Source organism: Calypte anna, chromosome 4B (assembly GCF_003957555.1).
Source record: "Calypte anna isolate BGI_N300 chromosome 4B, bCalAnn1_v1.p, whole genome shotgun sequence".
NCBI classification, from domain to species: Eukaryota; Metazoa; Chordata; class Aves; order Apodiformes; family Trochilidae; genus Calypte; species Calypte anna.
The window spans coordinates 13,824,511-13,896,599 of record NC_044249.1 but is presented as its reverse complement, the minus strand read 5'-3'; the positions used below and the strand labels follow the sequence as shown (position 1 = coordinate 13,896,599).

Sequence of the window (72,089 nt, the reverse complement as noted above, 5' to 3'; positions counted from 1 at the left end):
ATGCTTCACAGATCTGTCTGGGATGATATTCAAATCCAACCTGATCTGGGATGTGATTCAGTGAACTTCTTCCTGGAAGAAGGAAGGAGGAACATCTAAGCCAAAGCTATTCCCATCATTTCACTTGCACACATAATGAGGAAGGTGGCAGGTGCCGAGAGAGTGAAGAAAGAAAACATAATACAGTATCTTTCTGTGAAGGAAGAGCAATGGAAATGAAGACTGTGATGGTTTTTCTTTCAAATCCATATAAAAGAGTCTTTAACCTCCATAAGCTCTGTATCCACTACACTTATTGAATAAATCTACTAAATGCTGGAAATCCATGGCGTTGGGACTGGTTAGAAGGTGTGGTATACATGTGGAACTGAAAATATAAAATATGTCTCTCGGACCAGTTTTTTTTTTTTTCCTTCATCCGGCTGGTAAATACCATATGTTTATCTCAAGGAATGCCTGACAGACACCTGGTCGCCCAAACCTAGCAGGGTTCCAGGACACAAAGATAAGAAATGACTCATCCCAGGAAGCCTGGAGATTTGTATGTAACAGGGCCATCTTGAATGAAGTGACCCCCCCTTTCTTTTTGGGGGATAAATAACCCTAGGAAAAGACGGAAAAAGTGCACTTCTTCGGCTTGACGTCTCATCAGCTCGTCACCCCGATTCCCAGCTACAAAAAGGCGTAGCAGCGACTCAACGGCGAAAACCACAAGCAGCTCCCAGCCCGAAGAACCAGGAGCAACCCTCCAGCCCGAGGCCTGGTCCTGCGCGGACAGTGATATTTTCTCTCTTTTGTTTCTCCATTTATTACTCTTAACAACCATCGATTAAGGTGGTTACTTTATACAAAAGGCCTTGTTGCTAGTAAAACCAGCTTCCCCTGTTTAGAAATAAACTTTTGTAACTAATTTTACATCCAGCAGTCTGGTTACTTGTCAATTCAAGCGTCTTCTCTGAGTCAGTGGCTGAATTTTCCTCGCAATCAAAATATAAATAATAGCTCGGATCGTAACAGCAGGATGCAAGACAGAAAAGGGACATACCTGACTTGTTTATTGTTCTCCTTTCCCAAGCATCCACGGGGAACACAGCCTGAGATAGAAAGTTCTTTAGTATGATATTCAGTTTGTTCCTTTTAGATTGTGATCAAAGATGTACTAATTAACACTGCTTTGTTCTCAGACTTACATCTTGGAAAGATACACTAAAACACTGGAAATCACCAGAGAACAAAGCTGGGCATTTTTTTCCTAAGTGAATTCCATCTTTACTGCAGCTGAGAGATGTTTTAAATATTTAAGCATTTAGAGACTAGACTTTAATGTCTCATTTTTTTCCAGGTATAGGCTCCTCCAAGTCTCATTTTAATTAACAAGATGTGTTTGAATACACTGGTAAAATAATTACTGCTCCTTCTTCATTCCACCAAAGCAAATAGATTTTCTGTAGGCTCAGAACCTAAGCCTGTGATTCTTTCACAGATGAAAAGAAGAATCTGCAACATACAGAGGTGCTGCTGACTACAGCTTTGAGAAAAACACTATTTCTTATTCACTTCTCTTGACTTCTAAAAAAAAAAAAAAAAAATAGGTCATATTCCACTAGCCAAATGTTTGATCTGGCCAGAACAACACTACAGTACTTGAATAAATGAACCATAAATTTACAGTATTATGCACTCATTTTATGTTTAAATCCCTCACATAAAATTTCATTACCCCATAACTTTTTTGTGGTGTTGGTTAATGTTAGGGGAGCTCTAGCCAAGTAAAATACAGTTATGTGGTTTTTATTATTTCCCTTCAAATAAACAGGCACAACTTCCAGCCTGATGTAAGAGGGCATATCTTAATCACAGTCATTAGATTAGGGGCTATCTTTAGCTCTTGATGTTGAAAGCTAGGAAGATGAAACCTGTTAGATGAAAGAGAATGTCAGTGTTTGATGTATAACTCTCCTTCTCACTCCCATTCTTTGACCATAAAATTTATATCCATTGAAAATGAGAACATTTTCTAGCACTATCAAGCCTTTATTCCCCCACCTTTCACCTAAGAGGTTAATTTATAATTACTCTAAATCAGTAACTTAATTACTCTACAGTTTTAATGTGTCTAATAGAATTAATGAGAGAAAAAGAAAATACAGCTCCCAATTTCTTTATTTTCTGCAAACTAAACATCTATAAGAGTTGTTTAAATTAAATTATAGGCAAATCCTAGAAGTGATGTTTAATGTGCAAAGGACTGAAGTAAGAAAATCTGTTTTCTGATTATTTATATGTAACAACATATACATCTCTCTGGATAAGAATTTGGACAAACATGCACAGCAAAATAAAATTCAAATCATAAAGCAGCAATATCAATGAGGACATAGCTTCAGTAACTATTCCACTTCCTACGTTAATTTCTGTTGAAGAGACAAATATTCATTTTGACCTTCAGTTACCCATCACCTAATGGTAAGCTGTCAAATTCTCATCTTTTAGGAATGTACTTCAGCAAAAGGAGGAGTATAAATCATCTTTTTTATCGATTTGCTCCATATCACAAAGGGCTACATACATACACAGGATCAGTGATTGTGTCTCAGTCACAGATCCACCTAAGTAGGCTCAAAACTATTCCTGAATAAATGAACATATCTGACTGTTACTGTCTCACCTTGTCTGGCTCAGTGGATAATTGTTTACTACAAAGTAGAACACCTCCAAAACACAACCTTCAGACAAAGAACTCTTCATCCCCTTCCTCCAAAGTAGGAGCAGTGGGATCAAATATTTCTTTCAAATCAGTCAGTTGAGGAAGAAACCAAACCCCAGGCTTTAATATAACAGAAACTTCTGGGAAGTTCTCCAAGCAGAGGGGGAATAGCTACTATAAAGAGGCCTTTTCTTTTCTCCTTATAGGAGGAAAACTAGAAGAACTTAATTAGGAGAACTTAAGCAGGATTTTGGCCAAGCTAAAATTTGAATTTATCTATTGGTTTCTGCCTGGATGTCTTAAGTAGTTTTAAAGTGCTCCATCTGGTCTAAGTTAATTCAGGTGGTTTTTAGGTTACACCTAGAATAATAAAATAAAACTTAAAGACAGACCAAGACTGACATGATTGCCCATATTGCTAAATCATTGGCTTCTCTAATCCAGTTTTGCCTTATGCTAACTACTCATCTGCCAGACAATGCTCAGGTTGGGAAATAGATGAGGCCACTCTGGGAAGGGGGAAAAGCCAGATGGAAACAGTGCCATGTCATCTGCCAACAAAGCAACAACCCAGGCCTTGGCACACTTGTTTTCTGCATCAGACACAGCTAGTCTGTCTTTCCTTGTATATTTTACACTGTGCCAGACTCCCTTTACCAGGCAACTGGCAATCTACAAGTTCAGTACTACAAAAGATAAGTATCTGTAGCAAAAGAGTCTTTACTTTTTCTGTGTATTCCTTCATTCTGTGCACAATGGGATAAACTTTAATTCTTTTTCCCTGTATTTGTATAAATAAGCAGTGTGTACCTGTGATGCATAGCCCTCATCACCCTCATAACTGGGTGCATAGCCCAATTACGCACAAAAACAGGTGAAAAACTCATCTTAGGAATCTGGGAATATATCTATTATCTTGAAGCCTAGGAAAAGGAGCAGATGTGAGCTATACTTACCACTTGTCCTAGGTGCCAGGAAAGATCCTTGATAAGTGACTATTTACACACAAGAACAAAGTAGTTAAATAACATGGTGCATTTATGTTGGTCATTTCAGGGACCTAGGTTTAGAAACACATTCATATGTGTGGAAAACAGGTTCACTGGGAACCAAAACCATGAAATTAAAGCATGAAATAGTAGGAAGCATTTAACAAATCATGAAGTGAGACAAGATAGCATCTTCTCAACTGTAAGGTTGCCATCTGGGGATATTTTTTGTCCTGTTTGCCTTTAAAGCAACAAAAGATTTTGAAATACTAACTAAAAAAAAAACCAAACCAAAAAACAACAAAACCAAACAAACAATAATCACACTCCTTGCATCACACTCCTTGCAAAAGCACTGCCCAGAACTATTCCAAAGATAGTGCAATTTGTGCTCCAGAGGGCACAAAGCAGGCCGTTTCACATGGGTTCTCAATATTAGGCAATTCCTTTTGATAGTTTAGCCCTAAACCTTGGGCTGAAGTTTAGCTCAATGTCCTTGTTCCTAAGTAAATACTGCAGGAAATGGGGAGGGAGCAAGGGAGGCCACTGCCTGTCTAGGGTACAATAGTTGATCCCATCCATTTGTAGGAACCAAAGGGTCCCAGCAAGAAGATGAAAGTGGGACTGAAAATTAATCAGCAGTGAGGTGCCCTTTTTAGCCTCCCTTTTGGTGTGCATTTTAAACACTCTTTTATGAGCCTTCTTACAAGTAGGTCTAAAATAGAACAAATCAAATTTAGGTTTTTGTGGGCGAAAAAGGAACAGCAGATGATTTCTTTTAATCCCTCACAGGCAAGACACAATGAAAAGTAAATGTACTTTTTTCTTTTTTAGTATGAAGTAGAAAGACATTAAGAAGACTACTTGAAGAAAGATGATTCAGCTACTCCACTCCCTGAAGAAAGCAAATGTTATTTTAAATTTTTGCTCCAAACTTGACACACTAGGTCATGTCACCCAGGTTCCTGAAAAGTGCTCAAGCCAGAAAGCTGTTGCTTCTTCCTTCCTATTAAATATGCAGCTAAAATCACAGCTGCCTTGAAGTATGTGGCAAGCCTTTTACTGAAACTGAGTAAAAATAATGCTAGTGTTATTAGTTATATAGAAACCACTGTTACATTAGGCTTAGATTTTTTGTGTTTAAAAACTTCAAAAATTATACCTTTTATTTATGTTAAGTAGCACAAAATATTATTTGCATAATTATGTTTTATCTCTCATGCTAATTCCTAACTTTTTTCACCTTGAATTACTGAAAAATGGTCTGCAGCCCTTTGGGTTCTAAAAAGTCACAGAAAAAGTAGGTTTGTATTCTCAGTCCAAGGTTAAATATCAAGTCTTGCTACTGGAAACATGGAAATACATTTTTCCTCATGTAATTCACTGTGGGGTTTTTTTTTGGTTTTTTTTTAGGAGGCCTAAAGAGTTTTATAATTAAACTTTGTATCAGAACTAAAGTAACATGACTTCTTTTCCTGATGTCCCAGAGAGGACCTTTCAAAACTCTTTCAAATTTCATGTTATCTGCGAATATAATTAATATTGCAGGTTACCTTACTGTGCATATGACTCCAAAATATCATTTTAGATTTATGACTCGTTAAGTTTATTATTCATGCAAAATTTCTGTTGTCTTACTCCTACTTCTACTCTACTCTAGTTGCAGAAGTACATCTGCATAGTTCTGACTTTTTACTCCTGTTCTTACCTGACAAAACACAATACAGTAACTGGGCTCATCTTGCAATATAATAGTCAAAAATCCAAACTAGAATCTGCTCACAAAGTTGTGCTGACCTTCATGGATTGTGAGTGTATTTGACCTTCCTAGATATTTGTGACATTCTATCATCTGCTTATACACAATCGGTACTGAGGCAATTCTAGATACAATATGTGAAAGTAATTAATTAAGATAAAGCATTCAAAAAGTAATACTGAAGATGGATACCACTATAGCTCTTACAACATACTCAGTGCTATGTAATAATAAGTGTAGAGAAAACAGAGCAAAATTCTGAGAATAATGTAACTTGTTCTGACTTGGATATTGTTGCTTGTGTGTTCTGCTTGATGCCCTTTCTTTTCAGTAAATACCAGATTATCAATGCTTTGGGTTAAAAACCTGGTACTTTTACTTATTTTCACAGCTATTTCAAGTATGACCAAATGGGACAGAAGCAAGTTTAATTGTTTTAATGATTCAAGTTTTAGAAGATTAGCTCTGAAAGCATCTGAATGCACATCCTTCCTGGCTTCCTCCTTGCTCCCTGGGAAGAGGGAGCTATCTGCCAGGTAGCCCAGCAATAAATTAAGGTAACCCCTACTGTCACAACAATTCTTGAGATTGCTCCCTACCATGCTGCTCCAGAAAAAGAGTGAGAAGGTGGATATCTTCAATTAAGTGTCTGAAAGAGCACCACATGTGCCTTCCTCAGGGATGATGTTCAGCAATCAGACAGCACAATTCCTGAGCTCAGCCAGCACTGCCTGGAGACTCAGAGGGGCAAGGTTGTCAGAGACATGGGTTTATCCACCCTTAGGATTGTTCTCACCTTTCCACGTTGGGCAGAAAATTGGGAATCTACACTTTTCCTCCAAGTCATCACCTACAACCTCTTTTGTGACATTCAGATTATTTCACACTTGGTCTATCCAAAATTTTGTCATAAAGATTTCTGAGATGAAATACATCTTCTTTTGCAAAAAGTAAAATAAATCAAGGACGTGATCTCAGATATCAAGATAAATGGTATATTCTGATAAATCATGAAAAGGTATACATAGTTTTCAATTTGGAAAAGGTTGTTCTTGAGGAATTTCCCACAGTTTTGATGAACTGACACTTTGTGATGGGAGAACAAGAAGTTCAAAGAACATCTTCAAGTATCCCTGGTAGTAGGATCTTATCCTAATTTCCCTGCACAAGCATAAAATTTAGGTAACTTGTTACTTCTTGTGTTCTGCTTAAAAAGTGTTGCCAAAACTTATCTCACTTCTAGAGGCAAAAGCTACATTCATTCCTAAATTGGGCACCAATATAAAAAAAATATCTAAAGTATGACAAGGGTCTCCACTTTTGACTATGTACCCCCAACTTCATGCTGTTTCTAAATAAAATGGCAATTCTCCAGAGAAGTGTCATAGCTTAACTAACACTTTTCTCCTGAACTGTGATAAATATAGAGTAAAGCCTTAGAGAACTAAGGCAGCAGCAAGAAAAGTGCTGCTCCTTGAGAAGAATTCCTAAGTTCCTTGTGTTGTCCTAGCAACTTTGCAGAGTTGACATAGATTCTTCTCTTTGAAGGAATTGGTATATGTCAGTTCTGAAACAGTGGTGTTATCTGTCATCAAGTTACCTTGAGCACTGAATAGAATAAAATACTGTTTTTGCAATCTGACTTAAAAAAAAGGGTCTTGAATGCTAAAATTGCTCAAGTAGATAATGAAGCAGATGATAATGAAGCTCAATTCAAAGTTCACTGAAATAAACAGAAACAGGCTTGTCCACTTCAATAAATTTTAGCTGAAAGTTCAGATTCTTAAAAGCATTTTGAAAGCCAGATCCCCTTATATGCCTCTCAGTTTACAAGAGAATTAAGTGTTAACACAATTAAAAAACTTTGGTTCTCCATCACTACTGAGAAAACAGACATCATAACTACTGGTGTACAGAAATATGTCTGCCTCTTTCAGATCATACAGCAACATAGAAAATAAAGCCAAATGTGCTATGCAATATTGCAGATGCAAAAATATTGCTATGCAATAGCCCTGTTTTTGACCATTCCTCCTTCTCTGCTGTGGGTTCTTCTTAGGGTCAGGCTGGTCAAGGATGTTTATCTTGGACAACATCATCTCCTAATGCCAGCACTATAGCTTTATACACGTGCCTGTATCCTGGCATTCAAAGCATTCCACCACCACAGCTTTATTCTTGTTCTGCTGGACATAGGTGACCTCTTTGTGGTTGGTCCTCTTCCTGCTGGGAAACTTCCACCAAGAGACCTACCTTGAAGGGGTCAGATTTTAATTTCTCCTCGCTGTCTCTTTAGTTCTTTCTTGTAAGCTGTTGATTTTCAGTGTCCCTTTCTGGTTAAAGTAGATTCAGTTTCATTTTCTGCCAATACAAAGACTACGGTTGCCACTCTTACCAGATGTTCAGTCTATCCTTGAATTGAGGACAAGGGCTCTGAATTTCAATTAGATGCAGATTGATTTGACTTCAAAGGGGAATGCAGATACAGTCAAAAAATGTAACTATATCATCCTCCTTTTGTCATCTTGCTTTTATCAGTGAATTGATGTAAACTATATTTAATGTTCTTTATTTACACAGGACAAAGGATTTCACGTAGAGGATAAGATGCTTTGCTTGAGCTAGTATTAAGCAACACATTAACTACTTACTAATAGTACTTTGGTTGTTTTTTTTCTTCCATTGAGAAGAGTATTAAAACCAAAAAGGCCCCATAGGACATATATAATTTCTCCAGATTACATTTTTTTCAAAGATAAAATATTTTTATAACATGGTAGAAATTTTTCTTACATGTTAATGACATGCCACAGCTACCTGAAGAGGTATTTAACAAGTTCAGCAAATTGCTAAATGGTGTAAATACCTTCAAGAATGTCAAGGAGAACAGTCAATATGACTACAAGCTAATTGATCTAACAGGCAAATTCTCCATTAAATCCTGTATAAGTTTATCAACTGAAAAATAAGTGCTGGAAAAGAATTAAAGCAGTGGTGATGATTTTACAGCAAGTGGATCTTATTGACCAAATCTTATTTAATTATTTTATGAGGTCACAATTTTCTTAAAAAAATAACAAAATAAACAAAAACTTGGTGGGCTATCTTTAGACATTTTTAAGACATCTGACTTATGCATAAGCATATGATGATCTGATATAAAAATTAATACTATATATTACTAATAAAGTATACATTAATGAATTTTTAAAATGGCCCACAAATATCTAGAAGTAGTCACAAAAGGGAAACTAACATGTAGCGCAAGCAATTTTAGTATGATTTTTAAGGAATGTCACTAGACTTTGGAATATATAATATTTTCATAAAATATTTTGAATTAAGGCCAATGCAACCTCAAAACAATTACAGATGACAAAGCAGAAGGAATGACAAAGAGCAAGAAAAGCACAAACTGTACCTACAGAATGGAGTATGTATTGTAAAAGCAGTGCCTTGAAATTGATCTAGAGTTAAAATGGACAACCAAATGGTAAATTGAATTATTTTATCATTACTCTCTGAGCACCATGAAGACAGAAGAAATGCATACAAACCTGGAAAAGTAAGATTTTAGTTCAGTGTGTTTCCTGATAGCAGTGAAACAAAAATGCTTCTTCCAATTCTTGTGTCCACATTTGGGAAATGATGGCACAAAATGCAGAGACACAAACCTGAAAAAATTAAATGCTTATACTGCCTATATCTCAAGAAGAGACCTACAAGGATGCAGAGTCAGAGCAGGATTTCTAATCAAGCAGAGGAAAACAAAGAAGTAGTGGTAGAGAGGTCAAGTTGAACAAATTCAAACTGGAAAGAAGACTAAGTTTCAACTCCAAGTGTGACTATGCACTGAGACCTTCAAATCAAGACAGAACACCTTTGAATAAAAGTCACAAACCTTTTGCAGCCCTTACTTCTATCAATCTATAACTTAATGAACAAGAAATCAAAGGTAATAGGGACACAGCATGAAGCTCATTGCCATCTGAAGATTTTTCTTCCCACTTTGCTAAGGACCACAAAAATAATAACTGTGACATAAAGTTTTTAAACTTTTAAAGTAATACTTGACATTGAAACAGAAGTTCACTTTCTTCAGCTCAGACCATTCTTTTCTCTGTTTTGGAGCATTTATTTGCAAAGGGTGTTAAACAGAGGCGGCAGTCAGGCCACAAGGATACACAACTGCTCTGAGGGTGCCAGAAACAGATATATTATGCCACATTATTAATTAAAAAAATCATTGTAGGTATATTGCTTTGGTTCATTCTCACAGAAAAAGATGCAGTTCCCAAAACCAAGGTTTTGTCAGACATGTGAAGATGCTGCAAAAAGGTTTTGTAATATTCAAATGACTCAGAAAAGGCTTTCCAGGACAGTAAATACGAAAGGAGATGTGGAAAGATTTTAAATGTGTACAGCTTCTATTAGTTTAACCAAATAGTGCCAATCAGTTAGCCGCTTCTCACTTCTCTAAGACCCACATTACATCAGAAACTCCCCCCACTAACTTTCATGTTAAAACATGCAGGAATAAAAACATTTCTTAGCATCCCATTTTGGGCTATTGAACTGTTAAGGTAATCTTTTAATTCTAAGGAAGGATACACAGAGGATCATAAAGAGGCAAGTAATGTGAAAATCCAGTGTCTCCCTTCAAAAGATAACATTTCCTAGACCTACACAATGTTAGAAATCCACCAAAGCTCACAGATTTCATCACTAGAAAATAGCATCAGCAGCACAAGGCTGTTGGGAGTGAGTCAGTGCGAAGTCTAAAGAGCAGTATGTAGGTTTCAGGGAAGAAAAGAAAATACAAATTAATCATGCTATTATATCAGCACAGTTCAGGATCCAGGCAAGCAGACTAGTGCAAACTTTTGCTGAGAAAGCCATCCACTAGGAATGCAAGGTGGGGGTACCCAATCTTCCTTCCTTGACTGCTATGAGTTTTGATAAATGACAGACATGGATAAATGACAGCCTCATAGTCACTGCACCAGCACCCTCAGGTGAATCCCAACCATGCCCACAGATTTTAGGAAATCACACCTCTCTGAGTAGTCTCTTACCTGTTTTTCCCCCTCTGCTGGTTGCCATCTTCTTCTCGAACTGCACAAACACATGCAGAAGTGAGGGAGAAAGCTTGAGTATGAACAGTGGGGAAAAAGGAGTCTGAAGAGTTTCATCTTTCTTCCCATTGTCTATCACCAGAATCATTCATTAACACATTTCTTTTCTTAAACTTTCTCTGGTAGTAGCACTTTTTTAAAAGAAATCATTCTTACTACTTTGTCTCCTGCTAGTTTCAGCTGCAGCTAGGCTTTGTCTTTTTTAAATTTTGTCTATAAGTACCTAAGCAATGCTTTTGCATTATTCCTTTGTTGCTTTTCTTTATTGCTGTTCACTGTTTCTCAGATCTACCTTTGGAGAAATGTTTCTTCAGCCCACTTATCCAGCCTCTGATAAAAATTAAGCACTTGGCTACATAAGGGGTATTGAAACAAAACGGTGTTGAGGATGAATATGACATGAATATGCAGACAGATATGAATATAGAGACAAAAAAAGAAGTTTTCCTTTGCTGTTTTTTAAAAATAGCCCTTTCAAGTTGCCTTTACACATCACTAAGAGGTTAGCTGCAGAAGCACAGAATTTTGCACAGAATTCGAATTAGGAACAAGTCTGATTGCCACACTCATTGGGAGCTGTTACTATCTGCTTCAGTATCCTTCATCTGACAAGGGGTAGCAGGAGATGTTCCAAAGCAAGACAAGCCCATTAAGGGCAAGATGATCTTTGAGAAGTCAGTTTTTTCCACTCAGATATATAAAGGCTCTCTTATGTCCTAAAGCATGTAGCTTTTTGTCCTTTTCCCCCCCTAGAGTCTTTTTTATTTTAATCTCCTCTAATATGTCAGGAGATTTGCTCATTATCTATTACCATTTTTTGATCCTATTAAGCTTCTGGCAGCAAAGATATCAAGAGACAGTAGGGTTCAGAGGTTAATTGTGCCTTGTATTTAAAAAGTACTTCCTTTTTTCCATCTCAACTGTGTTCATTTTAAAATAATGCTAAAATAGAAACTGAAAATAAATCTGTAGCTCGGTTTAAAATAAAAATTAAAGAAAAGAGAGAGAGTTAAATTATGACACTCAAATAATTCTATCCTGTAGACCTTGGGAAAAACTTGATGGCACTGGGAAGCTAATGTAAATTGCCACTGTAAAGGTTACAATAGAAAGAAAAATTAAAAAATAATTCCTTAAATCAGCTCCTCAGCTGGAATGAATTGGCTTAATTCTTCCAGAGTCACAGAATTTGAAGTGATTTATATTGTCTGAAGATCAAGCCTTTAAGATCAAGATCTTTAAATAGCTGATAATTTTTATAAGTCTCCTGCAGCCTTCTTTTAATGGATGTACATCTTGCTTAAGTCATAGGGTACAGACCTTCTACTTCACCTGCAGTTTCACCTCCCACTTCCTATGCATCAACTTCTTGTTCATAAATCTCAGAATGGTAGCTTTTACAGAAAATCTCATTGACCCCTATTCACTTTCTGATCCATTAAAACATCACCATCCAGTCAGCAACTCCCTCCTCCCTGCCTACAAAAAGACATCTCTCCCCATGTATTTAGCACTTGAACTTACTTACATTCATCTCACTGATTTGAAATCACTTATGCAATTAATCAAGATAATTTTGAATTATAATACTTGTTTCCCCTTTTCATTTTTCCTGCAGAACTGCCTCCTGCCAGCCAGGGACTGAATTTACCAGCTATACTCACTTCTGCATCATAATAATTTCATGTGAAGAATGGAACAAGTAGCACAACACTGGCGTACTGCTGGCTCTACAGCCACCTTGGGACTCACTACAAAAAAGCTCAGAATCAAATATTTTAAAATTTAGATTCCTCTTTCTTAATATACATACCACTGTGTGCTATAAACCTGCCTACAGAATGTTTTAGTACTGAATATTCTGCTTCTGACCTAAGTATTCACCCACACCATGATTCTAACCATCTGGTGAAGAAGCACATTTAACCAAAGTCATTCACCCATGTTTGCTTATCCCTACCTTTAATTATTCAGTCTTGTTAATTAATACAGTTATAAAAATTGACAGAAAACCCCTTACCTTCTCCATTTTAAGCACTAATTTACCACCATCCACTCCAGAATGCTCACAGTATCTTCCATGTAGCATAGTCTGAAAATATAACAAGCATCACCCTTATTTCATCAGCCACATTTTATAAAAAAATACAGATTAGGATTCTAAAAGTAGCTCTTTGTGGCTAAATAAATTTAGTGCATCCCTCAGGCACAATGTGCCTCTAGATGTTGTATTTCAAAGATCTAGGAGCAAACTTCTAGCTATTTTCATCAATATGGTCTTAATTCATAAATCAAAACATAAGTATCTTTTGCCATTTGAGATATCCTAAGACAGGTGATACACTTACACAAAACATGATAAAGGATCTCATGCAGGCCATTTATTCCCTTGGGCCATAGCTGGAGACCTGCTGAGATACCAGATGAGCTGAGACAGTTTTATCTCAAATGCTTCATGTTTAGGCAACAGAATTGCTCTTTATATATCTCCCTGTCTTATTATAAATATGTCATGTAATGTGGCAGCACTTGCTTATGTGCAAGCCTGGATTCATGGGAAGGATGATGCTTCCATATGGAGGAAGACTACATTGCAGCTATTTTCTTATCAGAGAGTTTTATGACCCCCATCTACATTTGCTTTTGACAGTGAGTCACAGAAGAATTTTTCAAAGCTCTTTGACTTAAGCTAAAAAAAAAGTCTTAGAAAGAACTGAGCACACCTAGATCTCAACTCTGCCTGCACATCTTCACTTGGAAGGGGAAAATGCTGAGATGGCTGACATTTTCAGTAACAAAAAGTGCTCTCTATTTTCAGTGTCAGCCAGCCAGCAACCAGAACTACTCCTATGGATTATGCAGTGTGGGCAGTAATTATCTCTTTCAGAAAGATTCAAGGAATACAAGAGCAATCCTGCTTTTCATCCTCTTTAAAAACCTTTGTTGCGCTCATGAAGGATCTGTCTCACCTCTCATTCTCTTGAACACCCCCTTGGAAGAGGAAACACACCTATAGGTTGCTCTGCCAAGAACATACAGATGATTCCCCATTTTGCTCTGCACAGATGTAGACATTGGTATCTGTAAAATGTCAGGATGCTTGGCAGAAATTAGTTCCTGTGCAAACAGCAGCAAACTTGTCACGACCCTACAGAAAGTCTAACAATTATCCACAGAGGAAAACACTTCAAAGACTTAGCTGGGGCATAACCTGTTTCTTTCATCAGAAACATCAGTCCTCTATTCATCAAAATGGTCTGAAGCTGCCAGATTTTGTTCCATCACTGATTAAACATTGATAATCATCATTTGTGGAGGAAACACACATAAGAAGCCATTTCCACATTTAAGAAGAGTATTTCAAGCCAAAGCTGATTGCCTGTTGACAAAATTACAAATTATGTTAGGATTTTACAAAATTAAGCCCATAATCTACTGAAGTGCAGAGGTGGAGTGCTGTGATAGATGAGTAATGGCAGTAGAGGTGTTCCAAGTAAGCTGAACCTGCATCACAGCTTGATCCTGTAGCTCAAAGAAGTTAAGAGAAAATAACTCACTGCCTTTGCAGGGCCTTAATAAAGGGTCCTCTTCTGGATCCAGAGGAGAAAAGACGTGTTATTTCCTTTTTCCATAACACCAGAATCTGGCTGTAAACAAATGAGGCATGGCTGCAGTGGGCTTTTCTGTCCAGCTGCAGAGGTACTTGTGCCCTGTGGTCAAAGCAATAACCAAGAGGCTGATCCCAACCATGATGCACTAAAGTATGGCTCCATGGACCTGTCTCCAGGCTGACAGGGATATGATAGATCAACACTGGAACTTTCTTTCATCAATTGCTATTTATACTGGCTTAAAACATTTCTTCTTATTATTAAAATTAGAATCTCTCTACTCAGAAGTTACTCTTCTGCTAAACTGTTATCCATGAAAGTCCCTTCCCCAATTGCCCTGGTGAGGGGTTGCTACTGCTTGGTTGGCTGCTCTCATGGCAGACAGCAGCAACATCACCCATTTTGTTTCACTCTCTTCATCACATTAATGCTTTCTAATTTTTTCATGACCCTCTACAAAGCCTTACCAGCAATACACTATCATGCAGTATCAACAAAGAATCACAGAAACAAACAACTCATGGCAGTACAAATTGAAGGAACCACCTATGTAAATCCAAAGAATAAAAAATTTCTTAGAAAAGCATCAATGTTTAAGCAGAGGGAGTGTTTCAATGACTGACACCATGCAAATCAGCTTTGCAAGCTCTGTGTCAGACACAAATTGATGTTAAATACCTGGTGGCAAAAAGCAAGACAGATGGCAAGCTCTCTTACACAATAAATTGAGCTATGGGTAATTACATGCCTGAGACACACTTTAACAAACTCACTTCAGCTGTGCTCAGCCAGCATCTTGCTGATCACCCTTTCCTGCTGAACCTGTAAGCAAACTGGCACATCTATTATTTTTATTGGGACATTTGGAGTTTACTGGGACATGGAGTAACTACCCATTTCATTTTATACTAGTCTTTCAAGGGCATGAAGTTCAAGAGTATCTTGAAACACATGTTCCTATTACAATGGTCGTTCTACCTCCAAAAGTTGAGTGAGAAAAAAACATCCAGAAAAGCACTTAATTGTGCCATAAAGACACTTCTTCCTATAAGGAGTCCTAGGAGACACCAATTTGCACCACTGTGTAGCATCTTCCTGGTTTGCTTTTTTGGCCACTATAGGTACAGATTCCAAGAAGCCTTTGGAAAGAAAAGATTGTGACATCTCTCTGTGTATATGAGGAGGTACCAGGACAATTCAGGACCCTTTAACTTAGCAGAAAAGGAGAGTTGACCAAAACTACCTTTTTTTTTCCCCATGCACTTGAAGACCTAGGATATCAGAGGCATTTTCAGAAAAGAAAGCAATGTTTCAGAAAAAAAAACAAAACAAAAAACCCATAAAAACAGAAAAAGAAAACCTGGAAAAAAGACGCAAAATTACTTAAACTCCTAATTTCTCAATAATAATTCGTATTTTCAGCTTGCCAAGAAATGACATGAAACAATCCAGTCTCTCTTCATCTAATCAGGGAGATTTTGAGAACAGCAGCACCTACTTGTAATATGCTTTGGTTACTTCACTTAGGCAGTTATGTTTATTTAGAAGGAAAATCCTAGAGAGAAGTAAATTCAGATTATTTTTTAAGGGAAAAATATCGGTATACCCTGGAATGATACACGAACCAAGAGCCTACCACGTCTACCGAGGTGCCCCGCAGCCACCAGCTCGCTGTGCCCGGCTGCAGCTGTCCTGGAGTTGTTCCTCGGCAGCTTTCTCACCTTCCCCATCTGGTGGCAATGCTGGAAACCAGCACAGGACCAACACGTTCTGATAGCAGGAAAATACGAGCCTGAAGTGATGCTGCCCTGGCACGGATACACGTGCACAGTCTATTAATGAAGTTTCTTTGCATCTTTTGTTGTTTGAAAAAAACAGTATAAAAATCAGTATCTATGTTAAGACACCCCACTAAAAAAAAAGAGTAAAAAAAAAAAAATGTCAGAAATACCTGATCATTGAAGCTTTCCAAAAAACAAAAGGCTTATCTCAATTGAAAGCATTCCTATGATCTGCTTAAATTCCAAATAGAAGAGCATGACTGCAGGGCTAACCTGGAAAGGGTCAATATTTATGGTCACAGCATTATCATATCACTGCTAATAGATGATGTGCTCACTATGGTAGATAAAGTCACTGAAGAAATCTGACAAAACAAACATTAAATAAAACAAAACAAAAAAAAACCCCAAAACGTTATGCCTATACTGTTTCACAGAATACAGAAGTAAGGATAGCAAGTATTTCTTCTTGAGGCAACAAGGAAAGATAAAAGTGAAAAAAGATAACATGGTGCTGTAGAGTAAAAGCACTGCCCCCAAGAAGGCTATGCATTCAAAGAAAAAGGAAAAGCATGATACACTGGCAATGGACAGGCAACTTGAAAACTCTCTGATCTCTCAGTATTTTGTACCTGAAAAACCAGCAATTTTCCATTCATCTCTCAGTTCCATGTTTATTCACTGGATATAAACTACTAACATGAAGCCACAATCCAAAGCAAAAAGACTCCCATTTCACAGCTGTTGTATCTCTCAGTATTATACACCCCACTCATAATATCAATTAGCGGTGAGGACAGCTTTCTTACTGCTACTACAGTCAGGCAATTACCGAAGTATTCAAAGTTCAGGGCAGGCCTTCTGGTAAAAAGTTGTTTTGATTCTGTATACTGTCTGGCTAGCTGTCAGACAGGACAACTGATGACTGGCAGCTTGAATGAGGGTGTTTTCACAGCATGGCAGCCAGCACCTGCCTCTTGGGCATGCACAGCACCACATACCTGGGAAGGGCTGGATACCACCCCTCTGCAAAGTGTGGGGTGGCTCACCAAGGAACTAGTGCAGATGAGTCCACTGATCTCTGAATAAAAATTTGCCCTGATGCTCCTACCACAAAGGAATCTGAAGCTATACTTGCCCATACAGAGGTGTTGAAGCCTGTTGTAATAAAACTGTAGACAGAAGAGAGGAGCTAGGTTGCAAATGCTAAGCAGAATTGATCTATCTGGCAGTACTGTAGTAGCACCCAGTTAGAAGTGGCTTAAAGGAAGGTGGTAAATGAGCACTAAAGCAGTTCTGTATTTCTACCTTATAAAAATGAATATATAATGAATGAATTATAATACTACTGAAATGCATAAACATATCATGTTGAAATAAGTGTTCTCCTGAAAACTACTCACAACACACAAAGGTCATGGAATGATTGCCATATATATACTGTGATGCTGCAATAAGCTTCTGCAAGAAGAAATGTGTCAACACATTCAGAAGAAAGTTCCAGTGCTTCACAACAACAGAAAAAGGTGGCTTTGAAAGGTATTCCCTGCAGTAACACCTTGGCATTACACTCTCTGTGAATTCCCAGTTAATTGCAATTTTTGTATGAAAATAGTCTTTCAATTGTAAAAACAGAAGTTACCAGCGATAACAAAACATGTCTAACTTCAGTTGATGCCAGATGTTTAAACACTTTAGTGGACACCTGTTTCAATATTTGTTTTAGCTGTTACTTGGAAGTACTGTTTCATCTGTTGAATCTAAATGATTCTCAAAGCAAACCTATTGATTGTTCATTCTTGCCTGGTTTATGTAGATAAAGTCAGATTCCAGCTCATACAAACATACTAAGACCAGCAAAGATAGAGTTAATTATCACTTAAAGCTTTGAATCTGAACAAGCAAGCCTGAAACCAAGCTAATTTTATTACAAAGCTCACCTTTAGGCCTGTACTTGCTGTCAGGGATGCTGTAAGACTTTGTCATGGTTTAACCCCAGCCAGCAACCACGCCCCACGCAGCTGATCACTCACTGCCCCAAGGGATAGGAAAGGGAATCAGAAGGGTAAAAGCAAAAAACCTCATGGGTTGAGATACTGACAGTTTAATACCCAAAGCAGAAGCTGTTCTCATGAGCAAAACAAGGAATTCATTCACCACTCCCCATCGCCCAGCGGGTGTGTTCAGCCATCTCCAGGACAGCAGGGCTCCATTTTCAGTAATGGTTACTTGGGGAGACAAACCTCACCACTCCAAATGTCCCACCTTCCTTCTTCCCCCAGCTGTATATGCTGAGCATGACAACATACGTTATGGAATATCACTTTGGTCAGCTGTCCTGGCTGTGTCCCCTCCTGAGTTCTTGTGCACTACACCCTGGTGGGGTGGGATGAGAGGCAGAAAAGGCCTTGACTCTGTGGAGCTCAGCAGGAACAAAAACATGACAGCAATCTCAGCACCATCACAGCAATCTCAGCACTGTTTCCAGCCCAAATCCAAAACATAGCCCATGCTAGCTACTATGAAGTAATTACCTCTAGGACTTGCTCTAGATCTGGGCTAATAACTTAGAAGATGAAGTGACAGTAATATTGTGAACAACAATGCAAATGATGCCTACCCAGAAAAGTATCCACATTTTAAGTGTGACAGAAAATAGACTGTTCTGAAGCTATATATATTTCTATTTTCCCCAAGTAAAAATACTGTCTTTTACATGTTAATAAAACAATATTAAAAATGCAGGAGAACTTTTAAACCAGCAACGCATAGGAAAGAGTAAGATGCATAAATAAGATGCATGAAATGGGGAAAATCCCTCCAAATTGTAGAGATCTACATGCAGTAGGTAGTCCCAAAGGCAATCGTAGATTCAGTTATGTACATGAGTTTAAATATAAGTGGCAACATTTTATTACTGTATATGTTTTTTCTTTTTAATAATCTGAGACTCCCTTAGCTCCTCAGTTCCATGAGCATATGGGCATAACTCAGAAGGTAAAGAACAACCATCAGGATGATGAATGAAAAACCAGCAGAGACGTGTTTTAAATGCTTCAGCTGCAAGGCACCGTTTCACTTCAGGCTTAGTTTTCCGTGATGGTTTCTCTTTCCTCCAGTCACGAATATGAACTCTCCCATTTAGAACTAAGATTTAAAAACAAACAAAAATGCAGCTGTTAACAGAAAGCCGTGGGTATTACACTGGAAAAAATGCATAGTGACATTCTGTGAAAAAAATATATATTCTACAAATGGATTACTCAGGCAAAACCAAATGTGCCATTTGTTCAGAAATAGAAGTGCACAACAAACTCAAATAATATAGACACGGTCTAAAGAAGAATTGGTTGATTTCCCTGTGAGATGTTTACTGTGATGCGAAATAGTTTGAGGCACCTTAGCAGCATCTTTGTAGAGGTTGGTTGGTTGGTTTGTTTGTTTGTTTCTTTTAAATATAGCAGTTAGGATCATTCAGACTCTAATCTTCTGAATTTATACTGTGAGTCCTGCCAAGGAAGTTTCAGCTTCATGAACTGTAATTCTTCTAGTGTTCAAAACTTTATTACTCCACATTTAAAACAGGATTACCAGCAAAAATCTAGAAAGAGTCTTCTACTACTTTTAACATATAGAAATGCTCTTCCAAAGACAATGGTTCTCTGACCCAAAAGATACACTGCACCAAATAGATGACAAGTCTAACTTTTAATAGGAATCAACAGTGATTAATTGGTCAGTAACGATTTGGGACTTTGTTTTTTAAAAAGAAATTATTTGCTCTGTTAGGATCATAAAGTGAACATACACACTTGGGAATCTCTATCAACCCCTAGCACCCATGTCAAATTAAAATGCCTGTTCCACGTGACAGATTGTAAACCTACTCGACCTTTTCCTAATGAAAAGGGATTAAATTCAGGGACATAACAAACAGTGTGACCAAATCTTTTCAAGGAATGGTAATTAAAAAGGATTTGAAGCATGGTTTCACATTTTGTACATGCCCAGTGTAGAGAAATCCCTAGTGTGTGCTAAATGAGGAAAAGTTAAACACTGTCAGCAATGAGGTTGCATACTCAAGACAATTTGCAGTGGATTAGTTGATCAGTTGACAGCTGATGTAAAACTGTTGGGACACACAAAGTAAAACACACTTCCAAATTTGAAGCAGCCTTAAATATAGCAAAGCTAGACTTTTATTTTTCCAAGACTTGAAGCTGACAAAAGAATCTCCAAAATCAACCAAACAAAACCTATCATGACCTAATTACAACAGGAAAACAAAAAACAGCTCTCAACAAACTCCACTGCCCACAGAAACCATGGCAGTTCTTTCTGCCATGCTACCACAGGCTACATAAACACATTAAGCCTCATAGTTCTAGGTACTTACGGAGCCTATTTATATTTTGTGTTGGCATTTACAATGTGAGGCTTGGTAAGACTGGACTAAATCTTATTTAAATGCTTTAGTGAACTTGGATTTCATGACCCCAAAATCATCAATACTTCATCAGAAAAATAAAAATTCTCCAAGTCAAACAATAGCATATACCTTTCCATAAAGGTATAGAAAGCAGTTTAAAAACCAACCACCACAGTAATTTTTCAGTTGAGTGTAACTGCATACGAAGAAGATAAAATAGATGATTACAGAAAAAAAACAAAACTAGAAACAAAACCACCCCTCTTTACCTTTGAATACTTGATGATTGTTCTTGAGTAGCGTCTGCAGGCCTCCATATTCACTTTTTAGCCTTTTTAAAGTTTCTTTATTTAGCTGTTCTGCTACTTCTCTCAAGGAAAGGCTTTCTGCAATAAATAAATGGGTGGCTATTAAAAATGTATACATTTAAAACCCTAAAAAAATTAACATGCTTATAAATTAATTATTATAAGCAGAATCTATGAATTATCTACCAGCACTGCAGTAACTTCATAGTCCCAGTATCATGCATAATACATATTTGAAATATATATATAGTCTGTAAAATAGCAGCTTTCATTCTACAGGATTCAAGTCACAATTTCCACAGTAAGACAGATCTTTCACTCTCCCTAGTTTTCTTACAGTAGTATTTAGCTCTCATTCTGGTAAGTACTGTTTACATGCATGTAGGTTGAGAAGAAACAATGATTCAAAAGATCTCCTGTAACAGTAACATATGAAAAACCTACAGTAAGTAAGTAATAAAGAAGAAAAATAGAAAGATGGTAGTAGTGAGAACTGAATGCTCAGTAAATTACCAGCAACTTAACTAAGACCAAAACTAAATTAAATTAAACCAAATGGTACTTCAAGGTACTGCTTCCAGAATTCTTACAGAAATACAGCTAATTATTATGCAACCATCCAAAAAGTAACTTAATATTCTCACCAAATAGATGTAGAGTGTTTTGTTTTTATAAATGGGGAGGAAATACGGGTTTGTTTTGGATCGCCTTTTTTAATAAATCTTGATTCTGTCCCAGTATTAAAGTGTAGAGGGAAAACAACAAAAACTTCAAAATACTCTTTAGTTGCCCCCAACTACCCAATAAAATATAGTGGAATAAAAAAGCTTTTCATTACTACTGTTCTTGGTATTTCCTGAAATCTATTTCACTTACTAAATTTGCAAACATGTAAAGTGAGTAAAGAAGAGAACCTCTACAAGCAGAAGGTAATAAAGGAAAGACAGCCTCACCTCCTTGATTCCAGGTATTTGTATTGCCACCATGCATATTAGAATATGATTTTTCAGGGGCTTCATTTAAAAGCAAGTTTGCCACATTGAGAACCACATCATCTACAAAATCCCGAGGGAGGGAAGAACAATTTCTGATTTGTTCTATTTTTTCTCTGGGTTGAAATCCAGGCATCCAAATTGTAGACTCATTTTCAGGAAGTTCTGAGCCCATTCCCTCCCTTACATTATCAGACTGATCCTTATGATTAAATCCAGTTCTTCTGTTGCATGTGACCACAGCACAGGTGGGACGATTATTAAGATACTGTGTTATCTGCTTGTCAATCAGGGCACTTTCTGTAGGTGGGTAAGTTCTGTTTTTTCCAATGAGACACACCTATTTCATAGAAACACAACAACCACTATTTTTTCAGTCTCACATTTATACACAGCCCCCCAACCTGCACATCTTGTGCAGGCTTCTAAATCTACTGCATCTACTGAAATTCAGTGCTCATCTAAGGGGTTTTTAATTTCAGTTTTCAAATACTGGTGCCAGAGAAGAAACTGACTAATCACCCCACACTCCATGATGCCATATAAGCACAGAACAAAAAAATTATTCCTGATCCTCAAATTTTATTTACAAAATTAAAGCTGTACACCTCTTCCTACTTGGAGAACATTTGACTTCAAACTTCATGGGATATGAAAAACAGCAAAATTAAGTACACATGAGTAACATAAGCTGGCAAAATTAAGTATAAAAATTAGTTTTGTAAGTTTTCCGTCCTATAGAGTGGCATAAGAGGTGACCATAAAGCCTTCCATTCCTATTGTATCTATGAAATTAAGAGTTGATTACCCCCAAAAAATGAGTATTTTTAGTCTCTCTTCACAACATACTGTCCCAAGTAACACAGCTGATGACAGTCTGCTGTTACAATAATAATAATGAACAAAACAGACAGATTTCAGACATCCAGCAAGTAAGAAAAAAAAAGAGAAAAAAAAGGAAAAAAAAAAGAAAAATAAGAAGAGGAAAGGAAAATAGAAAAAAGAAAAAAAAGAAAAAAAGAGAAAAAAAAGAAAAAAAAAAAAAAAAGAAAAAAAAAAAAGAAAAATAAGAAGGAAAAAAAAAACCACAGAAGCCCCCCCAGTCCAAAATCACCTTTTTTGTTGATGGAATTCTAAGGCAATCTTCCTCCACGTGAAAGCCACATACAGATCCCACTTGAACAACAAAATCAAGATACTCTCTGTACTGAGTCTTCTTGCTTTGTCTTCGAATGTATTTTCCATGGAAATCAAAGAAGCAACATGGCAGCACAAAATAGCAACATGAATATGAAGACCTACAAGAAGGATAACAAACGGCTGAATGGAACATTACTTCAGAAACCACACAAACGTAACAAATAGCCCATCAGATTCCATTTATAATGTAAATGTTTAAGTGATAGAGCTTCATTAAATACCACTTACATGTTTCTCTTTCAGTAGGTCTATCAGCATAATAAAAGAAGTTTTCACAATGAATTTGCTCTAGCAAAATACTGTGCCAGCTTGGTTACCAGGACAGCTCTAGATACCAAACTATTGCAGCTAGTTGTGAAGAGTACAATGGTTCAAGGAAAGGCAAAATCAACAGCAATTTTATTTAAAAACCTTGAACAAGACTGACATGTAAAAAAGAAAAATAAGTTCTCTTTTTGAACTGCAAAAGCAAAAAGCTGTACTGAATTCTAAAAGAACATAAATACTACATCTGTGCTACTCCACAGAAAGAAGCATTTGGTGAAAATAATCAGTTGGCATCAAAAGCAGCAAGTCTTGCAAGGACAGCAGGAGTGGCTGTGAAAGTGAGTTTTCACCAAGCACACATAGGTAATTACGTTTCGTGGTTGTTTGTTTTTTTTTAATTCCTCCCCTCCCTCTGAAAATACCTGGCTGCGATAACAGGAATCCACGGTGTTAACTCATCTGAATGGTTTCCTATAAGCCAGTCAGTATCTGGAAAGAGATGACTGTCACCTGGCATGATTGTAGATTCCTAAATAAACAAACAATTCTATAAATTAATTTTATTACATGTTTTTATCCAACAACCAAATACAATACATTCTTCATAGGTTAAATTTCAAAAGTTCTAGAGTGCCTTTAATGTTTAATTAATGTTTGTCTTTCTCACACACACGTCTTCTAGAACTAAGTTCAGCAAAGAAAGTACTTCTTCTCCAAAAGTGTGTATTAATCTCAAAATAATTTCTGGCCTGACTTGAAAGAAGTTTTTAATTTGAATATCCACAGACCCTTAAGAAAAGCCCTGACATTAGGCCTATACTCTTATTTTAAATATAAAATGCATGTTTTATGAGGTCAAAATTTACATGCAAAAGAATATCTGTAAAAAAACAAACCAACACTTAATTGGGAGTTTCAGAAATCTCAGACTACCTCCATTACATTCCAATCCCTCTCTTCAGAAAGAACTGTGTTTTAACTATCAGCATGATGTATTATTGTTCTCTCTAAATGCTATGTCTCTAACCATTTTTAGTTATGCATATGAATTTCTAAATAACATTTTTAACAAATTTCTATTTGGCAGGTTAGTGAATGTTAGGCCGAGTGTTTAAGTGTTTTCTTATGGTTGATTAAACAAGTTACTCCTATGTTACATGTCAGTTTTGATCATTCAATTTAGGCATAGCACGAATTACTAGTGCCATACCCCACATTTTGGCAGTCACCCATTATGAAATTCGTATTCACCATGTCTGACAACAGTTCAGTGATGCCTTGTGCCACCTGTTACATCCATTTCTATTGTCAGTATTGGCGCTGAATGTCACAGATGGCAATATTCATCCTGCAACTCATGCTTCAAGCAAAGATCAAAACAAAATTAGCTCCGAAGGTGAGGAGGTGCTTTCTCCTGCAGCCACAGAAACCTTGCAAAATCATTTCACCCTTTCTGTCCATGAACTCCTTCTCACATTAACTCCTCACATTGAAAAAGAGAAAGATCCTGACAGGACTAACTCCTGTAAGGAGAGGAGATCAGGCCAGGCTGTTTGTGTGAATTTACTTTATGTAGAATTAAAACTTGTAATATATGCTAATGAATTTGTATTCATAACCAGTAAAATTCAGGGTTAAACTGAGAAAGAAGTGAACAAAGCAGCTGAGACATGTCATTTTCCACTAGAACAATGTAACCAATACAAGACCCTAACTTCTGTCTCGGAAATAATTAAAAGTGTAAGTCTTGTTCTTAAAACAAGACACTGCCAAGGCCATTTAGGCACTAGCTAGGCACTGGGGGAATGCGAACACCGGCATGGAGACACGATGAGGCAGCCACAACCAGCAGATAAGGGAGAAATTATCACAAGGGTTCAATTAAGAGGATGAAGTCATCGAAAACAGGAGAGATAAAGATTTCTTACTTCATCCAAAGACCCCCCCCCGACATCTCTGCCCAGACTCCGCCTGTCATGAATAGTGTGTTGCAAACTTATGAATATGTATATCACCTCCCCTTTACTGTATAAATACCCTAACCCTTTCCCTTAACCCTTGGAATTCTTTTTCCAGCACGAGCTGGGAGTTCCCCGGATCTGAAAATAAATACCTTTGCTGTTTAAAGGCTCAAAACTCTGTCTCTAAACAGTTTTGCTGGCCTTTTGGGGCTTCAACATGAATCAGTCCGTTCTCTATATGAGTAACTTGGATATTTTTATTGTTTCTGTCTCGCTTTTTCAAGTGTTCCCTGTGAATTCTTTTTTTTTTCCTTTTAAAAAAGACAAACCCCATACTTTTCTATTTTGTCTCCGCTTGCTACAGGGAGAGATGGCTGATGCTGACAAGTTTACCCATGAGACAAGAAATCTGAGAACCTGTAAAGAGCCAGATCTTAATATGAAGTGAATGTACAAAATTCAAAGATTACCACAATACAGAAACAGGGACAGAAAAAGGAATGTGTAACATGATGGAAAAGAAAAGACACTGTTTGGTATGACCAGCAACTGTTGATCACTACCGATCTATTTAAAGAGGTACCATGCCAAAAAACAGCTGCAGTTGAAGTGAATGTTCATGTTCTGGAATTGTTTCTATTCTCATAAAAATGCTAATGGGGAACCTGAAATACAATCCATCTTTCAGACTCATTTTCCTGTTCATTTTTCCAAAAGATATTATTCCAATTACCTATCAGTCAGTACAGCAGATTAGCTCTGTTGAGGTTCAACAACAATTTTGTCCCCAAAACAGCACACAGCACTCGAACGCCAGAATCACTTTCAAGATTAAACCACTCACAATTTTTGGTACTAATATCTTTTATGAGACACAGTGATGAAAAAAGCTGCTTATTGTTGTTCTTCCAGTAAAACCAGACTGCTTTATGATGTTCATGTCTGTACATGCAGTGGGAAATCACACTAGTCTTCTCAGCTGGAAACTTAGTTGCAAATATGACAGTGTATAATACAGCACTGCTCTTTTAATTGCCTTTACTTGATAATAACTTGATAGTCCCACGAGACATCTGGGTGGCATCATACCAAACACACAGATCACTTTATACAACTGTCTGTAACCTGGTATGTTTGATTACATTTGCATCAACACAACAGAAGTAATAAACAAATTAATAGTTACAAATTGATAATATTTACATACATTTGTATAGTACCTCTAAACGGGTTTCTGGTCCATACATGTCCCATATTTTTCTCCTCCTGACATCAATTCCTCTACCTGAATGCTGAAATTTGAACAAAAAGTATAATTTTTAAGTACTACTTTTAGCAGAAATTGTCAAACAGCCTCCATATTTCATTCTACATACAAAGATTTGGACACATAATGAAATACAGCTTCACCATTTCAGGCAGAACCTGAACTGGTGAATGGGAATTAAGAGAAAGGCTAGGAAACATTAAGAATATATCTGGTTTGAAATTTTGCATGGGCACACCTATTGAGACTGCTCTTAATATTTAGATCTGTTCAAAAGTAAAAGCAGAGTAGCTTTTTTGTTTGCTTTAAATACCAAAACCTTTCATAAGGCAAGTACCTCTGTAGCACCCACAGAGCTCAGAAGGATGCTATTGTGAACCACCTTTCAACTTGAGAGTCCAAATATACTTTTCCCTGTGTGAACTGATGGGAATATGAAATAGGACTGCAAACCAAAGCAAGAAATGAAAAATCCATAACTAGTAGTATTTGAGTTTCAAAAACCCTGTGCAGAAGGAACCAAAGTCAGCTACGAAAAAAGCCTCATAAAATTCTCGTACTCGCGGTTTTTTGACAGTCAATAATGTTCATCAGTGCTACAGCAGTGAAAGAGGGAAACTAGCTTCTTGTATTAGATGAAATTTTTCTGGCCACAAATGGAGAGAGAGCTTGTGTTGGGAGAACTTGGAGTTTTCGCCCACCCCCAAGGACATCTACCAAACAGGAGACAGCAATTTCCTCTACAAAGTTCAGCATGTTCTCCCACAGTTGAAAATCCAATTTTCTGAAACACAGATTCAGCTTCATTGGGTTTTGCTCAATGTTATTGACATTTTTTGTCATTTCACAAACTATGCCTCAAAGAAACTGAATGTTGCCATTTCCACATTTTCACTTCCAAAAGCACAGCATGTTGTTAGGCATTTTCACAATTAATAAAGTCCAGGATTGTTTTTAAAGATACAGAACAATTTCAGAATGTCACAAGTTCAACTTCAATAAAATTAAGTTTACAAAACCCATGTAAAAACTGTCTCCACCATGTTAAGATTCCTCATTTCTTTTTGTTTTGTATAAAAGCATAACTAAATTACACTATTATTTTTTATTTTCCCTCTTAGTTTCTTACCTTAGAAAAATAGCCTTGAATTGAAATAAAAGGACTAATGAAAATATAAGCCTAAGTGAAAGATTTCTACAGATCTGTTGTATTTTTTTCCTGGTATCTAGAGTAACAAAAACCTATTTAAGGAACATGAATTATCTGTATTTTGACTATGTGCATGCCAGATAAAAGGGGAACATAATAAGAATATTGACTATCTATTTTTTAATTATTATTGTGAAAAATACTCTATTTACCCCTTCATTATTTAGGATATGAACCAGTAGACCATTTCCACATCCAAGATCTACAAATGACTGTTTCTTGGTCAACCCTTTTTCCTTTCTCTCTTCTTCCCAAAGAATCTAAGACAAGGAAAGAAACCATTAGACTTCTGCTTTCCAGTTTCCCTGTAAGAGAGAAGCAAAGTTTATAGGAAATGAAAGGACAAAGCTGGGAGAGAATCCAAATGTGATAGAAATCATCCCCTGTACTGACAGAGAAAATAACTTGAGAGAGGAGGAAAAAACCCCAAAGCTGCAGTCATATTAAGGGGGCAAGTGATGACCAGAGGAAGCAAGGGGAGTAACAAAGTAAATTTCAATAGTGTCTCTGCAGATAACCCCACAAAAGCATTTATATCAGCTGTATTAAATAAAGAATTGATGGCTGAGCTGAAAAGAATTTAAAAAGCAAACATTCTTTATAATCAGTTGGCTGTATGTTGGTATATATAACATCACTTTCTACTGAAAAAAGAATAATTTACCTAGCAGCAAACAGCTACCCTAAATTCTATGTCAGCTAATAGGATCCCAAAGCTTTCAGCCCAATCCTAGTCCATGCTGTGTACATAAGAAGTTACTTTTACACAGTTATGTAATTCATAATCAGTTAATAATTAGATGTTTCTCTTCAGGGCATGGATTAGTCTCTTCCAACCTCTGTCGTTTTCCTTTAATAAGAAGCTACAGGGCACACACCCATCAATTCTGCACTTAGTTTTTACTATACTAAAAAAAGTCATCAAATGTTTTTAACCATAAAAATTAGTAACATTTCTGCTTGTTAATCTGTCAGTTTTGCTAGAGCTAAAGAAGCAGAAAATAACCCAGGAGATTATCAGGCTTTTTTCACATTTCAAAAGGTACCAAATTTCAAAAATATTTCAAAATGCACTTATGCATTCTAGGCTGTATCCCAGAAATCCTTGATCACCTCCTACATGGATCATACCTGTCCTCCATCCCCTGCTGAGTTTTTCATGATGCAACTTTAATAGATACTTCTTTGGGCACATGTCTAGGCAGTAGGCAACCCCAACATGACTTAAGAGTAAAATGAAGTCAGATGTAGATGCAGTGAATCTGTAAAAATTTAACACTTGCCCTACCTTCTTCTATCTTCTCCTTACCTTCTCCTAACCCCCTGTTAAATGCACTTCAAATAATGCCATGCTTTAAGCTTTCATTTATATAAGTCACTTACAGGGCGCCTAATAACTTTTTGAAAACTAGTACTACATGAGCTAAAACACGTTATCATTAATCTGATAATCTAACATACGCTAACATTTGATAACCTAAATTTTGCAAAACATTTTCAAGAGTGTTATTACAGAGTTTTCTTCTGGTTACATCTGATTTTCTAATTTTTGACATCTAATATTATCATGGTGGCAAAAATGGTAAAAGGTAAGTCTGTTATTTAGTTCCTTCCACAAGCCAGCATCATAGATTAGAACAATTCAGTTGGAAGGAACCTACAACGATCATCTAGTTCAACTGCCTGACCATTTCATATTAATCATTTATCTAATGTAAAGAGTTCTGTCACAGCAATGTGACAATCACAGTTTTGAGACAAGCCCAGGTCACTCAGGCTTTCTCTGACAATTTTAAAACTCTTCCTGGGAAAACAATTAGAGTTCTTATTTTAAACTGTCAATTGTCAAAAATAAATTGGCACTCCATGAGTTCTGTAAATGAACAAATTTCTTTACAACTACTGATTTAGAGAAGACACAAAAGGTATCTACATTATATTTCAAATTAGACATGCTCTTACTGCACTCTGGAAAGCAGTCCAAAATTGTCTGTTCATTTGTTTGTTTATTTTTATAGTGACAATTTTTGATGCTGTTTACAAACTTGAAGTTTCTAGGAGGCAGGAGGCAGAATTTTCACAGATTCTTGAATAGGTAAGTGCCTTAGAGAACTGCACCAAGCATTTACCTGCATCCCTAGCAGTTGGCCTTAGGACTTTTGAACAGAAAGGCAAAGAAAATTAAAAAACCTTTAATATAAAAATTAATGAGTCATAGAAATATGCATGAAACAGTAACTTTGGATCTCCTAATCAGTCTCACTGATCACTTTTTTTCTGCTACATCAGCAATTTTCACTTTATCACTTAAAAAAAAAAAAGATACATCTTGTCTAGGTGATAAACTTCCTGTGAGAAAGGACTGCAAGGCTTTGTCAGATAAAGACTAACAAAACTTCAGAAAACTGAAGAAGTTTTAGTATTCTTCTAAACTTAGCTTCCATTGTGCTATAGGGCAGCATGAAAACCAAATCAACTGGTTTTCCCTTTGCTTTGTCACATTAACTTGTTTCCAATGCTGTTATAAAATGCCTACTCTCTTTAATCCCTAATAATATGTGAATTCCTGAAACACTGTTGAGAGTAGTAGCAAAGATTAGGATTCAAATATGTGAATACAACTATAGACATAAATTCCACTTTCAGTTTAAGTTACACTTGAAAAAATTGTAGTCAGAATTTGTCTCTCTGCTCAAAAAAAAAAAGCTCCAAAGCAAGAAAACAAAAGGAAAAAAAAGAAAACAATCACTAACCAAAAAAAGCCCCCGAGCCCCCCAGAAAGCCCACGCCCTTTCTGCCACCCCCTTCATTTTGCCTTTTATGTCTGTAATAGCTGCAGGTCATTCTATTTTAAAAAATGCAAAACCTATAACATTAAAACCTTTAGAGAGGTTCTATTAGGAAATGGAACCATATAGAATATTACTAGGCAAAGCAGTCCCTTACCAGCAAGTAAGCAGCAATGGCAACATCTTCATAAACAAATTTCTCAGGATCTGTAACTTCAGGCCACACCTTTAGAAAAAAAAAAAAAAGAAAGAAAAAAAAATTCTGCACCATTTGAAATTACTTCAAAAGGCATTTGGAGCAATCTGAATTTTTTAAATTCTGAAATCTGAAACATTCCAATAGGTTTCTGCACTTCACAAATTTTGTATTTTAACCTCATGAAAATGAAAAGATACCCAAAGAAAATTAAAAATGTTTGATTTTGTGAGTCACACAAAAGAATAATGGCATAAAGTATGTCTGCTCTCATCCAGTCAATCAAGTTTCCAAAAACATTATGGCTCTGTAAGGGCATGTCATTGGAGGTAAAATACTACATCCGTTTGCAAGAAAGCATGAAAACTTTTGGTTAATTCTCTCAGCAAAAAATACTTATATTATTGCCATCAGGTGAAACAATGATAATCAGAGCATTTGTAAATCTATTTGCAAAACATATGAGTGACAGAATTATCCTGGCACAACAGAACACTAAGAACCAAAATCGGAAGTAGAAAGACAGACAGTAGAAGTATTATGTGTATTTTGTAAATAAGGAATTGAAACAAAGATTAAAATGCTCAACACTACACGAAGTCTAAATTTAACCTGACCAGGTTTCCAGGTTTTGGAGATGATGGTGCTTTATTTATGCCTTCTAGTGTGGATGACTTAGCATTTAAACCCACTGACCTACTGCTTACTTATGAGAATGGACACAATCTGGAAAACACCTAACTCCTCTAGACATTCTGTGGGAACATGGCTTAAATCTTGCTTTTCCATTTCAGTTCTTCCAAATTGTTTTATTTTCCCTCACATGCACAGACAAAACCACCCCAAAACATGAAACCTTAAAACATACTTTTCAATTAAATTGCTTCTTTTAGAAAAAAATTATTTAGCAAAAGAAGTGGATTCACTAAACAACAAAAAATACAGGAAATAGCATTATTACTGCATTTTTAAATAAACTTACCTTTACTATCTCTTTGTATTTTTCTTTAAGGTCTTGATAAACTTGGCTGTATTTTGCTACCGAAATGAGTGACAGTGTACTTTTAAACTCACTGGGCTTTTGCTCTACAGACCACTTAGCTAGTTTGGACAAAAGTTCATTTCCAAGCCATGCTAGTTTGGGATATGTAATTCCATCTGAAAGCCAATCTTCTGGAAATGGAGCTACAACAGACATGGACCTTTAAAAAATTAAAAAAAACCTTTGCATTAATACAGTGTGCCTCATTATTTCAGTTACCTCAAAGACAGAGAAAACAATGATTAAGTAAATTCAGCAAGGCCAGGTGCAAGGTCCTGCCCAGGGCAATCCCAAGCACAAACACAGGGCTGGGATTGAGAGCAGCCCTGAGGAGAAGGACTTGGGGGTGCTGTCTGATGCTGGCTCAATGTACACTTGCAACCCAGAAAGCCAACAATAACCTAGGCTGCATCAAAAGAATTGGCCAGCAGGCCAAGGGAGGTTATTTTTCCCCTCTACTCTGTTCTTAGGAGACCCCACCTGCAGTGCTGTGTCCAGTTCTGGGCTCCACAACATAAGGACATGAAGCTGTTTCATCAAGTCCAGAAGAGCGCCACTAAAATTGCCAGAGAGCTGGAGCACCTCTCCCATGAAGACAGGCTGAGAGAGTTAAGGTTGCCCAGCCTGCAGAAGGCTCTGGGGAAATCTTGTAGTGGCCTTCCAGTACCAACAAGAAAGCTGGGAAGGGACATTTTGCAGTGATAGGACAAGGAGTAATGGTTTTAAGCTGAAAGAAGGTAGATTAAGGTTAGACATTAAGAAGAAATCCTTCACTGTGAGGGTGGTGAAACACTGGCACAGGTTGCCCATTAAAGCTGTGGGTGCCTCCTGCCTGGAAGTGTTCAAGGCCAGGCTGAATGGGGACTGGAGCAAACGGGTCCAGTGGGTGGTGTTCCTGCCCATGGTGGGAGAGTTGGAACTAGATGATCTTTATGGTCCCTTCCAACCCAAACCATTCCATGATTCTGTGAAAACCAGCAGATCAAACAGAGGCACGAAGGTAAACAGAAGAATAAGGAAGTATGTAATACACAAAACCAAGGAAAATAAAACAGTCAAGTTTCTGAAATGGTTTCCCCTAAGTTTTGTTAGATAGCTCTTTATCTGCCAATTCAAAGATTGTGCATGAGAATCCATGCTGCATTTAACACAGTGGCTGAGGACTCGACATATGTTGAACAACCTTACTTAGCAACATATGCAAGCACTAACTACTAAAAGTGAATTAATAAAATTCAGGAAAACAGCAGGAAAATTTAGGAGGAAAATATATCAGTTGCCACATCTTATTATTTCATCATCTCCAACTTTTTCCAGATTTCATTAGAACTATGCCCTCAGATGCTCAGGACTAAATTGCAGTGGTCTGCACTTGAGTCACTGAAGCTCAGTAGGTTCGCAGCAATTCCAATCTGACCTTCAACCATATTAACACCTACAGCACCTGACCTCTCTCACAGGCACAGCTAGTTCCTCATGATCAGAAATTGCATGCTTTTGTAGACCACACACATTAAGTCAATGTACACATTCCAAATTAAAACATATTTGGTTTGCATTTTTTGGTGTACTGTAGATGTTTAACTGAACTCTATACACCAAGGTCACAGCCATACTGTCACGTGCTGATCAAGTAGGAAATCACACAAGCCAGATTGCTGAGGAATCAATACTAAAACACAGTGTGATCCTTGCCAATAACTCAGGGTTTGCCACCTCCCCTACTCTCAGCACTTACCATTCCTCATCTTTTATGTGTGTGAGTTGAATTTGATAAATATGGCACTTTTTAATCTGGTATTTTCCTTCATCATTTTCCTCCAAAGGCAGAAATGTCACGGTTCCATTGTAAACATCTGAAAAGAGATGTAAACAGTGATATATTATTAAAAAAAAACACAACACTTTTCTCTCCTTACTATGTTAAATGTAAACTCACTTTTCTCTCCTTACTATGTTAAATGTAAACTAGTGAGACACAATCTAGGACAACACAAGAACCACAGTGCTAAGTCTGGCTAGCAAGAGTATTAATTTTCTTTAAACACAACTATTTTGATAAAGCAAAATGATGCTGATGTTAACAGTATTGATTTATCCAATGCTTATGTCCAGTGATAGACGGTCAGTCCTTGTCTCTGCTTTGTAAGGGTAACAAAGAGATGAGGAATTTTCCATGCCTCTTCCCCAGAGCAAGGTGCCTGGCTTCCCTAAGTGCTATACCCATCTCAGTAATTCATTCACACTTAAGTCAAAACCTCTTCCCCTACTGTGCCTTCCTGAGGTTGATGTGGTGGTTGCTAAAATCAGAGACCTACAGGTGTGTGATTTCTTTGTATGTCAGCAGTCGACACTTCTTAGCACAAGTACAGCAACAAAAGATAAAATATAGGCACACGAGAAGGACAAATATGCCCCTCCACAAGTAGGGAAAAAGTGGTATTTACCCCATTTACAAGACACTTTCGGGCGGGACGAGTCAGCGCCAGAGGCAGCACCGCCCCAGGGGCAGAGGGTGCCGCCTCCCGCCGCCCTCTCACCTTGTACCGCCAGCTCCCGCCTCGGCGGGGCGGGCGGGCCGACGGGTCGCGACCGAGGCAGTAGCATTCTCAGCACGGCGTGGAGACCAGCGCGGCGCCCCGGCCCACCCCAAGGCTTGAGGGAGGGCGGCAAGTTCCCGCGCCCTTCCGGCAGCTGACCGCACACCTCCCTCCAGAGCCAGCCCAGCTCCGCATCGCCAACAGCCGCCTCTCGCCTCTCCTGCCCCGCGCCGCTGCCGCCTTCCCGCCTGGTCGGGAGCGGGGGAGACATTTCCCCGCTCTCCTCAGGAGGCAGCGTCCCCTCTGCCTCGATGACGGCACCGCACAGCCGCCTGTTTACCACCTGCGGCTTCTCCAGCCAGACGCGCACCGCCGCCCAGAAGCCGTGAGGCAGAGCAGCAGCGGCGCCGCCATCCCGCACAGCCACGGCTCCCACCGGCCCCATCGCTGCTCCGCCACAGCCTTCGCAGCCGCGCAAGGGGAAGGAGGCGGAGCGCGTCGCAGGCTGCGGTCGTCAGTTCCTGAGGCGGAGACGGCGGTGGCGGCAGGTGAGTATGGAGTCCCTTCACCCCAGGGCAGGGTGTTGGAGCTCCCAGCGAGACAGCTGCGGCCTCTCCACCTCACGGCGCTGCGGTCGCGGCCCGGGCGGGCGGTACGGGCGCGCCGACCACCTGTCAGGCCTGCGCGGAGCAGCAGCTGCCGTCGTGTGAGAAACTGCCGCGGGGCTGGACGGCGGCTGAAAAATATGGGGTTCCCGCTGCTCCCAGAACCAAACGTGTGCGGGAGGATTTTTACCGCGTTGAGAAAGGGCTGCACGTCCCTGTGAGAGCGGCTGCGGTACTGGGGCGTGGAGACGCCTTCCTGACAGCGGGCTCAAAACTGGGGACGCTGGCTGGCGGCCTGACAGCCCCTCAGCTGCCCGACTCTTTGAGGAAACAAACCTCTACATTTTTTTGTAGTAAAGCCCAGCACATTACCCGTGTTTGGGGTTTTTTGTTGTGGGTTTTTTGTTTTTTTTTCATTCTCCGAACAGAAGCGAGGCAAAAGTGGAAGTTGGAGGTAGCAGCAGAGGGCACTCTGGCATCTGCTTCTGGAAGCAGCAGAGGTATAAAGTCTTGCCTCTCTGGGCCAGGTTGTAACACCCTGCAGATTCCCCTTCCCTCCAAAGCCAGTGGGGTTGTACCTACCGATAATGAAATCCTGTGGTTTCTGCCAAGTTTTGCAGTGCATGACCCATAGATGTACACAACAAAATGCCAGCATGCTTCACTGGGCCTTAGTCTTAGTGCTTTGCACATCAACTCAGCAAAGGAAGAAGTATTTTTTTTTTTTTAAAAAAGTGTAGTAGGAAGACAAATGGAAAAAATTATAAGCTACGATATAAAAAAAGAAAATTTAAAATTTAGAGAATAAAGAAGGAAAAAAGTTTAAAAATGGTTGCTGAGTTCATGTTTTGTATTATTTTAAATTGATTCTTGAATATGGCAATGTAACACTTAAGAGAAGTGCATACCTACATGCTACAGTGCATACCTGTAGTTCTTTATGTTCTGTAGAAGTCACTGTGGTGCTAGTTTGATTTGATTTCATTTATGAAAGTTTAGTCTGTACCTTTTACAGACAGGGCCTCCTACTTGTGCCATTTACCCATTCCTTTCAAGTCAATGTTCCTGGTAGAGAACCTGTTGATACTGTTTTAGTTTCACAATTCTAAAAGTTCACCACATCAAAGCAATGAATAGTGTACAGGGATGGAGTACTTTGTTTCCCTTATGTAAAGCCACCCATTTATTTCTGAGCTATACTCATGGCCTGGGCTTGGTATACTCTGGTAGCAGAGTGGTAGCATAGCCATGTCTGGACAAGAAATTTTTCTCTTGCGATTGGTGTATATGAAATAAAGGTTTTTTTACAAACTTACACTTTCATATTTTCAATCAGTGGTAGATTAGGGTAAAGTTCTTACCATTTCTCTAATGACTTTTGTCTTATGTTTATGCACAAACTTCATCACTTCAGTCATATAAAAACAAACCTTAGCTTATAACCAATTATTCTGTGTTATTGAAGACATGTATCTCGTCTTTTCTTTCTTACTGAGCAGTATTAATCAATTGTGTCCTTTTTTATATGCTTTAGCTCATACTCTAAAACAAATGTTATATAATTACTTTATATTTATCAAAGATGCTTTTTTTTTTTTCGCTTTTACCCAGACAGCTGAATCAGAAAACTGGAAAGGAAAGCTCAGCACTTCTGTACAACTGAAACAAGTCTATGGATTTAATTAACAATTCTTTTGAGATCTCTACATTATTAAAAATAGATGTTTGTGGTGCTTCAGTTCATGATGTGTATTTTCTTGTTCGTTGTGGTTTAGCTAACAATGGCATCCACACTGAATCTGAAAGAACCTACTGGCAGCCAAAGTTCATGGGAGACTTTGCTGCCAGACTTTCCCAACGGACCCCTTTGCAGATATCGTCAGAAAGCTTCCTTCAGCTGGAAGGAAATGGCAGTGTTATTAGATGGCAAAGATATCATTCATCTTAAGGTAAACTTTGCAACAACTCTACACATGTTTTAAGTTTGGAGGTATCAGTAGAAGTGAGTATGGGGTTTTCAAAGGGAGAGTATTTAATAATACCTTGTAGATATGGAGCATGAAGAAACTGGTTTTGATATCCAATTTTAAGAGCAATGCTAAATTTTTAAGAAATCTACACAAGTGCTCTGTGTCCTGAGGGAATTTTAAAGCTCTATGAATGATCCTACCTTTCAAAGAAAAGCACTGGAAATCTTCACGTTTTTTTCATGCTTATTGTGTCATTCTTTTCAGAGAGGAGGAAGGGACTTCAAAAACCTTTTTAAAAGATCTTGCCTAAAGCATGGCATTTTTTTTTTTTATAAATTACCTGAAAGACAATTAGAGAAGATGTGGGTATCTTGATGAGAGAGATATGAAGTAAAAAATGTCCATATTTTCATGTAATGAAAAAACCCCAGAAAAACAAAAAATCTAAACAAAAGGCTACACATACAAATATTGAATGGCTGCATATTATGGTTCCATTAAATGGAGGATATTTCTGCTTTCATCCAGGTACAGAGCAGTTGTGGTAGCTTAATGGCTTTACTAGTACAGCATATTTCTAACTGAATGTAACCCTTGGAGTTTTAACCTTATTCTCAGATTTGGGGTCCATTTCCCTTTAGATCCTGCCAGCAGCTTCATACAGTGTAATAACAAAGTACTTTAAGAAGCTAGTGTGTTTTACTATACTATTCTTTTACAATCAGGGTCAATCAGTCCCACTCATGACTTGATGACCAAGCAGCTTTCATAAAATTTAGCTACATAAACTACATGTATAAGGACAGATCATTTAAATGTATTCTTTAATTTTCTGGAGTTTTGGATTTATAAATTTATATCTTCTATCAGCTGATTGCAGTTTGAGGCCTAGAAGAATATTAACTTGTTAATATGCTAGAAGAATATTTACTTGATTTGTTAATGCTTTTATATTAACATTCTCATGTCAGTTTTCTTCCTTCTCAAGAACAGAATCTTCTCTGCTCTGGAAAGTGATCCTCTCTTTGCACATCAACCTGGAGAAGATTTGTGCCATGAGAAATATCAGGAGCTGACATTCCTACGCTGTAAAAGGCTTTTTGAGTATGAGTTTCTCACTCAGCAAGAGATCATGGAGAACCCACTAAGGATATTTAATATGGTGATCTGTGTAGGAATGTATGATTGGTCTCCGTGTCTCCAGTTTTTCTTACATTGTGGTGTAAGTAGAGTTGAAAGGTTATAGAGTTGTATATTAGAATTAAAGTATCTTGTAATACCATAATTCCATTGCTTTATTCTGATTTTGTTAAAGCTATTTTTTTCCAAGTCCTTTATTTCCAAAAGTGTAATTCAGTTTAACTATTTAGAAGAATCAGAGAGATGTGGGATGCAGCTAGTAGATTGTTGAACTCCACTAGAAAACAAGATTATTAAACTCCACTATTGTCTCCACTAGAATCCCACCTAGAAAGTAAAGGTGGAGCAGCATAGACAGAGGTACAGAAAGGTATTTTGACACCTAGAGTTCACCTTCTTCTGTCCACTCCTCTGCTTCCTCTCTAGGGCAGCAGAAGTCAAAGAACTTGGCCTCTGTTTGGTGGCTATTTGGTCTTTGCTGCAGATACAGGTATCAGAAATTTCCCTGCCTCTGGGCAGAATTCAGAAGGAACAAAACCAAGTGTGAAGGTGACCTCAGTTGTCTTGCTGACATTAGAGGCTGGGATTCTGTTAATCAGTTGCTCCCTAGATGAGTCTGTCAGAAAGAATACTTGACATAGCTGGTCAAATAATGTTAGTTGAATTAACTAATTATTCACACAGCAGGGGAGGGCCTGGGAATTTCAGGTTTGTTATGTGAATAACCATCTAGGAAAAAAATGTTACCTTTAAAATCGTGTGTTTGCCTCATCTTGAAGCAGCTACCTTCAGTTCCAAATCCATTTCCAATAAACAAACTAGAGTAGTCTGGAGATTTTACTTTACTCAAGGGGAAATAAGTAACAAGTGGAAAGTGAGCTCATTATACATTTTTAAGAGTTTGTGATGAAAGCTTTTATCAGGTTAATGCTGTGAAAATTTCACTCCTCTGAGAGGTCTTGACAAGATCAAATACTGACTTACCTCCTCCAGCTGTATTCTAAGTAGCAGCTTACTCTGCAGCCTACTGTCCCTGGTGTCTTTAATGGATATCACTGTTACAAATTATTATGCATGCACAATTCATGCTTTCTATCATGGGATCTCTGATTTCTTTAATAATTCTCTGTTTTTACAGGTATTTGGAGGTGCGATTTTGAGTGCTTCTAAGAGGTTTTCACACCTTCTGGAAAAGGTTTATAACATGGAGGTAATTTATTTGTCTATGTAATAATTTGTGAGAATTTGATACCTTCAGAACTGAGGCACCACCTGCACCCTTGCTTTGTTTTGATCTCTTTACATACCTAAGTACTCCTAAATAATGAAAGAAAAGAACAAGGAGCAGATTGCAGCACTGAGCCCTCATTATCCTCACTGCCATTATGCCACTTTCTGGATCTGTTTTAGACTGTCCAAGTTAACATGCAGGCAAAGTTTGGAAACTTCTCCCAAAAGGCAAAATTGATGACACTACATCTCTGTTTAGTCTCTGTTTAAGTCCATTAAAAGTATATTCTAGCAAGTTTTGTGTGCTTACACACTTCAACCTCACATATCTACATCATAACTGTGCAATACATTTGCTTGCCATGATGTTATAAATATTCCATTCTGATGCTGTAAAAAGGAAATTAAAATATCTTAATGTCTCAGAAACACCAAATAGAGTCCAGTTGAGATTCAGAACCGGTGCCCTGCAGAATAAGCCTATCTGATACAGAAGGAGAAAGTCCTACGCTGTCCTGCCTGTGCCATCTGACCATGTGGGGAACATTCTGTCCTGGTTTAATTGCCGGGTCAGTGTTAAACCGTGACACATTCATTCTTAGGCCTGACCCTTTTTGATTTTGCAAGATACATATGCAGAGCACAGCCAAACTGAGCTTCTGCTGCTTTTGTTGTTCTTTAAAACTTCTTTTTTTGCCAACCATTCATCTTGTTTGCATATTTAAGTTTTTGAAATTTTGTGCTTAATCTGTCTGCTTGTACACACCAATATACTTCCACGTAGCTCTGATTTGATATCCTATGTTAAAGGTCAGGATTAATTCCTTCAGAATTTCTTACAGAAAAGCCCAAGGTTGTGTATTTGTCAGAGTAATTTGGCCAGAGGCTTTACTTTATTTTTATTCTCACTTGGGCTTTAAATGTTTGCTACTGAAGAGTAGTGGGCCAAACCAGTCTAGGGTAAAGGATTCCAGTATTCTCATTTCAGCAGCAGCAGACTTCAAGCAGGCAGCATTCCCAAATGCTGCAGAGAGCCAAGTGTATGCATATATTGATCTGATATAAATTTATCCCCTTCAAAAATGCAGAGTATTCCCAATTTTAAAAATTCACAGCCTCATTCTTTCTCCTCCTAACTTTAGGAGTTCCCAGAACTGCTTGTAATGCAAGCAGACTTGCAGATTTTCACCACATAATAGTTCCCTCAGCCTAGACATCTGAAAACTTAGCCAGAGGATGTAATAATCTGTACCTGCCTGAATGAGTCAGCCATCAGCAAGGGAAAAAAGATCCTGGTACCCTGCTGCAGGCATCACATCCTATCCTTAGGGCTATGCTTGGTTTCTTGTAATTGCTATTTTACTATCCAGTGTTTGCAATCATTTGAAAGTCTTACTATTTTAATTGCTGTAACTAAGTACTCTTGAACCCTGGCTTATGTTTTATTATTTAGATTTTTGGATGTTTTGCTCTGACTGAACTCAGCCATGGAACAAATACCAAAGGCATACGGACTACTGCTACGTTTGACCATAGCACTCAGGTCAGTCCTTAATGCACAGGAGTAATGTTTGACACTGTTAGACCTTATTATTTGATAACAGGGTAGAATTGTTCAAGGATTTGTTTGATTAACAAGAAAGAATTAAGCTTAACTTCAAATGTAAAAAAAAAATAGTCAAATACTTATATTGGAGGGAAAAGTGTTTCTGGGAAGCCCTGGTTCAAGAAACCAGAATAGACTAGCTTCATGTATTGTGGGTGCCTCAATACAGAGACAAGTCATTCTCCATTAATTTGTAACAAAAATAAATGGGTTCCTAAAAATAATACAGTTAAGGCTGGGAATTTCAACAGATGAGTGTGCTCCCTCACAACTTTCCAGTGTTTTCAAAACAGAAGTCTTCTGCATTAGTATTTTGGCTACTATAAATCAGTGCATTTAAGGCACAGAAAACTTTTTAAAAGAGGAAAGTGAATCCATTCCAACAGAACAAAAGAAACAGTTTTTTATCATAAATCAATATTTACAATAAATCCAGAAATTTCTGTTTTCTTGTAAAAGTAGTTAATTTAGCTTCTTATAAAATCAGGATGGCATTCTTCTCCCTTGTTGTGTCCCTTAAGGCGTAGTTGGATGGGCAAATCAAATGGTCCTTTGTCTTTAAATGTGAAGGCTTTATATATGACAATTAGGATTATTTCATGAGGATCAGAAAAAGAAATACAAAAAGAAATAACCAGACTATTGGAGAGACTGAAGGAGCAAAGTAGAACTGCTGTTTCTGTTAAGATACTGCTAAATATTTTTTTTCCTTAAATAAACATTACTGCTCAAATAAATTCATAAATAAACATATAAAAATAAATTAATCAGCAATAAATTCAATCCCAACTTTCTCAGCCTGTCCTTAATCTCTATTAGGATCTTGAAGCTCTGAGTTCAGATTTCTTTTATGTCTATTAAGCACTGTTTGGAACCTAAGCTATGTCTAAATTTCAGGATGCATGTATTCTGCAGAATTCTCACTCCTCTTGGTCCCCAGCTGTCAAAAATGGCACGTGTGTTGCCTTTGACACTGTCAGCCTGGCTTCCTTTCCACACGAAACCACTTCAGAGGAAGGTGGTCCCTGCACAGATTTCAGCCCTCACAGCCCCTCCTGAACACAAAGCTTAGCTTAACCGAAGAGCTGGGAAATGCTTCTGAGTCCATAATTTTTTTTTTATTATTTTTTTTTAACTGCTTAGCTGAGCAATTAAAGAGTTCATCTTTTTCAGCTCTAAATTTTCCTAACTACGTATATTCTCTCCAAAGCTGAACTCAGGAAGAGTGCAACACAGCTGTTGGGAGTGGAGTACAGAGTGAAACCCTGACAGATAATGGATGTTTTCAAAACATTACATGGCCATGAAAAAAAACAAACAACAACAACAAAAAGCTGTGTGTTGATGTTTATGATTTGCTACTATCGTTTGCTACTTTCTTTCCTGGCTACAGGAATTTATCATCAATACTCCTGACTTTGAAGCAGCAAAGTTCTGGGTTGGTAATATGGGGAAACATGCCACTCATGCAGTTGTGTATGCCCAGCTCTATACTCCTGATGGACAATGCCAAGGATTACATTCCTTTATTGTACAGGTATGGTGGAAATATTGCTAATCCTTTGTTTATTTGCTTGTTTTCTTTTTAGGGGGAGCAAGTTCAAATTAAAGACTTTCTATTATGCTGCTATTTCTATCTGACCAGCAGATTCTTAACGTAATGCTTTCAACATTTACTGCAATTGTAACATTCTACTGGTTTTATATGTTTACTGATTTTGTGATCATTGTACAGCCTGTGTTATACTGCTAGTTTCCTGCAAAAAAAAAAAAAAAAAAAAAAAAAACCCTGAAAATAATGTTTTATTTCACTTCTATGCAGCTTCGAGATACGAAAACTCTCCTACCAATGCCAGGTGTGATGGTAGGTGACATTGGAAAGAAAATAGGACTGAATGGGTTGGACAATGGGTGAGTCAATCCATCAGGAGATGGGTTTAAGTTGTTGGTATTTCTAAAAAACAAGCCAGATTGAAAAACCTTGATTTTCATTGTCATCTGTATGAATAACCATAGTCTTTCTGCTTCTCTTACTTTTTAGAATATCAAGTGCCACTGTTAAAAACTCCAAGCATTCTTACAGTCATATATTGCAATAATAATAATGAAAACAAAAACCCACCATTAAGTTTTGAGTAAAGATTTTAATCACCATCTCCACCCATATGTGTGTTAGCCTTTTGAATATTTTATCCTGTTGATTTCCAGCCCACAGGAAGGCTAATGGAGATCCCCAGGCAAGATTTATTGTGAGTAAAGATGTAAGATTAGTGATACCCAGCAGAGAAAGTAGGTATCTTGTTTAAACCATGGGATTTCTAGACTAACCCTGTTCACTGCAGAAGAGAAGGTTAGTTTCTTTTTTCCTGTGTTCTCTGTGCACAGTTGAAATGAAAAATTACAGTGAGAAAATTTAGGAAGATTTCTGCACTAAAACAGCTGTTATGTAAAAATTATGATTTAACCCCCTGTGTGAGATACATAGCTCTGTGTAAAGAGCTAAAAAGAGAAAGACCTAAAATAGTAATGGGGGAGACATCTGGAGGAGGAGTTAGCCTCAAATTTACTTCTTTCTGCTGGTGCAGTTTGTTACAGATATATGTGTTGTCCTTCAGAATATCCCATTGCAGTAAACAGAGTATAGGCATCCTAAGATACCCTGCATTCAGATGTAATGGCTTTGACTGGCTTTCCAGGTCACAGGTCTTGTCTGTACCAGGCTTCTCTTGCTGTCCTAAACAGCCTATCATGGCAAATATAACATTAAATTCTATGCTACCTAGCTCATCCACATTGATGCTCTATTGCTTGAAGGCATAGATGAAGAAAATTTAAAAATGTAGAAATTTTTTGGAGGAAAAGTATGAGAAAAAGTCTGGGAAAGAAGAGGATTTGGGGTTTTGGTGGGTGTTTTTGCCTTCATCTGCATTACAAACTAGTAGCCACCAGATGGCACTGCAGCATGGGCCTGAGTAAGCTAAATGTAATTCAGCTTTATGTAGAAACGTTCAGAATCTGGTGTTTGTTCTTAATTTACAGCATAATTTTATGCACAAGATATGAAAGAAGAAGTGTGTACTTGTCACATAAAATTGGAATCACAGAAAGTTAGGGGTAGGAAGGAATCTCTGGTGATCGTCTAGTCCAGCCCCCAGCCCTCCCTGCCAGAGCAGGTTCACCAATAGCAGGTTGCACAGGAAGGGATCCTGACAGGTTTTGAATGTTTCCAGAGACAGAGACCCCACAGCCTCTCAGGGCAGTCTGTTCCAGTGCAGTTCTGTTACCATTACTATAAGGAGGTTTTTCCTTATCTATTGGTTGAACCTCCTCTGTTCCAGTTTGTGACCATTGCCCCTTGTCCCTGGACACCATGGACAAGAGTCTTGTCCAATCTTCCTGATAACCACCTTTAGATATTAATGATCACTGAGGATGTTCCCTCTCAGTCTTCTCTTCTCCAGGCTGAACAGACCCAGCTCCTTTAGCCTTTCTTTGTATGGTAGGTACTGGGAAAAAAAAGCATTTCTTAAAATATCAGTAATAACTGAATAATCTGAAAAGAGAATCCACATAATGCAGCCTGAATAAGGGATCCCAATGACTTTTGTTGTTTGGGGTTTTTTTGGGGGAGGGAAGGTATGTGTTAATTCTTGTTAAACTACCATAGACACTTGGTTAAACCAGATATATTACCATGGAATTACACTCAGGAAAAACAGTCAGAGGAAAGATCAGTCTGGTATCTCTGGTAGAGGTGTCAGATTTTCTTTCTCACCTTCTTTATGCTAATAATTTTCAATATGGATACAGAGAGTTAGGCCCTGAACATTTAGGTAGGACACAGGGAAGAAATTTCAGAGCTTCCTTGGAAAATGCCATTGATTTATGTTATGTAGGAGAACAGAGTAGGTGATTGTAGTTGTCCCTTCTGGCTTTGGAAAACAATCGCTTGCAATGTTTGGCTGAAGGCTGGTTCCCTGCTAATGCAGAGTTTAATGTTTTCAGTAAGAGAAAGAAGTAATGTGGGAATTTTTGCCATGTAAATGCAGTTGAGTAGCCTACTCCTTCTAAATCTGTCTTTCCAAATTATTCTCATGGTTTCATAATTGGAATGTCCAAAAACTATATGGGTTTTGCAAGTCTTTTTAGCTTCCATTATCCCGATAAAAATACAGAATCACTTTAAAATATTTTAAAACATTTTTCTTTCTCTAAATCATTTACAATAATTTGTGTTACCAAGACACACGTGGTTAAAACCAGAACTCATATTTTTCTTACGGGGAGTTTAGACTGGTTTGTGTTGTTGCGTTGTGTTGCGTTGTGTTGCGTTGTGCCAGCAGGGGATGCAAGTGCTTTGGTCTTAGCTTTTAAAATGCAAAAATGCCCACCTGTTGCTCATGCATTGACAGTCTTTGAAATGTGCTTGTTCACTGAGGTCTCAAAATGGAAGTTGCTGAGGGAAAAAAACCAATGACTGAAAAAAAATGGGTATTATTTTCAATAAAATTCTTGGCAAGGATAAAAGGAGGGGTGTAAAGCAAAAGTTTTTGTGGTTAATTTGTATTTCTGTCTCTTTCTTTTGTTTTATTCTTTTGTTTGCCTTGACTAATGTACAAAAATCATCCATTAGTACAGTGCCCATCAGTAAAAATTTGCCACTGGATCAGTGGTGATCCAGTTTCATGTTTAGTTGTAACTAGCAGCAAATTGCTGCTTTCCCCACTCCAGGAATGATGCCCAACAGAATCTGAGTGGGGAAGAGTTTGAAAAACAGTTATAACTGTGTTTCTGAAATGGTGTTTAACAAGCTTGTCTTTGTAAAACATGCTCTGAACTCATTCAGCTGTAGCCACTGATAAGGTGCGTACAGTTTAGTGAGCAGACAAAACCTATGGTAAGAAAAAAGGTAGTGAAATGATGCTATCACAGATACAGCAAACCACTGCCAGGCAGAAAGCTATTTATTTTAATAGAATTGTTTGTAGAGGGGAAAAAAGGATCTTTCTGGGAGAAATATTGTTAGCTCTAATTATAATGATGGACTTTGGAAATCTGAAGTTTTTTATTAGATGTTCAACAGTCTTTCATGCACAATTAAAATGTGATTAATCTCCACACATGCAGCATGCTAATGCATTCAGCATGTTCTCAAGCAATCACTGAGGCCAGATTCAGTTTTCTGGATACTGAAAACAAAAGAACAAAACCACCCAAGAGAAAGTGGGTAAAATGGACTTACTGGGCAGAAAAGCACTAAATGGTATAAAAGACTCTCTTTTTTTTTTTTCCCCCCCAGTTTCTGAAAGCCCTCATTACAATTCCTTATATATTGGTGAAGATGGCATACCTCACACAGCCTTCAGGCTGTTACAGTTGACTTTTAAATGATTAATTAATTTTTATTATTTTGTTACTATGCCAGTATCAGTGCCAATAATATGTTAAGATTCTGCTACTGCCAGTTTAATAGTAGAGCAAATGAAAGTCTAGCTCTTCAAAAGGTGTTTGTCTTGTAATATTTATCCTTTTTGTTCTTATTTGGACTTTGCAGTGGCTGCAGTTACTTCACTAGGGAGATAGGAGCTGTAGTACATGGTTGAAGCCTAAATAGTCTCTTGGAGGTTGATTTGACAATCTGAAGTGGTAGTTCAGTGATGATAATTTCTATGCTCAGCTTCCTTGGTTGTTTTTTTTCTACTCCCACACTGCCTGTTTCATTGTGCTGGGACAGACAGTTGTGGAGCTGTGTAGGGGACTCAGCTGGGGAGCTGGAACTGTCTGAAAAATAATACGACCAAAAAACCACAATAATTTGGCTGTCTTCAAGCAGATCATTTGTCAGGTCTGGTTCACTGCAAGGACACAGAAAAGGCTGGTCCAATACAGGGATATGAGTAAGAAAGCAAGTGTAGAAATCAGTCCTCAAATAAGCTTATGCTTTTTTCATGTTTTAATTGTCCTGCAGTCTCTTACCAGAGTCCTAAACAAAGCAACTGTAAAATAAATTTTAAAAGTTTAAAATATTTGTATTATCCAAATACTGTACCATCAATCCTTTAATCCTGATGAAGAGTGCTGCTTTCACAGTTAAACCAAGTATTTTGCACACATCTTGCTTATTCGCTATGTAAATCTAAATGGTGACTTTTGCTGTGCAATCATTTATCTTTCTGTGTTTCGCCCTTTTGACTTAGTTTCTACAGTCAAGGTTATACAGACACTCTGTGGGTACATACAGTCCTGTGCACATTGCTAAGGAGTGCTGCTGCCTTGTTTCCCACAAGTACTGCAAAACTCTGTAGCCATAGCCAGGTCACACTGACAGGCACTTGATGGTGGTAATGGGGAAAGGTAACTTCAGATCTGGGCATGCATTTTTTTTTATCAGCTACAGAAATACAGCCTCACATCTGCAGTGAAGTTCAAACACTTTTTTTCCTTCTTTTATTCCTAAGTCAGCTTTCGACAGTTGCAGGAGGTTTCATATCCAGAACTCCTTCCATGACTGGCACTTAGACTAAGAACTTTAGGGTGAGTGAATCTTTGTGTGTCCATGAAATCCATTAAGGTAGGATTAGGAGGCCTCTAAAATGCTGTGTTTTTTTATCATTTCTATTGAGTGTTACTGTTAGAGTAACACTCTTGGATTAGAGCCTCAATAGTGGAAACTAGAACTAAAATATGGCCATGCAGTTTTCCCCAGCTTCTCTGTAACTCGAGTTTCAGTCTGGAGTATGTTGCTGTTTCCTTCTGGGAGTGTTTCACCAAATCTCTGAAGTGTTATTCTTCCCAGGGTTTACTGTATCCCATAAAAAGTCGTAAGTTTGCTTGACTCACAGCCTTCCAGTGCCGTTCACCTGCTTTCTGTGTCTGGCTAGAAGGACTGAAGGAACTATCAATGCACCAGTTCTAACACAATCAATAACAAGAACTGTCAGGAAAGGCATCTGAAATGTACCAAAGCATCTCTGAGCTATTTGTACTATAGGTGACAGCATATTAATTTAGCACTAGCAAAAGGTCCTGCTCCAGCTGCTGCTTCTTATCAGCAATACTGCACTCCAGATGAATTATGTTGCATGATTTAAAGTCATTCAGATAAGTTTTGTTTGAAATATTCCCTTAACTACTGGCCAAAGAACTCAAACAAGAATGCTGCTATTGGAATAGCACTTTATTCTTTTCAGCTAATCTGCGTAGGAAGCTGTGCAGTACAGCTTTCAACCTGTAGGCTACATGATGCAAAATTGCATGTTGCTGTAGAGCCCTATGATACGTATTTAAAGTGGACAGCTCTCTGTCTTTCTTGCTGAGAGGCTCTCAGCTCAGTCACACTGTTTGCTATGCAGAAGAGGCCCTAAGTAGAATAGCTTTCAAACCTATGGTCTTGTCATCACAGTGTGAATTGTAGCCATTTTCCAAACTTCCTGGTACATGATATCCCCATGACTCTATACACAATTCCATTATTGTAGGTTTTTTTCTTCAATTCTTGAAAGAGATTTTTTACCCTAAATGCGTTGGCAGATGTGGTCCATGCCGATTCATTATGCTTTCTAGGTAATAACCATTAGAAATGTGATCACTGGTTTCATTAAATCTTACTATTTATTTTAGTATGTTCCAATATCAAGTTCAAATTGGCCAGTATGTCTAACAGTTTCAAATACTGAAGTTCTTGGAGAAGGAGTGAAACAGGAGTTGGCAATGATCTCACAAGATTGCCTGACCCCAAGATCCTGTAAGGTTCTGCTCTTATTTTCAATACTGGTGCTTATAGACAATATATCCTATTCTTTACACATGGGTTTTTTCTGTGTGATTTTTAATTACTTTTTCTTTCTTGCTTGCTTCTTAAAATTTTTGCTATCTTATATGCATTTATTTTGATAGCAGCTTACAGAAAGAAAAGGCAATAATGTATCTTTAATGGACAATATCAAAAGGAAAAGTCTAAACTTAAAAGTTGTTTGAAATAATTTTCATTCTAAGAAAATAGATTGTCATATAATGATTAGAAATTACTATTTTATTCACTAGATTTAAAAAAAGTTGTAAGAAGAGTACATGTGGTTTTAATCAATATAATTATAGGTAATGTTTTATGTGGTACAGAATTATCTACATTATATTTATGTTGGATAGATTATAATAAAGCTCCCTGTGGAATTTTCCATTCTGTCCAACAAAAAACTTTCCCTAGATTTAACTGTTTGGGATTGCATCACAACAGGTGAAAGTGGGTAAAATTGTTTAGGTCCTTTTGGGAGGTATTTAATTTGGCACACATCTGCCACTTGTTCAATATTAGTATACTTGAATTTTCTAAAAATAGTTCGTGAGTATATAGATTTATATATCAGTACATTTTTTCTTTGCTTTTAAGAACTCTAGAGTTTCAAGTCCATATCACTATAAATAATTTTATGTAACTGTACAGCTTTGCTCAATGAATTGAACAAATCACTATAGTGGAAAACACAAAAGGACAAATTTCCATTTTGTTTATTGTCATTACTACCATGAATCTTACAGGATTAAACATGCTCCAAGTATGTATTTGTAAAGAAAACCCTAGGAACTGGAGCTCTTTGAAATTTCCTCCTAATCTGTGTCCCAGAGATTTCATCAGCCCTCTGTTGGGTCAACTGTTCCTTTAGTCTGATTCATGATTCCAGTTTCTATCACCCTTTTAGTTTAAGATGATATTTTGTTTTCTTCTATGTATCTTTTCCTACTTTAGAGGGATACTTTGTAGACATCCCTGAAACTCCCTTACTTGTATCACTCAGATTCATTCTTAAATTCTCAGTTGCTGTAGTGGCTTATGAAAAACAGCCAAAGCTGAGCTGCCAAGGTGCTGTGACTGGAAGGTATCACATAAAGATAAGTTTTCTTCAGTAGCAGGTGTCTGCCTCACTGTTGGAACACATCTGTAGCTTTTGCCTCATCTGTGCTCTTTTGCCTATGTAAGCTCTCAGGAAGAAGCACCTTCTTGTAGTTCTATGGATGTACAGTAACAAGGAAAAGAGAGTGCTAAACTAGGGACCTAAACCTTGTGACACTGTAATTAAAATATTGAGTAATAATAATTAAAACCGCTTAAGTTTGGTCTAACATGCATACTACTATTGCCTAAAAATATTGGAGTTGCTATACAGTGTTACTTGTGATGGATTTTATTTGGGATATAGGGAGCAGAGAATACCAATTTACAAAAGAAAACTGTTTTGAATTATATATTTTTTTATTTTCAGTGCTACAAAAATATTTACAAAGATGGCAATTAGATTTTTCAAATTCTGAATTTGCCTCTGTTACACAGTGTTGTTGCCTCACCAAAGCTGGCACTTAATAAAGCACTCTTAAATTAGGGCCAGTAAGCTGCTGGTTGTTGGCTAGGATTGCATGCTATTCTCTGTGGCTAGGTCCAAAAATACTGTGTACCTCTAAGGCTGAATAAATTCACAATGCAGATATGTTTCCTTGGAAACACCATGTAATTTTAAAGAACATGCAGCAATGCAGCCCTGATGTAATTTATTAATATGAAAGACCTGGCTCTCATGAGCATTATTAAATAGATCAGCCTGTTTTGGCAGGAAAAATGAATTTACTTTGATTACAAATGCAGCTTTTCAAGTGCTATTAGGTACCGAGATATTAATGAGTGGAGCTGATATTACTGCTAGTGTGCCAAGCTGCATTGCCCATTTGGGTGAAAGAGTTTATGCACCTTCTTCCGGAGTAATATGAATACTCAGGACACTGTTTATTCTGGGAACTTCCTTCTTATTGCTAAGGGTGCCACAGTTTAGAGCAGGTTATCTTGCTCTTCCTTTTTAAGGAACAGAAATCCTAGCTGGAGTTCAAACAGGAAAATTCTCCACTTTATTCCTTCTTAGGGCATTGTTTCAGCTATGTCCTCATTTATATTACAGTCTAATGAATGATCCTCCCTGATCACTTTAGGCTCATAAAAATATATAGTGTTTCTGTTCCAAAGTGTTCTGCAGACTGGAATGAGCTGACAGCACTTCAGTGGAGCACATGGTCCATCAGAATTGATTGTGGCAGGAAATTATTAACAGCCAGAATGTTCCAGTCAGGTACCAAGCAGGAGAAGGAAGCTGCCCATCTTCCCAAGTTTCTCAGTAGCTGAGATATGCTAAGTGACTTCCCTGAACTCATGCAGATAAGAATTCAGTCTCTGGGCTGTTGGTGAAGGTGTCTCAAGGTGATGTGAACTCTAAAAAGTAACTTTACCTGTCCCTACCCCCAAACAGAATTCACTGCTCATCCTTCCATGATGCTGCTGAAATGGTCTTCTAGAATCAATGAGGTGTTTGGATCTTTTTTGGAAGAATTATCTTTTTAAAAACAAAACAAGAAACAAAAACAAAGCACAGAACAAACTGAAGAGCTACAGCAAATAGTTTCCTGTCTTGAATTTCCTCTGCTTCCTGAGTCTGAAAATGGATGCATCCCCAGGCATATTCTCCTAAAATTACCCCCGTGGCTTGACGGGCAGTGTTTTCAGTTCACTGGCATGCCTGAAATCATTGTGCAGTGGTGCCCTTGCTGTGACCTTTTTTCTATAATGTAGACACTTCAGAATGTGTCACAGAGGATTTTACATTGTTTGTGTATTTGTTTAAACAGATTTGCTGTGTTCCACAATGTGAGGATACCTAAAGAAAACATAGTGAATACAGCTGGAGATGTCACAGCTGAAGGGAAGTACTCAAGTTCAACCAAGGTATGAATCAAGGTTTTGCTTCATTAATACAGTTCTTTAAATATACAAAAGTAAGTAGGTTAAGAGCTGGAGCATGTTGGGAAGTACTAGATAGCTGGACTTAAATAAGGCTGTTAAAGACCTCACATGAGGTAGTCAGAATGCTGGTTTTTTTAATTGCCTTTTAGAGATAACTCACCTTACTGATTTTACTGACTTCTTGCTCTTTGCACTACCCCAGTGCTCACAAAATAATTTAGAAATTCAAGTCCTGCCTGAACACCTTATCTAACTTTGTCAAGAAATAAAATTGGCCAATCCTCTAGGCTGCTGATCATGCTACAGGAGCTGTATCTTTCTGGGAGATGTAAATAAAATCTTAGCCCCACCTTTCAGTCTGTGCCTCTCATTCATTTAGGATGCTAAAGAGCGGTTTAGTGCAGTTCTGGGATCCTTGTCCAGTGGCAGAATTCTGATCACAGCAATTTCCACGACCAATTTAAAGCTTGCCTTGTCAATAGCCGTTCGCTTCTCTGCAGTTCGTCATCAGTTTGGGCCAACTGATGGTGAAGAAATACCAGTTCTGGAATACCAAACACAGGTAAATATTTTGGAATTCATATCTTTAGACATTTATGTAGTGAAACTCAGATTCAGAGCCACTAGATCAGAATAGTAACACTGAAGTTAGTGAAATTAGAGTTGACATTCTAGTCTATTCCAACCTAAGACCTTCTCCTGGAAAGATCTTGGAACAGCACATCCCAAAATATTCATATTTCCCTGAAGTATCAAAAAGCGTTTGTCTTTTATAATAGTAACCTTTTCAGAGAAAAACTGTCTGCTATGCACATGTGAAAGTACTGCAGTTGTAGAAACTGTTTGTTTAAAAATGTCAGTGCCTCTTTTGCTGCTATGCTAATTTTCTCTTTTTTTAGCCTCTAGTCTTTCTGAGTATAGAAATCAGTTCATCGTGGTGTAGTCTTAAGATAGCACTTAATTTGAAAGGAATATAACCAGTATTTATCTGCAGATTATGCAGATGAAATATACCCTTTTGCTCTGAAAAAATAGAACAAGACCTTTAAAAGATTTCATGAGTTTCTACAAACTGGCACAAGATGCCTTCTTTCCACCTCTTCTGGATAAAGCAGGGTCTCATTTCCACTGTTCTTCAAGTTTCTTAATTTTTCTGTTTTGACTTGTTCTGCAGGCTGTGCTTGCTGAACCACATACTCTCTTCTTGCTCTACCACAAAAGCTTTCTGAAGTAATTTCTGTTTTCTTTCATGGGCTCTGAGTTCAGTGGTGCAGCAAAAATGCTTTTTTCCTTGCTTCCCAGCCATGGCTTTTTTTTTTTTCACAGAATGGACCCAGCACTACAATACATTCAACAATGAACAAGCAGGTGAAACAGTGACATCCTCTACCATGTTGGTACTGCAGAAACATGAATCATGACTGGCCCTGGCTTGCCAGACATTATATCAATACAGGGCAAAAATATAATTGGTCCCCACAGCTTCAGTGAACTTTAGGACTGGTTTAGCAGAATGTTGATCATGAATTCATAAAATGCATGAACTAGAATAACATAACTGTAGCTTGTGTATAGAGGAGTTAGAATTAATTATATTTATAGGTAATGATTGATAAGGTCTCTTCTCCATCAGGCAGTTTTTCAGTTTGTTGAACGAAGTATAAAATGGGTTGGTTTCATGTTATATAAGTTACATATATATATAGCTGTAAAATAAGTATATAATTGTGCAATCAAATCTATTTATTTTTTATTCTAGCAATGGCGTCTTCTTCCTTACCTGGCTGCCACATATGCCTTAGATTATTTCTCCAAATCCCTGTTTGAGAACTTTGTAGAGTTTTATGCAGGCTTATTGACAAAGCAGAGGAGTCAGAGACAGGTGAGATAATTGCACATTTCTTCTTTGCTGGATTCTTACTATATTAAATTGGAAATTGTTAAATGAAGGACCTACTTAGAGGTCTTAGCCCATCTTATAATCAAGAATGTTAGAGCAGTGTCTCAGAAATTTGGGACATACAAAGTAATGATTAAAATTACATTCAGAAAAGCATGGAAATTAGCTTTGATGGCATGGTTAAAGTTTTACTGGTTTCTTTGGGATTTGATGTGATGTTCCCTTGCACAATAATTATCATAAATATATGATGATAATGCAAATTCATCTTATAACTACTGTAAATTATACTGCAGGGGGCATTTATCAAAGACCTTCTGAAATTAGACTGTTCTTATTTCGTTCACACACTGTGTGAGTCTGGCTTGAGTTTGCAATTCGTATTCATGCATTAGGATGAATATTTTTGGAGAAAAAAGTCAAAACTTCCAAGTCTAACTGCTTGATTTCTTATTCACAATCAGAACGCTGGAAATCATGCCTTTACAGAAGAAATAGTTTGATTTATCTGAGTCTGTACAAGGACTGATTATCAACCAAAATACTGCAGAATTGGAGAGGTTATAGCATATAGATTTTATTTATTTTAAAACGTTTTGAAAATATCAATTATTAGGGCCTGCATGTTAGCTGTGTATTGTTCAGATCTCACTTAAACATTCAGATAAAATAAAGCTCATGTAAGAGTTGTGTAATAATGTCTGGGTATTCAAATTTCTCCTCTTTTCACAAAGATCAGAAGAATCTGTTCTATTCTATTTAACCTAATACGTTATCTCTGGATGTCTCCAGTGGAGTCACTAATCATAGAATCATAGAATCATAGAATTGGCTGGGTTGGAAGGGACCTCAGAGATCATCGAGTCCAACCCTTGAACCACCGTTGCGGTTGCTAGACCATGGCACTGAGTGCCACATCCAGTCTCTTTTTAAATAGCTCCAGGGACGGAGAATCCACTACTTCCCTGGGCAGCCCATTCCAATGCCGGATCACTCTCTCCGTAAAGAAATTCTTTCTAATATCTAACTTAAATTTCCCCTGGCACAACTTAAGACCATGCCCTCTTGTCTTGTTGAAAGTCGTCTGGCAAAAGAGCCCAACCCCCACCCGGTTACAACCTCCTTTCAGGTAGTTGTAGAGAGTGATGAGGTCTCCCCTGAGCCTCCTCTTCTCCAGGCTGAACAGCCCCAGCTCTCTCAGCCTCTCCTCATAGGGTCTGTGCTTGAGTCCCTTCACCAGCCTGGTTGCCCTCCTTTGGACTCGCTCCAGGACCTGAACTGGACCTGGAACCTTCCTGAACTGGGGGGCCCAGAACTGGACACAGTACTTGAGGTGTGGCCTCACCAGTGCTGAGTGCAGGGGCAGAATCACTTCCTTGGACCTGCTGGCCACGCTGTTCCGGATACAGGCCAGGATGCCATTGGCTTTCTTGGCCACTTGGGCACACTGCTGGCTCATGTTCAGCTTCCTGTCAATCCAGACTCCCAGGTCCCTTTCTGCCTGGCTGCTCTCCAGCCATTCTGTCCCCAGCCTGTAGCGCTGCATGGGGTTGTTGTGGCCAAAGTGCAAGACCCGGCACTTGGCCGTGTTAAACCTCATCCCATTGGAATCAGCACAAAATTGGAATCTTACACAAAACAATGGCTATCAGAAAAAAAATATTGTGATGGAAAAAAGTCTGATTGTTAATGATGTAATCCTTATGAGGTCCTTTTGTTGTATAGGAGATCTTGAAAAAAAAGGCAAAAAACCACAAAAAAACCCAAACCAACCAATCAAAAAAAACCACCAACAAAAAAAGAACAACCCAACTAGGGACTCTACTCTTAAACAAGTTCTGGTGTTATCAATGCAGTAACTCCAGAAATTGTAATTCCAAACAGATTTTTAAAGAAAGCCAGCAGAGTTAGTATAAATGCAGGCTACTGTGATTCTCTGGAAATTGAAAGAATACATTTAAGTTTTTCTACTCTGCAAAACTAATGCTTGGAAAACGGATGAGAACCATGTAAGGCAGTAAATATTGTAAATACCCTTTGCTGATGAGAGAGAGGGATTGCTCATGTCACAGAGCGGACAGAAGCTTTCTCTGGACATGGCACCTTCAGCCACCTGCCTCTCCATCTTTGGAGGAAGAGGCTGGGAGGTAGTTCCAGCTGGCACATATCAGCTATTATGAACCTATGTGTTCATTACTTGGAACAAATTATTACTGTCCTATATAAGATAGTGCTGAAGGTTTTTCAGTTGTGGTGAGGATTTTGTGGCAGCAAATATTACATTCTGCCTTTACATTAATCTCAGAAAATTCTATCTATATTTTGCCAATTACTTATTTCTTCATTAGAAAGCAGTACACATAGCTATGGCTTTAACTGGTCACAGACTTATTTTAAAGAAAAGTTATTACTTGTAGCTTGTTTTTCACACAGACTGATTTGGGACGTGAGATTCATGCTTTATCTGCTGCCAGCAAACCATTGGCTTCTTGGACTGCTCAGCAGGCAGCCCAGGAGTGCAGAGAAGCTTGTGGAGGACATGGTTACCTGGCCAGTAAGTTACAAACCACTGCATGCACTGATAGGAACAGAATGGCTGTCACTATCGTCTTTGGCTGATGTTGTGTCATGGCATCTGAAATTTATCAATAAGTTTAGAAGGGTTTTTTTCCTCATATCCATTTTCTAAAGTTTGTTTTATACCTGATGCCACCAAAAAAGGCTAAAACTGTGCCATGTCTACACCAGCATTTGAACAGACTGTACATTCAGTGATTCAGTCTCAGTTCCAAAAATAAAGACTTAGACTTCATAGATGAAAACCTCATCTTGTAGTATGAGTTCCACTCTTTTCTAAAATCTTTATGGCATATTCATTTTTATAAGCTAAACAGTGAACTTTCATGCTTGGTTGTTGCTAACAGTAGCTGCACATACAGGAACAGACAAGTCTTATTTTGTCATAGAATAATTATTTCATCCCTCTTAGCTTCTATTAATACATTTCAATTTATTAAATTGTGCGCTTGTTCTTATTAAGTGAATCGTCTGGGTGAAATCCGAAATGACAATGATCCAAACTGCACATATGAGGGAGATAACAACGTCCTGCTTCAGCAAACCAGCAACTACTTAATGAGTTGGATGAATTGCATAAGAGGTAAATTTTCATTGTGGAATGCTCTGGTGGATCTATCAGTGTGTATTTAATGGAATTAGGAGACAATTTCACACTGAAAGGAATAGACAGTAATTTAGTCACTGTATAGAGCATAAATAATGTCCTGCAGACTCTGTCATATGATACATTCACAGTACACAGATATTCATTGCAATATTCCTTCTCCCAAGTCATGCAGAAGTCCCTGAGAAGTGAAGTTCAGTTCAATGGAACTACTCCTAAAGTCTTGCTAAGTCTGGGTACCCTCTGCTCATTGTATTTGAACAGTTCATATCACCTAACTTTGTAGCAAGATGTGTCAATACCTTTTCTAGTTCACTTGATACATGATTTTATTTCAATTTTCTAGTAGCAGGTTTCACCAGCATCCTAAAGAACTGGAAAACTCATCTGTAGGCATTGAATTTTATGGGGCTGATAGGCCATGATATCAGGTTTTTCAGCACTTGTCCACCAGTCCCTATTTGGCTGGATTAAGCAGAATAAAATAAATATTATGGCCTAATTGGATCTGGCCTATCAAGTGTATGCATGGCTTTGTAATAGGATTTTAGTTCCAAAGAATCTGATTTACTTTCTCATAAATATTTTCTTTTCCCTTGGTATTTCAGATAGAGCTCCCATTGAATCCCCTTTTGGAACAATAAACTTTTTGCAAGACTACCATCATATCCTTGGCTGGAAATTCACAGCCATTAGTGTTGAAGATTGCATGGACTCCTCAGGTAGCCTTCTACTGTTCTTAAGCTAATTCTAGAATCTTAAATTCCTTCTAGAGGAAAGCATCCAGAGATTGAGATTCAACCTCTGCTAATTATTAGATACTTGTCATATTACTAGTTACTTGTCATATTTCTAGTTACTGACTTTCTTTGTATTACATGCATTTCAATTTACTAAGAACATAGTTTACATTTCAAGATGTGTCCTATTGTCTCTATTCTCAATTGTGGAATGGAGGATAGCATCAGAAATTTTTCTTCCATTAACATTCTCTAAAATAGCATTTGTGATCTGGGTTTTTTGCCACCATATTGTTTTCAAGTGAAACTGTTGTAAGGGACATTCAATGCCTCTACCTTGTATCAGTAGGGGCAATCCTTGTATTATTCATTAAGAAACCATGCAAGTGCTTTGGAAATACACTGGAATGGCTGAAAGTGCATCTGCTTTTGACAGTTGCTTGCAGTTGCATAGAGAAAAATTAATAATGTTGAAAGAAAATTTCCTGCAGTTTTCCTGGCTTTCTCTGCTATAATCAAGTATGACATTAGATAGCATTCCAACTTTTGTAGCACTGTGAGCCCAGACTGACCCTTGGAGGCAAAAAATTAACAAATGAGATAGTGAGAAAGCATTGAGAAAAAATGGATCTGTGAAACTGAGAACATACTGGGGGAAGAAACTCTGGTCTTAATATAAGGGACAATCAAGATGATTCCTAGAATTCAGTAATCACTTCTTTGCTCAAATAATTGTAACAAAAAGCTGAACTTTGGATAGTGATGAATAGTACCAAGTGTGATAGTATCAGCAGCTATGGGGCAAAATCTGGAGAATTTCAAAGCACAAGAGCTTATGAGAAAAAGTCTAGTTCAGAAGAACTGCTTGCTTGCTTCTTTCTTCATTGTATGTCTCCAGATTGTGAAATCTAGTGGAGCACAAACTGATACCTAAGCACATGTTCTCTCCTGTCTTGTAATACCTACTGAATCACACTGTAATTCTTAAAATATCTGAATTTGTTGATTGTTCCATTCTGTTAGAAACTGGACTATTAATAGGTGCCTAAATTTAGGCAGCTTGTGAACACCTGCTATTACCAAAATAATATCCTGCATTAAATCCTAAGGTGAGACACAAGCAGCAGGATCTATACAAGGATTTTATGTGGAAACATTTTTCTTTAATAGTTCCAGATATCTCTAAAAATATGACACAAGTGGGTTATATTCAAATGCAGGTCATTCAAATGCACTATGTTAGGTATCATGCACTTCCAGCACTGTCGTCTGTTCTTGTATTCTCAGAAGGCAGATTACCTTGCAGACCTAAGATTTAATATGGGAAAAAAATAGCAAGCCAAAGAAGTCTGATTGAGTCAGAAGTCTAAACTGAGCTGTGCATGTACTTGGTCTTTTAGCTTGGGGTCAGTTTGCAGCAGTCAGGCATGGTGTAACTACACTGTGCAGTTACAGTCTGACTATGTGACCCAGATGTTATTTATTGCATCTGCAGCAATGAGTTGTCATGTTAATGGTCTGATTTGTTAACACTTTCACTTTTCATCTTAGTTAACAAAAACTGAGGCTGTAGTAGAACCTGCATGTGACTTCCTGCATTATGAATGTGTGTTAATTTTGGGTTTTTCTCTTTTACAGTTCCTTTAGCAGCATATAAGTGGCTGGTTTGCTACCTGCTCCGAGAAAGTGACCTCAAGCTGAGCAAGGAGAAACAGTCTGGAAAAAGTGATTTTGAGGCAAAAAACAACTGCCAGGTAATATTTACTTATTTCACCCAAGTTTTTCAGAGCCTGTTAGTTTTGTCTTCTTGTGTCATGAAGTACAACTTCCTCAAGCATAAAGCAGCAACTCAAGTAAGTGATAAAGTCTAATTCTTGTCCATGTGCCTGGTATTGAACATGAGAACAGGAGGATATTACCATCAGCAGAAGTCTTCCAGGGTGTATTTCCCTTCAGAAAAGCTGCAGGCATGTGCTGGGTGATGCCTGTAACTTTGATAACACAAATTCTGAAGACTAAATACGCTACTATTAAATCTAGTGCAGCATCTGATTATTACATCCCCATCTACTCTTGTGGTCAAGAACCTTCCTCTGGCAGGTAGGTAAACTAGGTGACCTAATAGGTCTTTTCCATCTTTAATTTCTGTAGTGCAAAGTACTCATGAAAGATACCAGACTGACAACACTGGAACCTGAAAAGGAAACAGTGACAATCTGTGTCACCCCCAGGGTTTTTTAATAGCTAGGAATGGCTTAATACCAAATTTCAGTGTACATACCCAAACTCCCTAAGTTCTGCCACTACCTCTATGGGAAAAACTGGCTCACATCTAACGAAGGAACACTTGACATTTGTCACTCAGGAGAGATCTGTTCCCAGAAAAAGGTCAGTGTCATTCATCTTACCTCTAAGCTCATTTTAAAAATATCAGGAAGGAATATTCAACTCTGCACCTTGGCTTCAACAAGAGATGCTCTGTGAGAAACCATTGGTAGAGTGGAGGAAATCTTTCCTGGTTTTAGTGTAAAAGCAGCTTATTAGAGAAACTTCTCCAAGTCACATTCAGAATAGGAATTGCCATAAAATCAAGTCTAATTGCCTGCCAGTTGGCCAGCTCTTAGGGCATTGGTGTCAGTGCGTTAAGAGAGAATGGTTTGCACAGAAGTGTTGAGATTCTCTTCTCTTTTTTGTTAAAATGTGCTAAAATTTAAAGATACTTAAGCAACCAACTGTTTCTGAGGTAGGCATTGATATGCCATAGGTCTTTAATTTCTTTCTCCCTAAATTCATCTTCAGGACAGCAGGATTGTCTTTTTTCAAATGGTATGCCTCAAAACCACCTGAAAATTATTTATAAGCTGTGTTTTAAAGATACGTATGTATTTGATTTAAAACTTTCCAGGCATGGAGAAGAACGTTTCTGTCAGCCCAGTGGGTCTCTAGTGTGTAATATTTGTCCTTGCTGCGGGAGATCTGGAAGAGATTCCTAGATTATCCCCAGGTTTTTTTTGTCTGGGAATAGATTGATAGAAGCAATACAGAAGTGCAAGCCAAGATAAAGAAGGTAATAGAATTATAGAGGAGAGAAATTGGGAATTAATTCTTAATTCTTTTTTTCTGAACATACTGCAATGTATTGTAATCCAAAACCAGAATCCAGTCATGCTGACATGATCAGATTTTTATTTATTATTTGAAGGAACTGTAATGAGTTTTCAAGAGGTAAAAAACACTTGGAAGATTCTATCCTCTTTTAAAACTGCACTTAATGCTAAATAAATATAAACTTACCTTTATCTTCTTAAAGTTCTATGGGCTTATTAATAATCTGGTGGTCAGCAAAACTGATTTTGTGTGGTCTTCTCTGATGTAGTGATTTGATCCCATGCAGTCTGGATGCAGCTGTCGAACTACACTGGTACCAGGCATACAGCCTGTGCTACCTATGGAGAGCACCCAAACTGGAACCCACTGAAAAATGCTATTTCTAGGACACATTTCATGACTAACATTTGCAAAGACATTTTAGAAAGAATTTTCTCCCAGAGTTCCGGGTTAGATATTCCTTAATCTCAAGATAGATCAGCAGATCTAAGTCAACAAATCTCTACTAACTTCATCAGAGCAATGCCATTTTGCACCAGCTGAACATTGGTTCCTTGTATTTTATTACTTGGTGTCCCCTTTTCTGTCTCTTAAGGTGTACTACTGCAGGTCATTAGCCACTGCTTTCATTGAACTGACAGTCTTGCAAAGATACCATAACTACACTCATGATCCCAACATACCCTCTACTCTGCAGCCAGTGCTTAAGAATCTCAGTGCTCTCTATGGACTCTGGTCTTTAAGTAAACATCTGGCTGTGCTCTACCAAGGTGAGATCAGCTTCCTGAATGTACTGTGCATGTGACTTGATAAATGTCCTAACTCAGCAGGAGGAGAGAATCATTAGGATTTAGATAAGAGCATTATAATTCTGGACACAAAATTTGGAAAAAAAATAATTTTCAGGACCAGGAATCTGGAGTGACAAGTTCCCCAGTAGGTTCTCTCTTAGCTCAGAGATGATGGAGGGTTCACAAGTTTTGCTGTGTTCCAGCGCCTGGGGTGAGAGGATGCTGTTGGACAGCAAAATGCTTTGGTGTAATTTGTTAATGCAAAAGGCTCAAAACGTCTCAGATTAATAGGTTTGCAGTCACCTCATTAATGAAAGGCAGTTGACCAAATTCCACAGGAGCATCTATTTAGTCTCATGAATACTGAACTGATAAACTCTTTTTCAAAAGGATTGTATCAGTGTAATCTTAACTGACATAAGCTTTTTGTAAATTTATTTGCAGGTGGCTATGCTTCAGGTGAGCAAGCTGGTAGATTTACACAAAATGCTATCCTGGAGCTCTGTTACAGAGTAAGTCTTCAATATTGTTTTTTGTTATGGAATAATAATATTGTATAGAAATACTAATAAAAAGGGATATTTTATTTATTCTGTACTTCAAGGGGTAAATTACTAGGGTATTATATTAATAGTTTCTCAGTAACTTTCTGTAAAGCTTAGTAAATCATTGATCCTGAATCTAGTCCTAGTATTTTATTTAACAAAAAAAAAAAAAGAAAAACAACATCTCTTACAAAATAACACCCAGTCATTTGTGGACTTGAATTTTCATTGGAAGATCAGTGAAATGGTGCAGTCCAGTTCTATTTATTTCATTACCGTGTTAGCTCATTAATTTTTTTTCTCAACACAAAAGCTTGTCAAACTGGATTATATTATTTGCAGGTAAGCAAAATTTCAAAGAAGAATCTGGATGTTACATTTTTAAAGTGCAAGAATACATCTTTGTGTGTGTAGGCTCTACCATCTTGGCTGAAATGTGTTTTAAAAGCTATAAGGAAAGAATAAAAACACGTAAACAAAAACATAAGATACAGTCTCTTTGGAAATTATCCCATCATGAAAAGCAAAATACATCTAGACTCCTTATTATGGATTTATCTTGAATTACCAGTAGCTGGTACTTTGTGGAATTAAGCTTTGTGCTGGTCTGTAGTTCATAGGAGTCCATAGACAGTGGAGGTTGCCAAATGTATATCTTTCATTTTTAAACAGTTGAAAGATGATGCAGTTGCCCTGGTTGATGTCCTTGCTCCTCCTGATTTCATTCTCAACTCTCCCATTGGTAAAGCTAGTGGAGAGGTAAGAAAACCTGTTTTAAAATTTGTCAAATTTAATCATTAAGAAGGATATTGCCTCTAAATAGCCATAATGATTCAACCTCAGTTAATTATGAACTGCCAAATATTGCTAAAATTTTATTTTTGCAGAATTTACTTTCTATGTACCTTTTTTTTTTAACCATTCCACATAAAATTGCAAATTGATTAAGATAATTCATTAAAAGTCTGCTTTAGAGAGAGGATTTTCTTATGCTCAGATTGAGTAGTTCACACCTGGGAGAGAAGTTGTGCTCCTTTTCAGTAATGTGTTGAAATAAATGTGAAATCAGACATATATGAGACTTTTCAGACACAGTCTTCAGCTTTGACAGAACAAAGTCTCCAGATGTCTGCCTTTTTTAATAAAACTCCTATCAAACTGAAACCAAGAAATTAGAGAGGTTACTGGGTTTCTGCTCATATGCCAAGGATGGTCTAAATGATTTAAACATGTATCTGTTGTTTACAGTACTTTTAGATTTTGCACTTTATCTTTGTATTTATTCCTGCCTGTATGTAATTATTCATGTGTTATTTAGAAATTAAATTGCAATCTCATTTCAATCAGCAAGTTAGAAAATCTATAATTGCAGATTTTTTCCTTATTTTATGTATGAATTAATCCTTTTTTATTATTGTTTTACAGTTATATAAAAATATATGGGGAGAGATGCTTCAAGGCAGCAAAGCTCTGAACAGACCTTCGTGGTGGGCAGAATTTTGTATTAATAAACCTCTTATGGGCAGGCTGAGGTCAAGATTGTAAAACAAACAACTTGTGAAGAGGCTGGAGGGGCCTGAGATGTCAAACATCAGGAGGAAATGAGACCATATGTCAAACAATGAAAATGAAAGCGATTTTCACAGAGAAGTGCCAAGTTTCAAAATAACTTTGCAGTCAAGTCCAAGTTGGTCTCCGGGACTGTTAGCATAATAGTGACAGGGAGCTAGAGCAACACATCTGCATACTATTCATATTTTCTCAATTTAATACAAAAAAAATGAAGATCACTGCTTTGCAAGGTTTGTATAAAAGGGTTGATCTGGTCAGTCTCATGACTTTGCTGCTACTTTACAGAAGTGACATAATTTGTAAAAAAATCCCACTAGGCATTATGGATGAATTGAACAAAAGTAGAATAAAAGGGAACTTAAAGAAAAAAAGACAAATGACATCGAGAACACCAACAGTGATAAACTCTAATAAGGAGGGGGAGTAATTTCCAACAGTCCCTTTGAAGTCTGTAAAGCTATCCTGATTTTCTTCATATGCCTCTGTGTTAAACTACTTGATTGTTCTTTCAAATCAGGAGAGGATTGGGATTGTAGATAATCTGTCTTTAAGTGGTGTATAACTCTGTAGATAAAATTAATTTAAAATACTCATGCATGCAACTGTTTAAAAAAATTTATGGAAATGCAAACTTTTATATCTTATAATCTGATAACCAAATCTGATCAGTTATAACATTTTCAATACTGCAAAGCCAGTATCAAGCCTGGAATACACTGACACACAGAAACTGCTTCTATGTTTTAGGTCAAAATATACTGAAATGAATTATTTCCAATATGGTTTTATAAGAATATATGACAGTGGTAGGCATTATAAAACATATCAAGATATTTCTTTAAGCTATATTAACTCAAATATTTTTATTCAAATAGACCAGACAATAACAAAGCTTTGAAAATCCAGAATATTTTCTGTTCTAGTTATGCTTTGAAAAAGAGATCCAGTTTTTCCTTTATTGTATGTATGAAATGAAGGACTGTTAAACCTAATTCCTGTTGACCTTATTGTTGTGAGCAACCCTCTCAAGCCAAAGAGATTATTAGCTAAAAAATTGAGTGCTACTTATGGCCAATCAGGGATGAATTCTGGTTTGGACTATTAAATACATATGATTTCAAGATGTGTGTGTTGAATTTTTCTTGAGCAGAATCAGACTCTTGTCCTTGTGGGGTTTTATATTTTCATGTGGTTTTGCAGTGTAAATATATGAAAGTTTGTATGTCTTTATTGGCTGCTACTGCCAAAAGACCTATTTATTCTCTTTTAGCTGTTTTGCCTCTTTTAATGATGTCCAATAGGTGGCATCATCCCATGGGAGAAAAAAAAAATCAATACAGCTAAATATCTGTCATCAGATATTCTGGAATCATGGAGTCTCATGATTACCTTCCTCTATTTCTGTGTATCTACAGAATCCAGCAGGTTTCTCCTTGCATCTGTGCAGACCTGAAGGAAGTCAGAGCACAGTATGCCCAATATCCAGTGGGAACAGCAGGATCTCTGGCAGTGAGCAGGGAACATGGGGATGAGATGCCCTGTGACATAAAATGCAGAGACCAGTAGCAGTGATCTGTCACTCATTTCTGTCACACATTCTGTACTATCAGTTGATAAGCAGCATTATTTCACTGTTTTACAAGCTTGCAGTTTTGCCATGACCTCTGAGCTCCTCATAAGTGGTACGATCTTTTCCTGCCTCCTTCCTCACAGCTGGGAAACAGAGCTGGATATAAATCTTGCATATAAAGTGTAAGTCTATTTATGAGGCCTTTGTAGCCCAAAATTAAAAACTAAGGTATTTGGCACCCAGCTTAAGCCACCATCATCCAAAAGCAACCCCTGAGAAATGAGCTGTGTCACAGTAGTGCAGAACAGAAGATCCAGTGAGCAACAAAGATACCCACAAGACATGACAGGATAAATGGGCACCTCTATAGAAATATAACCTCAAGCTGTTCCTGCTAATCTTACTTATTTTAACTATTTAGTCAACATCCAAAATCTATGATAAAAGCTGAGCCCCTGTGTGCTGATAAGGACTGCACAAAGTGGCAGAAGAGTGGGCTGGTTGTTCTGAAAAGCTGCTCACTTCAACTGGAGAAAACACTGCATGGAGTGCATCAGCAGGACCATGATTAAGGGCAGGCAAAATGAGATGCTCAGTAAAATTGCACAATTATGGACACCAGTATGAACTGTCACACATCTTAGAGCTCCATGTGATCTTTGGATACGCACACAGTTAATGGCAGGAGCCAGAAACCTCAGCACCAAAACTGAAAGAAGTAAAAGCAACACAAGAGGTACCATGAGGCCTTGGGGATTTTCTCTCTGCCCACCAAGGCTGTTTGCAAACTTAATGCAGGTGTTCAGCAGCTGCTGGGCTTTACAAGCTGCCAGCAAAGGCTCTCTCCATGTACTCTCACACCCATTACAAAGCCAAAAGCTCAATCCGTGGTCCAAAGCCCCTCTGCACTCAATGTTACCAAAACTCCAGTGTTTTCTGTATGAATATATGGATAACCATTCTTTTTATTCAGATATGGCTGTGATTTTCTGACCTGTGTGTTAAGCCAGACCTCAGTGATCAAGTGACTAAAATATCCTTTTCCTCTGAAGTCAACACTAAGCTACAGGTTCTAGAAGTCTTCTACATCCAGCTTCTCAGAGCAGCAGAAACCGTGAATGTGAACTTGCAGAGCTGCAGCATGGAGGGGGAAATATGTAATGAAATTTGGCATCCCATTATCCACTAAATCATAGGACAGTAATTCCACAACTACCACAAGACGTCATTATTATATGCAGTTCACTCCTCTTTACAGGCCATTAAATAAAAGAGGCCTTTGGCAGAACAGAAAAGTCACTTCCCTCACAGTTCAAATGTAAAGCTGGATGTGTCATTTTAACTTGGTTGGGGAGCTGGGTCAAAGGCTGTCAAATAACTTCAGTCCAAAACAATCTGTCCTCTCAAGCTGCCATGTGAAGGCAACAAAATCTGCCACCAGAAAGATGAATCCAGTAAGTCCTGAAAGAGCTGCAACCTATGGCTTCCCCTGTTCCCCAGGATTGCTTGTCTCCTGGATAATGTAGTTCTCCTTCTTTCTGAATCTGCCAAACCACCTACCTGCCAACAGCATCTCAAACTGTTTTCCTCTGTGATGAGACATTTCTGCTGATGTGACTCATGTACAGCAAAAGACATCTTGTCTGTCATCATCAAACCAAATTGTTCATGTGTGTGAGGACACTGAGTGTCCCACCATGCTGATGTGGCAAGATAAATACATTAATATTTCACATCAGCTTTTGTACAAGCAATAGTGTCTAGAGAAAGGCTGAGGGAGCCAGATGGAAGCCCCACGATCTCCACACCTGCTGTTCTGTGGGTACGGATCCCCAGGGCTGTTTGTTTTCTGCAGAGGAAAGCAGACTTGCACTGAAATTTCTGTCTGAAAGCCTCTTTCCCACTGTAATAAATGATTTATCATTCCTGCAGGTTTTTCCTCTGTTTTCTTTTAATCATATATTTTCTTTACTGCCTCAACATGTTTTCAAACCTGAGCAGTGATTTCCTGCTGGCACGTGCTCTCAAGTGTGATCCCTCTGTCCCTCAGGTGCCCTGTGGACACCAGGCAGTCCTGAGTCCCTCTCCTAGCACTGCACCTCCACAGGCCTCCACCTTTGATATTCCCCATTCTCATTAGCCTGAGGGAAGAGGAAGGCTCTGGATGGTGTAGCTGGGTCACTGACCTTGGGAGCAGCAGAAGCAGAGGAGGAGGCAGCAGGTGGCACCCATATGATGGGATAATCTGAGGGATGCAGCCAAGGGAAGGTCAGGTGTGAGCACAGCAGGGCTGCCCACAGCACAGCCACTGGGAACAGAAGCAGAAAGCTTTACTCTCCTCCAAGCAAGTCACAGGTTTATCAGACACAAGCAGAGCATTCCACATTGTTTCCTTTCAGAGGCAGGAGAGATTAACACAGTTCTTGCTGAGAGCAACATTTTTGCTGACTACTTTACCCTTTTCTTTCCTAAAGTTTTGCCACTTGGTTGCATTAGTTCAACGTTCCCACTGCATGAATCTCTTTTGAGTAAATGTAGCTTCCACTGGGATTTTTTTTTTCTTTCCTAAAGTTTTGCCACCTGGTTGCATTAGTTCAACGTTCCCACTGCATGAATCTCTTTTGAATAAATGCAGCTTCCATTGGGATTTTTTTTTCACTGTCTTTGTCAAAAAATAGACTGGCAAGTGTGTGGCTTGAACAATTCCTACTGGATTTCCTGAAGTAACTGTACTTTTTTTCCCTACATTTTTATTTGAGAAATATGGATTTGCAGGAGATTCCAGCAGCCCCACACTGTCCTTGTGCTTCTATCCCCCTGCAGAGTTCACTTCCCCACTCATTTGACTTGCTTGTCACCTCTGAACTTGTAGCTTGGCTAAAAAATTTATTTTTGCCAAATCATAGAATAGGCATTGTTATTCCTCCTTTCATGCAAAGACTATTTTTGAGTTATAAGTTTATATATATAAATTATAAGCTTATGGAGAAAATGCCTCAATTCACAGTGGCAATTGTTTGGAAGGGTAATTTCTTGCAGTATATGTGCCATGGAGAAATAACTAGCCCATGGAAGGACCAACCTGGAGATCTAGTTTGGTCAGAGCTGTGAGCTCATGGTCTCAACAAGTGATCCATGGGCCAGGAAAGCTTCTAAAGCATACAGAGAAAAGCAGCCCTACTGCCAGGGTGCCATGCAGCATGTACAGCACTGGCCCTACCACCTCTATAAAGTCTTCTAGAGCATCCTGCACATTAGCAATGGACAAAAACTGCCTGAGAAGGAAACCTCTTTTAACACTGCAATATGTTATTTTTGTAAAATGTGAGACTCAAACCAGGAATCTACAGACAGACATCATTCCCTATGGCAAAAATATAGAGCTGTGATGATAAAATTTTTTACAATGAGGCAAAACCCCCCCCACTCAACAAATAGTTCTGCGCTGTATTTATGTAGTTTTATCACTGGGATGTGATGAGATACTTTCCAACCCTTAGTAACCCAGGAGGATGTTAAGCAACATGTATTATGGTAAACACTTTAAAATCAGCACTCATATAACTGGCAATAAAAGGTTGTGAAGGCTCAGCTGGGAAGACTTGACTGGCCTGCTCATACTCATTTCTGGTATATTTAAGAGTATCATAGTATTCCACTAGAACAGAGTTTGCTGGACATTATACCAAAATTTTCAAAGGACAGTGAAGTGGTAAGCATGGTTATATCACAAGAAAAATAATGGGAAACCTGAAGGAAAGAGACTTCATCTAGTAAATTAATTAGCATCTATTAATACATTATATGTAAATCAGAAATTTTATAGACAAATAGACTTTTCAGAAAAAATTGATTTCATTCTTGGAGGATTTCTCAGGAATTCTCTAATTGTGTTTGTGGACTCCATGTGACACACAATGTGTATACTTACCTCTTCAGACACCACAGTGAGTGTTACATGAGTTACAATTCAGCATTCTCTCTATCAGTAAAACACATTTTATCTGGATTATGAACTTCCTGACTGACAAGATCTCAGAAAGGCTTCAGTGGACAAATCATTGTGTATGTTTTAGGGATGTTATTAAGGATAATCCTAGACCTGCCACTGCTTATTATTTTCCTCAGTGAACTGGAAGTAATTGTAAAATCTCTTCATTAAAATGTGCAGAATTGATGTACTGGTAAATCAAGGTGAAAATGAACTTGACATAGTCTGAAATGCTCAATAAGTTTAAATCAGCCTGGGTTTGCTGCCCCAAGTATGCAACAGCTCCTTCAAAAATACAGGGATAAAGGGAGATTTTTGTCATTCCAGGTCAGATGGATCTGAGACCAGGTGAATGCTTGCCTTTCCTCACTGGCTGATTGCTCTCAGCATCAACTGACCTCCATGGATGTATTTGGGATACGATGTCTTCTACAATTTTTTAAAAGGTTATGGGGGTGTCACAGGACAAGTAAGAAAATGTGATCTTTACAACCTTGACACAATCAGAGAATTGTTTCTTGTCCAGATTCAGTTTTTTTAAAACAAGCATATCCAAAGGAGACCCATAAAATTGCAGTCCTGCCTGGGAAATGGAAACTGTGTGGTGGAGAGTGAAAATTTCTACCAATAATTCCATTCCTGCACTCACAGAAACTGTGTGCCAGACTCCTGCTTCCTGGGGGCACAAAGAGCAAATGAGAAAAAATAGAGAAGCAGCAGTGATTGCAAAGTTGGACAAAAGTGTGGCATAACAGGAAAATATACTCACTCTGCTTAGCATGTCAGAGAGAAGCTTAAAATAAAATGGGATTACAGCATTCTGGGCTTGTCCAAAAGTGGAAGAAAATGTTGAATGTCAAAACAAATCTAATTCGTGTCTGATCACCATGAAGAGATGTAAGGAAAGCATGTGCATATACACAAATGATATGGGATGATCAATCAACAATAGTTTTGTTATGTGCTGTACCAAGATACTGCAAATCTCCTTTTCAGAACAGCTGGTATCATTCAAACTGCCTACCAAAAAAGTACTTCTCTGGGTGTCATTAAATAATGATTTTTTTTAAGCCCACACAAACAGTTGGCTTTTTCCATCTAGTTTATCAATGATGAGTGTTTGCAAAGTCCAGAACTGAGCACTGGCTGTATTTCACTAGTGTGATGGAGGAGCCAGAAAAAACATATCTCCGGGGAGTATTCTCAGTTGTAAATTTATATTTGACACATTTCGGGTGGAATTAGGTTTCTGTGTTTGTTTTTATGTCTTACAAATTCTTATTAGAAGAAAATCTTCCAAATCCACAGAAACTTCATAACCTGTTCCAGTCCTAAAGCTGTGAGTCCCACAGCTAAAAGTGCCAGGCAGTGGGAGCACAATTTTCACCAAGTTCCTAGGTAGAAAAAGTACCTTCTCTACCTGAGGAAAACACCACCATCTAATCTGTGACAAGATCATAAAAAGGAAGAAATACACAAGTTTCAGCAGCCCCATACTTTGCTCAGCTCACAAATATTCACATGGCCAAGCTGTGCTCTATGGTAGATGAAGATCTTCCAGTTTTTTCACAGCAGTCACTTGCATGGAGGGCTCATGGGCACGGATCCAGTCAGAGCCACTCTTTGGTCTCATTTGTGGTCCCTGTTCCAAGGTCACCAGATGAGAGACTGGAGGTGGTACAGTGCTGTCCTCCTGTGCTATCCTTGAAAGTGAGAAATCCATTCTTGACCTTATTAGTCCATCAAGCTTATAGTGACAGCACGTGTTCAGGGAATTCTCCTATGTATTTCTGGCTCACTTTTTTGTTTTGGGTTTCAGTTGGGGTTTCTTGAGAAAATTTTACCTTTCTGTCTAGCAGGTTGTCTCTTTGTACAGGCAAGGAAATAGGCTCAGCATTGCTTAGCCATCTTTCTCCTCCTCAATGTCCATTTTTCTGGTGTCTTCTTGTTACTTTGCAGCTGTGAGGTCAGTTCCAGAGCAAAAGTTGGAGCATTTGCAGTTTTATATCTGTTGCCAGGCTCCCCGTTCATTGTGGGATGATTCCATATGCAACCAGAGGATGATTTTCCTGTGTTAAGAAATAGTCCTGGCACTAAACTGTTTGAGTCATCTTTCTATTTGCTTGACTTCTCCCATAATAATATCCAGAACCTGATTCACCAGCTAATGTCACAGAGCAGAATTTCAGCTGTTTAAAGGAAACAAAAATCTTTTCTTGTTTTTTGTTTTTTTTTTTCATTTTGATCTAAGAAAGCTCAGAGTTGAAAGAGCTATTCTCTTCCATTGAGGTTAGAGAACAGAAAGTTCCATAGAAAGGTACATTCCTTAGGTGTTCAATTGGCAACATAACGGATTATTGTTTGTTTTATCTGGGAGGGAATTCGTAGTGAGGTGTGTCTTAGCACTTCTCAGAAATGTCACATTACCTCTGAATTACCAGAATTCTTCTCTCATATGTATTCAAATTCCCATTCATGGATGCAACAGTAGTTCAAGGAAAAATATTAAAGTATTCCATAGATACTCATTCACAGAAGTGACTGTCATCTGCTCAAATACTGTTTTTCAAAATTGGACCAGCTATATCTGGGTTAGTCTTCAAATATGACATTTTCCGGAATACAGATTCAATGTTAAATTGTAATTAACATACAGGAACATACAAACATTATTAGACAATGTTATTCTAGAAATCCAGCATTTTTTCATCTCATATTTTTGCAGATCCTTGGTGGGAAGGGGAGAAGGGCTTATTGTAATGCATGAGAGATGAAATCACAGACCAGGGTCCCACCATCCAGAGCACAGTACAAAGCTGTTACAAATATATCTCCAAAACCTTGCACTTTAAATAGAAAACAAGAAATAATCCACTACCAAAAATTAATATGTCAGTACTGCATAATACATACTATGTGCAGTAATCTTAGTGTTCCAGTTGCTGGGTTTAGCCAGATTTTTTATAAACAAGGTGTCAGGGCAGTTTAAGGATGAGATTTAAAAGAAACTAATGGGAAACTTATCTGGAAAATTTCTGAGAGCTTTGTAATGTGGCAAGGAAACTTATGAGAAAATAGGTAAATAGCACTTGGCACCAAAGATGGCATAAGTCTGGAGTAAATATCAGTGAATGAAAGACTTCAAAAGTAGAACTAGACTATGATGAGTCTTGA

The 72,089-nt window shown here is 37.9% G+C and overlaps 2 protein-coding genes across 5 annotated transcripts; one reads left to right on the top strand and one right to left on the bottom strand.

The window, feature by feature from the left end:
• Positions 1-18,070: 18,070 nt before the first annotated feature.
• On the bottom strand, positions 18,071-34,673 carry TRMT44 (tRNA methyltransferase 44 homolog). Its single transcript, XM_030450639.1, has 11 exons — positions 34,184-34,673; positions 33,382-33,499; positions 31,584-31,803; positions 30,563-30,631; positions 27,769-27,876; positions 26,360-26,431; positions 23,601-23,707; positions 22,826-23,009; positions 21,673-22,051; positions 20,681-20,797; positions 18,071-19,129 (listed from the first exon to the last, which is right to left on the bottom strand). The coding sequence occupies exons 1-11, from the start codon at positions 34,626-34,628 to the stop codon at positions 18,897-18,899; spliced, it is 2,052 nt and encodes a 683-aa protein (XP_030306499.1). The 5' UTR covers positions 34,629-34,673; the 3' UTR covers positions 18,071-18,896.
• ACOX3 (acyl-CoA oxidase 3, pristanoyl) lies at positions 34,655-64,475 on the top strand. Of its 4 annotated transcripts, none has more exons than XM_030450634.1 (18): positions 34,655-34,731; positions 36,564-36,737; positions 37,747-37,980; positions 39,037-39,108; positions 40,582-40,671; positions 42,128-42,271; positions 42,557-42,645; positions 51,400-51,496; positions 51,894-52,076; positions 53,274-53,396; positions 55,848-55,968; positions 56,455-56,574; positions 57,207-57,320; positions 58,977-59,092; positions 61,042-61,216; positions 61,682-61,749; positions 62,455-62,541; positions 63,208-64,475. In XM_030450634.1, the coding sequence occupies exons 2-18, from the start codon at positions 36,570-36,572 to the stop codon at positions 63,325-63,327; spliced, it is 2,121 nt and encodes a 706-aa protein (XP_030306494.1). In that variant the 5' UTR covers positions 34,655-34,731; positions 36,564-36,569; the 3' UTR covers positions 63,328-64,475. The 4 variants fall into 4 exon arrangements, with proteins under 4 accessions (XP_030306494.1, XP_030306495.1, XP_030306496.1 ...); XM_030450635.1 differs by lacking the exon at positions 34,655-34,731 and adding an exon at positions 34,749-35,288; XM_030450636.1 differs by lacking the exon at positions 34,655-34,731 and adding an exon at positions 34,749-35,288 and having other exon boundaries at positions 36,559-36,737.
• The last annotated feature ends 7,614 nt before the right edge of the window (positions 64,476-72,089 follow it).

Bases quoted from the DNA above. Each gene is read 5' to 3' on its own strand.
- TRMT44 (XM_030450639.1), bottom strand. From the start codon at position 34,628: ATGGGGCCGGTGGGAGCCGTGGCTGTGCGGGATGGCGGCGCCGCTGCT. The intron at 22,052-22,825 runs GTGATTTTGGAC...TCTATGAAATAG, and splicing joins GAATTCCATCAACAAAAAAG to GTGTGTCTCATTGGAAAAAA. The intron at 19,130-20,680 runs GTAAAGAGGGGT...TTTAAATCTTAG, and splicing joins CAATCATCAAGTATTCAAAG to TTCTAAATGGGAGAGTTCAT.
- ACOX3 (XM_030450634.1), top strand. From the start codon at position 36,570: ATGGCATCCACACTGAATCTGAAAGAACCTACTGGCAGCCAAAGTTCA. The intron at 37,981-39,036 runs GTAAGTAGAGTT...CTGTTTTTACAG, and splicing joins AGTTTTTCTTACATTGTGGT to GTATTTGGAGGTGCGATTTT. The intron at 53,397-55,847 runs GTGAGATAATTG...TTTTTCACACAG, and splicing joins AGCAGAGGAGTCAGAGACAG to ACTGATTTGGGACGTGAGAT.